At 44.7% G+C, this 60,948-nt stretch overlaps 1 protein-coding gene across 4 annotated transcripts; it reads left to right on the forward strand.

Annotated features, from left to right (window-relative positions):
- Nucleotides 1–26,188: 26,188 nt before the first annotated feature.
- On the forward strand, nt 26,189–59,822 carry LOC110489175 (copper-transporting ATPase 1). Of its 4 annotated transcripts, none has more exons than XM_036943383.1 (23): nt 26,189–26,263; nt 34,157–34,290; nt 37,548–38,082; nt 39,363–40,115; nt 40,472–40,702; nt 41,141–41,304; nt 42,278–42,439; nt 42,596–42,672; nt 42,822–43,044; nt 46,545–46,778; nt 47,852–47,943; nt 48,301–48,428; nt 48,518–48,672; nt 48,935–49,069; nt 50,158–50,352; nt 50,566–50,748; nt 51,493–51,564; nt 51,698–51,845; nt 52,099–52,245; nt 52,582–52,724; nt 53,114–53,317; nt 57,939–58,159; nt 58,465–59,822. In XM_036943383.1, exons 2-23 carry the CDS (start codon nt 34,171–34,173, stop codon nt 58,736–58,738), a joined length of 4,596 nt encoding a protein of 1,531 aa, XP_036799278.1. In that variant the 5' UTR covers nt 26,189–26,263; nt 34,157–34,170; the 3' UTR covers nt 58,739–59,822. The 4 variants fall into 4 exon arrangements, with proteins under 4 accessions (XP_036799278.1, XP_036799279.1, XP_036799277.1 ...); XM_036943384.1 differs by lacking the exon at nt 26,189–26,263 and adding an exon at nt 30,591–30,692; XM_036943382.1 differs by lacking the exon at nt 26,189–26,263 and adding an exon at nt 30,612–30,881.
- Nucleotides 59,823–60,948: the final 1,126 nt, after the last annotated feature.

Consider the following 60,948-nt stretch of genomic DNA (forward strand, 5'->3'; position numbering starts at 1 on the left):
TTAATTCTGTCCCCCCTGTCCTTTCTGTATACAGGGAACAGGGGTAGTCCCAGACAGAAATCTTCTTCAGCGTGTTCTGAGAGGTGGTGGTGACGGGGCAGGTAGCAGAGGGACACGCCCACTGCGTGGCAACAGATCGCTACCTGGACTTCTTCCTGGCTCTCGCTGTCTGCAACACGGTGGTTGTTTCCATGGCAACGCAGGCTCAGAGGGTGAGTCGTGCTCTGTTCAGAATGTTCTCCGTTCTCTTCCGTTCACTGTGACCCTGGCCTGGTGTAAGAGAGAGGAAGAAGGGAGGAGGAGGAGGAGGGAACGAGTTGAAAAAAGGGAGATGGTTTTGTGAACTCATCTTCTAAGACCCCAGGTTATATATAATTTTTTATATCTTGATCTTAATGTTAATCTAATATTAAACCTTGCAAAATAAAAACCTGACTTGGTGTTTGATGTCAACAGTCTTATGATGAAACAACAGGCAAATAGATTTGCCATTTTATAATAACAGAATTTCTAGGAAGAACATTTTACTTATAGGATTTATTTGGGCTATAGTACTGCCCTGCAGTCCAGATATATCTTTAGGCTATAGTACTGCCCTGCTGTCCAGATATATATTTAGACTATAGTACTGCCCTGCTGTCCAGATATATATTTAGACTATAGTACTGCCCTGCTGTCCAGATATATATTTAGACTATAGTACTGCCCTGCAGTCCAGATATATATTTAGACTATAGTACTGCCCTGCTGTCCAGATATATATTTAGGTTATAGTACTGCCCTGCTGTCCAGATATATCTTTAGACTATAGTACTGCCCTGCTGTCCAGATATATCTTTAGACTACAGTACTGCCCTGCAGTCCAGATATATCTTTAGACTATAGTACTGCCCTGCTGTCCAGATATATCTTTAGACTATAGTACTGCCCTGCTGTCCAGATATATCTTTAGACTATAGTACTGCCCTGCAGTCCAGATATATCTTTAGACTATAGTACTGCCCTGCTGTCCAGATATATCTTTAGACTATAGTACTGCCCTGCTGTCTAGATATATCTTTAGACTATAGTACTGCCCTGCTGTCTAGATATATCTTTAGACTATAGTACTGCCCTGCAGTCCAGATATATATTTAGACTATAGTACTGCCCTGCTGTCTAGATATATATTTAGACTATAGTACTGCCCTGCTGTCTAGATATATCTTTAGACTACAGTACTGCCCTGCAGTCCAGATATCTCGAAGTAAGACTATAGTACTGCCCTGCAGTCCAGATATATCTTTAGACTATAGTACTGCCCTGCTGTCCAGATATATCTTTAGACTATAGTACTGCCCTGCAGTCCAGATATATCTTTAGGCTATAGTACTGCCCTGCAATCCAGATATATATTTAGACTATAGTACTGCCCTGCAGTCCAGTTATCTCGAAGTAAGGCTATAGTACTGCCCTGCAGTCCAGATATATCTTTAGGCTATAGTACTGCCCTGCAGTCCAGCTATATCTTTAGACTATAGTACTGCCCTGCAGTCCAGATATATCTTTAGACTATAGTACTGCCCTGCAGTCCAGATATATCTTTAGGTTATAGTACTGCCCTGCTGTCCAGATATATCTTTAGACTATAGTACTGCCCTGCAGTCCAGAGGTATATTTAGACTATAGTACTGCCCTGCAGTCCAGATATATCTTTAGACTATAGTACTGCCCTGCTGTCCAGATATATCTTTAGACTATAGTACTGCCCTGCAGTCCAGATATATCTTTAGACTATAGTACTGCCCTGCTGTCCAGATATATCTTTAGACTATAGTACTGCCCTGCTGTCCAGATATATCTTTAGACTATAGTACTGCCCTGCAGTCCAGATATATCTTTAGACTATAGTACTGCCCTGCAGTCCAGATATATCTTTAGACTATAGTACTGCCCTGCAGTCCAGATGTATATTTAGACTATAGTACTGCCCTGCAGTCCAGATATATATTTAGGTTATAGTACTGCCCTGCTGTCCAGATATATCTTTAGACTATAGTACTGCCCTGCTGTCCAGATATATCTTTAGACTATAGTACTGCCCTGCAATCCAGATATATCTTTAGACTATAGTACTGCCCTGCTGTCCAGATATATCTTTAGACTATAGTACTGCCCTGCAATCCAGATATATCTTTAGACTATAGTACTGCCCTGCAGTCCAGATACATATTTAGACTATAGTACTGCCCTGCTGTCCAGATATATCTTTAGACTATAGTACTGCCCTGCAATCCAGATATATCTTTAGACTATAGTACTGCCCTGCTGTCCAGATATATCTTTAGACTATAGTACTGCCCTGCAATCCAGATATATCTTTAGACTATAGTACTGCCCTGCAGTCCAGATATATCTTTAGGCTATAGTACTGCCCTGCAGTCCAGATATATCTTTAGGTTATAGTACTGCCCTGCTGTCCAGATACATATTTAGACTATAGTACTGCCCTGCAGTCCAGATATATCTTTAGGTTATAGTACTGCCCTGCTGTCCAGATATCAGGCTGTAAGAAAAGTGAGGTCAGTGAAGAGAAATCCAATTGACGTATTTCACGAGAGACATGAATTAAATGAGCCTGTCTCTTTATCTATCTGCCTCTCAGATTTATCTGGAATGATATTTGTGCTCAGTCCTCACCGGAAACATTGCTGGCCAAAACTTTCTCCTTCTCTCTCATCAGTGGTAAGTGGTAATTTATCTAATTGCTCTTTGAAGCGCCAGACTAAATGTCTTCATCCATTTTTACTAAATTAACCACACACACACACACACACACACACACACAGACATTTGGCATGGCACGGCATGGGGAGATACGTCAGGGTCGCCCTCATTAATTTGATTACCCAGAGTTCCTGATTGGGTCTGGGAAGTACGGGAGAGGCCGGCGGGCTGTCCCATGTGAAAACAGTGTGGGTGTGCACACCTTGTGGTGCAATAACAGGCAGACCAGAGTTTTTGATTGAAGTTTTATAAGATATTAAATCAAATCCAACTTTATTTGTCACATGTGCCCAATACAAGTGTAGCCCTTACTGTGAAATGCTTACTTACAAGCCCTTAACCAACAGTGTAGCCCTTACTGTGAAATGCTTTACTTACAAGCCCTTAACCAACAGTGTAGCCCTTACTGTGAAATGCTTACTTACAAGCCCTTAACCAACAGTGTAGCCCTTACTGTGAAATGCTTTACTTACAAGCCCTTAACCAACAGTGTAGACCTTACTGTGAAATTCTTACTTACAAGCCCTTAACCAACAGTGTAGCCCTTACTGTGAAATGCTTTACTTACAAGCCCTTAACCAACAGTGTAGCCCTTACTGTGAAATGCTTACTTACAAGCCCTTAACCAACAGTGTAGCCCTTACTGTGAAATGCTTTACTTACAAGCCCTTAACCAACAGTGTAGACCTTACTGTGAAATGCTTACTTACAAGCCCTTAACCAACAGTGTAGACCTTACTGTGAAATGCTTACTTACAAGCCCTTAACCAACAGTGTAGACCTTACTGTGAAATGCTTACTTACAAGCCCTTAACCAACAGTGTAGACCTTACTGTGAAATGCTTACTTACAAGCCCTTAACCAACAGTGTAGACCTTACCGTGAAATGGTTACTTACAAGCCCTTAACCAACAGTGTAGACCTTACCGTGAAATGCTTACTTACAAGCCCTTAACCAACAGTGTAGCCCTTACTGTGAAATGCTTACTTACAAGCCCTTAACCAACAGTGTAGCCCTTACTGTGAAATGCTTTACTTACAAGCCCTTAACCAACAGTGTAGCCCTTACTGTGAAATGCTTTACTTACAAGCCCTTAACCAACAGTGTAGCCCTTACTGTGAAATGCTTACTTACAAGCCCTTAACCAACAGTGTAGCCCTTACTGTGAAATGGTTACTTACAAGCCCTTAACCAACAGTGTAGACCTTACTGTGAAATGCTTTACTTACAAGCCCTTAACCAACAGTGTAGACCTTACTGTGAACTGCTTACTGACAAGCCCTTAACCAACAGTGCAGTACAAGAAGAGTTAAGAAATAATTTACCAAATTAACTAAAGTAAAAAATAAAAGATAATAAAAATGAACACAATAAAATAACAATAACGAAGCTATATAACGAAGCTATATACAGGGGTACCGGGACCGAGTCAGTGTGCGGGGGTTCAGGTAATAGGTCATTTGTACATAGGTAGGTAGTGGTGAAGTGACTATGCTCTGACAATGAACAGCGAGTAGTAGCAGTGTACAAAACAAATGGGTGGGGGGTGGGGGGGGGGGGGTCAATGTAATAGTTTGGTGGTCATTTGATTAAATGTTCAGCAGTCTTATGGCTTGGTGGTAGAAGCTGGGAGCCTTTTGGTCCTAGACTTGGCGCTCCGGTACCGCTTGCCATGCGGTAGCAGAGAAAACTGTCTATAACTTGGGTGACTGGAGTCTCTGTCAATTTTATGGGCTTTCTTCTGACACCGCCTATTATGTAGGTCCTGGATGGCAGGAAGCTTGGCCCCAGTGATGTACTGGGCCGTAAAGTCAGATGACGAGCAGTTGCCATACCAGGCGGTGATGCAACCAGTCTGCAACTGGATCCTGGACTTAAAAGCTATAGACCTTTTTGAGGATTTGGGGACCCATGACAAATCTTTTCAGTCTCCTGAGGGGGAAGAGATTTTGTCGGGCCCTCTTCAAGACTGTCTTGGTGTGTTTGGACCATGATTGTTTGTTGCTAATGGGGACAACAAGGAACTTGAAACTCTCGACCCGCTCCACTACAGCCCCGTTGATGTTACATTTTTTTTAGATTGCTAAACGACAGTGGGCACAACTGGAGTCACATGTGCAAAACTCTAACTACAGTCTGCACTACCAACAGTCACCTGAGCTAAACAGTTCACATCACCTGCAAAACTCATTCCAAGCAACACAACTCTTAACACATGGCTCAAAACACGCTCAGTGCAGCCAAACACTATGCACAACCCTCTGAGATAACACACACTGTCACTCAGAACACACTGAGAGTAAAAACACTAGCATCAAACACCAATACAGAAAATACAAACTTTTCATCTTTACAGTTTGAACAATTTCAGTGACTTCATACAAAGTAATATTTTCTTCAAAGAAAAGAGTGACATTCTTTCACATGATTTATACAATTTTTAGAACATAACAATTCTTTAAGGTAAATGAAAATTAGCAGTTTGCTTCAATAGTCTGTAGTAATTTACGGAATTACAGTAATGAGAAAAAAAAGGTAGAAACTAAAAGTACATACTGTAATTCGAACAAATAATTGAGGGGCTAATCCTGCCTCACTCTAGCATCAGGCCACAGGTTTTCTTCAACATCACATCTAATGTTTTCTCTTACCTCACCTGGGGAAGAACCTTCTGGAGTGCCTTATCCATCCCTGGCAGTCCTCTGGACTCGTGTCCTCACATCCGGTACGCATGGCTTCCAAAAGAGACATTTGGTCATGTGGGTGGTGACCAAACACTTTCCACCTCCAGGCAGAGAAAAACTCCTCTATTGGGTTGAGGAAGGGTGAATATGCAGGCAGGTACAAAACCATAAATCTGTGATGTGCTGCAAACCAATCTGTGACAGCTGCAGAGTGGTGAAAAGCAACGTTATCGCAAACTATGACAAAAACTTGGGGGTTTCTTACTGGCTCCCCCTGTTCTGCTGGCACTAGCTGAGCATAGAGCTGTTCTAGGAAAGCTATACGCCTTTCTGTGTTGTATGGGCCAATGAGTGGTGTGTTGAGAAGCAAACCATCATTGGCCATTGCAGCACACATGGTGATATTTCCCCCCCTTTGGCCTGGAACCTCCACAGTGGCCCTTAGACCTATAACATTCCTTCCTCTGCGCCGTGTTTTGGCAAGGTTAAATCCAGCTTCATCGATAAATACAAATTAATGTGGTCTTTCCAGTGCTTCCACCTCCATTACTCTCTGAAAAACAGTAAGTGCACAGTTTTTCTGTAGAAATGCTAGTGTTTTTTTTTTACTGTAAATATTTTGTATAGCTGTGTACGTAACCTCAGACGTCTTACCTGGACATATTGTTATCTTTGCTCTTTTACCCGTTCACTGTTTCTCTCGAACGGTACAGTGTATAACTGTTTCATTGTAACTTGGTGTTTCTTTAGGACTCGAGCAATAATTGTTGTGCTGACAGAATTAACATTTTCAAATATATCATTATCAGCCAGCACTCTATCTTGAATCTCCCGCAGTTTTATTGCATTGTTGACAACAACCATGTCAACAATAGCATTTTCCTGCGCATCTGAAAATATTTTTCCTCTTCCCCCTGTTGGGGGCAGCCTTTGGGTCCTGTTGTAAAAATATAGTTTACAGTCAAACTTACTGTAATATATATCTGTGTAAATATTCTATAATTGCAATACAAAATAGATTCCTTTAACGTTTTCATTTACTGTAAGGATGTAACTCTCACCTGTTTGCATGATGGAAAATTTGCATTACAGATGCCACTGTGGATCTTTGCAGATTGGGTTGCACCCTCAACCCTGCCTCTCTCAATGAGAGACCATGGTTCACGACATGGTCTATAAGTGTAGCCCTTATTTCATCTGAAATAACAGCTCTTTGTCTTCTTTGTCTTCCTCCACGCATCCGCCCTCTCCCTGCCACCCTTCTCCCTCCACGAACCCATCTTCCTTGTTCCATTTCCAAAATGAGTCTTTCTGAGCTCTGCCTATATATACTGTAATATGTGTGTGTGTTCACTAACAAGTCTAAAACAAGACACCTGCTTAGCCTTTCAGCTGAAATTGCAATCAGCAGTGTTTGAAAGGCACAAGGCTGAAATCTATTCCGTTTTGAATGTGTGGTTCACAGTTTTGACAGCAGTGTGTTAGCATTTGAACAAAGTGCTGTAAATCCACAGTGTTGTGCAGGTTGTGGTTAAAGTCATGGGATAAGTGTGTAGAGTTTTGAAAACTGTGTTCAAGCAATGAAAAACGAACTAGAGTTTGGTCCACATGAACTGCTGCTGTGCAGACTGTAGTTAGAGTTTTGCACGTGACTCCAGTTGTGTCCACTGTCGTTTAGCAATCGAAAAAAACTGTAATGGGGGGCTGTTCGGCCTGTGTTTTCCTATAGTCCACGATCAGCTCCGTTGTCTTGCTCACATTGAGGGAGAGGTTGTTGTCCTGGCACCACACAGACAGTTTTCTGACCTCCTCCTTATAGGTCGTCTCATCGTTGTCGGTGATCAGACCTACCACTATGCCACTTTGTTTACATACTCATCTCATATGTATATACTGCACTCAATACCATCTACTGTATCTTGCCTATGCCGCTCTGTACCATCACTCATTCATATATCTTTATGTACATATTCTTTATCCCCTTACACTTGTGTCTATAAGGTAGTAGTTTTGGAATTGTTAGCTAGATTACTTGTTGGTTTTTACTGCATTGTCGGAACTAGAAGCACAAGCATTTCTCTACACTCGCTTTAACATCTGCTAACCATGTGTATGTGACAAATAAAATGTGATTTGATTTGATTTGATTTGTGTCGTCAGTAAACTTAATGATGGTGTTGGAGTCGCGCTTGGCCACGTAGTCGTGGGTGAACAGGGAGTACAGGAGGGGACTAAGTACACACCCCTGAGGGGCCCCCGTGTTGAGGACCAGCGTGGCAGATGCGTTGTTGCCTACCCTTACCACCTGGGGCGACCCGTCAGGAAGTCCAGGATCCAGTTGCAGAGGGAGGTGTTTAGTCCCGGGGTTCTTAGCTTAGTGATGAGCTTTGAGGGCACTATGGTGTTGAACGCTGAGCTGTAGTCAATGAATAGCATTCTCACATGGATTGCGATTGAGATTGCATCATCTGTGGATCTGTTGGGGCGGTATGCAAATTGGAGTGGGTCTAGGGTATCCAGCCTTTCAAAGCACTTCATGGCTACCGACGTGAGTGCTAAGGGGCGGTAATCATTTAGGCAGGTTACCTTCCCTTCCTTGGGCACAAGGACTATGGTGGTCTGCTTGAAACATGTAGGTATTACAGACTCAGTCATGGAGAGGTTGAAAATGTCAGTGAAGACACTTGCCAGTTTTGATGCTTTGAGTACACGTCCTGGTAATCCATCTGGCCGTGTGGCTTTGTGAATGTTGTCCTGTTTAAAGGTCTTGCTCACATTGGCTACTGAGTGTTATCACACAGTCATCCAGAACAGCTGGTGCGCTCGTGCATGCTTCAGTGTTGCTTGCCTCGAACCGAGCATCACTGCTCTGGACGGTTCTGACCTAGAATACGTGGAATACAAATACCTAGATGTCTGGCTAGACTGTAAACTCTCCTTCCAGACTCATATCAAACATCCCCAATCCAAAATCAAATCTAGAATTGGCTTTCTATTTCGCAACAAAGCCTCCATCACTCAAGCCACCAAACTTACCCTAGTAAAACTGACTATCCTACAGATCTTTGACTTCAGCGATGTCATTTACAAAATAGCCGCCAACACTCTACTTAGCAAATTGAATGTAGACTATCACAGTGCCATCCGTTTTGTTGCCAAAGCGCCTTATACCACCCACCACTGCGACCTGTATGATCTAGTCGGCTGGCCCTCACTACATATTCGCCTTATCTCAGCTCACTGGTCACGATAACAACACCCACCCGTAGCACGCGCTCCAGCAGGTATATCTCACTGGTCATCCCCAAAGCCAACACCTCCTTTGGCCGCCTTTCCTTCTAGTTCTCTGCTGCCAGTGACTGGAACGAAATGCAAAAATCGTTGAATCTGGAGACTTACATTTTCCTCACTAACTTTAAACATCAGCTATATGAGCAGCTAATCGATCGCTGCAGCTGTACATAGTCCATCTGTAAATAGCCCACCCAATCTATCTACCTCATCCCCATATTGTTTTTATTTACTTTGCTGCTCTTTTGTACACCAGTATCTCTACTTGCACATCATCATCTGCTCATCATCATCTGCTCATCTATCACTCCAGTGTTAATCTGCTAAATTGTAATTACTTTGCTACTATGGCCTATTTATTGCCTTACCTCCTCATGCCATTTGCACACACTGTATATAGACTTTCTTTATTGACTGTACGCTTGTTTATTCCATGTGTAACTCTATGTTGTTGTTTCTGTCGCACTGCTTTGCTTTATCTTGGCCAGGTCGCAGTTGTAAATGAGAACTTGTTCTCAACTAGTTTACCTGGTAAAATAAAGGTGAAATTAAAAAATTTAAAATTTAAAAAGCCATTTAGCTCATCTGGTAGGCTCGCATCACTGGGCAGCTCGCGTCTGGGTTTACCTTTGTATTAGTTTTCAAGCCCTGCCACATTCGACGAGCGTCAGAGCCGGTGTAGTAGGACTCAATCTTAATCCTGTCTTAATGCTTTGCTTGTTTGATGGTTCATCTGAGGGTATAGCGGGATTTCTTATAAGCATCCGGATTACTGTCCCGCTCCTTGAAGCGGCAGCTCTAGCCTTTAGCTCAGTGCGGATGTTGCCTGTAATCCATGGCTTCTGGTTGGGATATGTACGTACGATCACTGTGGGGACGATGTCGTCGATGCACTTATTGATGATGCCGATGACTGAGGTGGTGTACTCCTCAATGCTATTGGATGAACATATTTCAGTCTGTGCTAGATTAGATTATCAGAACACAGTTTCATCATGGTCTCATAACACTAACCATTTAACCATTGGACTTATAGTTCACTCAAGAGGATATGTTACTGATATTCCTGTCAGTTGAATATAGGCTGCATTACAAAAAGCCAAGTGCCAGGTTTACTGCTTAATCACTTTAAGCTTTACAAAAAAAACACAATGTAGCATTCTATAAAAAAGCCACAATCCATTCTTTCCCCAGGCTAGTGGGCGTCCGAGCCCCTCTCTCTCCCAGAGCCCTGACAACCTCCCCCAGTCCTTGGTAAGGAAGATGTCCTTTCTGCGTCACACCATTCGCTCCTGGAAGCCCATGACTCAGAACGAGGATCTGGACACTGACCCCAACACCAACAGCAGCCCCTCTGGTCCAGTCAACAACTGACCACTACCACGCCACGGCAGAGGAGCAGGCCAGACAGACCACAAAGGGAGAGAACGACTCAGTCTTGTTTAATATAACTCAGATAGTCTCAGAACTAGTGTACAAGAAACAGTAAGTACACATAATATTGATGGTGCTGCAACACTAAAACGACATAATCCTATAACTCTCACGCAAAGGCATTGAGAGACGTATGCCTCTGCAAGCTATCCAGATCAGCTAACCAGATAAATAGCTACGTGTGGATCTAACATGACACTCACTCTCTCTCTCTCTCTCTCTCTCTCTCTCTCTCTCTCTCTCTCTCTCTCTCTCTCTCTCTCTCTCTCTCTCTCTCTCTCTCTCTCTCTCTCTCTCTCTCTCTCTCTCTCTCTCTCTCTCTCTCTCTCTCTCTCTCTCTCTCTCTCTCTCTCTCTCTCTCTCTCTCTCTCTCTCTCTCTCTCTCTCTCTCTCTCTCTCTCTCTCTCTCTCTCTCTCTCCCACACTGTGTGTTACCCCAGACAGCGTCACAGTGAGGTTACCTTACGGTAGGTGGACACCCTGACCTTTGACCTTTGACCACAACAGGAAGAGGATGTTGATGGTGCTGCGTCATCCAATCACCAGAGAGATAGTGAGGTATACCAAAGGGGCGGACAACACCATTATGGAGCTTCTTGGGACTGTACTGCAAGAAGTACTGTAGAAGTACTGTAGAAGTACTGTATGGTACTGTATGGTACTGTATGGTACTGTATGTTACTGTATGGTACTGTGTGGTACTGTGTGGTACTGTATGGTACTGTGTGGTACTGTGTGGTACTGTATGGTACTGTGTGGTACTGTATGGTACTGTATGGTACTGTGTGGTACTGTGTGGTACTGTATGGTACTGTATGGTACTGTGTGGTACTGTGTGGTACTGTATGGTACTGTGTGGTACTGTGTGGTACTGTATGTTACTGTGTGGTACTGTGTGGTACTGTATGGTACTGTATGGTACTGTATGTTACTGTGTGGTACTGCAGGTATGCTTAGAAGTACTGTATGTTATTGTATGCTACTGTGTGGTACTGTGTGGTGCTGTATGCTACTGTGTGGTACTGTATGGTACTGTATGGTACTGTGTGGTACTGTATGGTACTGTGTGGTACTGTGTGGTGCTGTATGTTACTGTGTGGTACTGTATGTTACTGTGTGGTACTGTATGGTGCTGAATAGTGCTGTATGGTACTACATTTGTACTATACTGTACGGTGCTGTACGGTACTATATGGTACTCTATGGTACTGTACGGTACTATATGGCACTCTATGGTGCTGTACGGTACTATATGGTACTCTATGGTACTGTATGGTACTATATGGTACTCTATGGTACTGTATGGTACTATATGGTACTCTATGGTACTGTATGGTACTATATGGTGATCTACCAACTGGTTACACAGAACCACATTACCACTTTAGTACAGATACATTAAGATATTACCATGGTTACACAGGACCACAGTACCACTTTAGTACAGATACATTAAGATATTACCTGGGTCATGACATCACTTTGGGTACTTATCTTGTTCTCTCCACAGAGAACAGGTTGGACGGGAGCCAGAAGAATGGCACTCAAAGACACCTTGACTGGTACGCCATGGAAGGACTGCTCATCCTCATCCCATGTTTGGCAAAGAAGGTCAGCCCACACATCCAGACACAATTTCTAAGTAGCCTATAAGACAGTTGACAAATCATATGATTTGATCGTATGATCAAATGAGTTGTGTCTACTCATCTGTTTCATGAACATCTGTTAGTGTTGGCTTTGCGTGTCAGTCTGCCCCTCACCCCTCCCTGTTCATCCCTGTCTGTTCATTCCTCTCTCCTGGGGTGCTGTGTGAGAGGGCCTGTCTGTTCATCCCTATCTCCTGGGGTGCTGTGTGAGAGGGCTTGTCTGTTCATCCCTCTCTCCTGGGGTGCTGTGTGAGAGGGCCTGTCTGTTCATCCCTCTCTCCTGGGGTGCTGTGTGAGAGGGCCTCTCTGTTCATCCCTATCTCCTGGGGTGCTGTGTGAGAGGGCCTCTCTGTTCATCCCTCTCCCCTTGGGTGCTGTGTGAGATGGCCTCTCTGTTCATCCCTCTCTCCTGGGGTGCTGTGTGAGAGGGCCTGTCTGTTCATCCCTCTCTCCTGGGGTGCTGTGTGAGAGGGCTTGTCTGTTCATCCCTCTCTCCTGGGGTGCTGTGTGAGAGGGCTTGTCTGTTCATCCCTCTCTCCTGGGGTGCTGTGTGAGAGGGCCTGTCTGTTTATCTCTCTCTCCTGGGGTGCTGTGTGAGAGGGCCTCTCTGTTCATCCCTCTCTCCTGGGGTGCTGTGTGAGAGGGCCTGTCTGTTCATCCTTCTCTCCTGGGGTGCTGTGTGAGAGGGCCTCTCTGTTCATCCCTCTCTCCTGGGGTGCTGTGTGAGAGGGCCTCTCTGTTCATCCCTCTCTCCTGGGGTGCTGTGTGAGAGGGCCTCTAAGGACTGGTACCTGGTGCATGATATACTGTAGCTAGTGATCTAGTAGTTATGTTGATTTAGGTCCTTTATTAAATAAGATTTATCTTCATTTCATTTCTTCTTTGTTTTTACTGAATAAACAGTGTGTGTGTGTGTGTGTGTGTGTGTGTGTGTGTGTGTGTGTGTGTGTGTGTGTGTGTGTGTGTGTGTGTGTGTGTGTGTGTGTGTGTGTGTGTGTGTGTGTGTGTGGATGGACAGTGATTGATTGATTTGGATGTGTGCTGCAGTTCATTTCACATCACTGGGGGACATGACATTTACTCTAGATAAAGCCCGGCATTTCCTTGGGATTTCCTTACAACATTTCCTTGGGATTTCCTTACATTTCCTTGGGATTTCCTTACATTTCCTTATCATTAGACTTCTGTTTCTGTGAGAGTCTTTGAAACAAGCTGCTGCTGTCTTGGTTGTTAGAGTAACAGGTTAAAAGTGTCATGTGTTTTGATAGATCATCTTATTTCCACAGTTCCTGAACAGCCAGGGCGGAAAGCTGCAGCTCCCATTTCATCTACCCAGCCAATCAGACTGCACTGTAGAGCATTCCCCTGCAGATCAGAATGTACAGCATTGAGGTTGTTAGTAATCATTCCACTTAGTAATCATTCCACTTAGTAATCATTCCACTTAGCCAAACCCTCCTCTTCTTTCCTGTCCTCTCTAAAGCACCATGAGCTGAGCAGACCATTAAGTCTGGCATATCTCTCTCTCTCTTGCTCTCTCTCTTGCTCTCTCTCTTGCTCTCTCTTGCTCTCTCTTTCACTCTCTCTCTTGCTCTCTCTCTCTTGCTCTCTCTCTTGCTTTTTATATTTCTTTCTCTCTCTCTCTCTCTCTTGCTCTCTCTCTTGCTTTTTATCTTTCTTTCTCTCTTTATCTCTCTCTTGCTCTCTTTTGCTCTCTTTCTCTCTCTTGCTCTCTCTTGCTCTCTTGCTCTCTCTTTCTCTCTCTTGCTCTCTTTTTCTCTCTTGCTCTCTCGCTCTCTCTTTCTCAATCTTGCTCTCTCTTGCTCTCTTGCTCTCTCTTGCTCTCTCTTGCTATCTTTTGCTCTCTCTTTCTCTATCTTGCTCTCTCTTGCTCTCTCTCTTTCTCTATCTTGCTCTCTCTCTTGCTCTCTCTTGCTCTCTTGCTCTCTCTTGCTCTCTCTTGCTCTCTCTTTCTCTCTCTTGCTTTCTCTTTCTCTCTCTTGCTCTCTCTTGCTCTCTCTTGCTCTCTCTTTCTCTCTCTTGCTCTCTTGCTCTCTCTTGCTCTCTCTTGCTCTCTTGCTCTCTCTTGCTCTCTCTTGCTCTCTTGCTCTTTCTTTCCCTCTCGCTCTTGGTCTCTTGCTCTCTCTCTTGCTCTCTCTTGCTCTCTCTCTTGCTCTCTCTCTTGCTCTCTCTCGCTCTCTCTCTCACTCTCTCTTGCTCTCTCTTGCTCTCTCTTTCTCTCTCTCTTGCTCTTTCTCTTGCTCTTTCTTTTGCTCTCTTGCTCTCTCTTGCGCTCTCTCTTGCTCTCTCTCTCTCTCTCTCGCTCTCTCTATATATTTCCCTCCCTAGCTCTGATTTAAGTGGCCAAAGCTTTTAAACCACATTGACATTTCAGCAAAAGGTCAAATCTTCACATTTCCATCTCAGAGACAGAATCAGAAATTATATGTTGGATGTTAGTCTGTGCTCCTTCTCTGTGGTCATTAAAGATCTCCTGGCCCTCAGAGGGGAGAGGAAGAGGAAGAGAGAGGGAGAGAGAGGGAGACAGAGAGAGGGAGAGAGAGGGAGACAGAGAGACAGAGAGAGAGAGACAGAGAGAGAGAGACAGAGACAGAGAGAGAGAGACAGACAGAGGAAGTGGAGCCCCTTCATAACATCCTGTCTATCTAATCATCCCTCTGCTTCAAATAGCCTGAGATGAAATTACTCATCAGCGCTCAACTCTAGGTAAGTGTGTGTGTGTGTAAGGGGGGGGGGGGGGGGGGGGGGCATCAGACATTCTGCCATGACACTCTCAGGTGGGGCGATATATTGATGATGGATGGTAGGAATTACCCCTAGAATAATATTAAACCTGCTTGCAGGAGGAATTACCCCCTAGAACAATATTAAACCTTCTAACAGGAGGAATTACCCCCTAGAACAATATTAAACCTTCTAACAGGAGGAATTACCCCCTAGAACAATATTAAACCTGCTAACAGGAGGAATTGCCCCCTAGAACAATATTAAACCTGCTTGCAGGAGGAATTACCCCCTAGAACAATATTAAACCTGCTAACAGGAGGAATTACCCCTAGAACAATATTAAACCTGCTAACAGGAGGAATTACCCCCTAGAACAATATTAAACCTGCTAACAGGAGGAATTACCCCCTAGAACAATATTAAACCTGCTAACAGGAGGAATTACCCCCTAGAACAATATTAAACCTGCTTGCAGGAGGAATTACCCCCTAGAACAATATTAAACCTGCTAACAGGAGGAATTACCCCCTAGAACAATATTAAACCTGCTAACAGGAGGAATTACCCCCTAGAACAATATTAAACCTGCTTACAGGAGGAATTACCCCCTAGAACAATATTAAACCTGCTTACAGGAGGAATTACCCCCTAGAACAATATTAAACCTGCTAACAGGAGGAATTGCGGGCTGTATCACAACCGGCCGTGATCGGGAGTCCCATAGGATGGCGCACAATTGGCCCAGCAACGTCCAGGTTAGGGGAGGGTTTGGCCGGGGTAGGCCGTCATTGTAAAATAAGAATTTGTTCTTAACTGACTTGCCTAGAAGGTTAAAGGTTAAATCAAAATCTAAAAAAATAGAAATCCACCCTAAAGAACAACAACAGAATCTTCTATGGTTCCATTTAATTCCTAAACATTCCAAAAAGTTGTCCCCTCCCCTCTGGGTGTCAACAAGGATAAAATTAAGGGAGTAACTTTCTGAAATGAATTGCAGCGTACAAATAACAGCCTACAAATAACAGCCTACAAATAACAGCCAACTCTGTAATGTGTTTTCCATGCGGTGTGTGTGTCCGCACTGGACTGGAGGAAACCTGGCACCATCCCTACGGTGAAGCATGGTGGTGTAAGCATCATGTCTGGAGGAAACCTGGCACCATCCCTACGGTGAAGCATGGTGGTGGGAGCATCATGTCTGGAGGAAACCTGGCACCATCCCTACGGTGAAGCATGGTGGTGGCAGCATCATGTCTGGAGGAAACCTGGCACCATCCCTACAGTGAAGCATGGTGGTGGCAGCATCATGTCTGGAGGAAACCTGGCACCATCCCTACGGTGAAGCATGGTGGTGGCAGCATCATGTCTGGAGGAAACCTGGCACCATCCCTACGGTGAAGCATGGTGGTGGCAGCATCATGTCTGGAGGAAACCTGGCACCATCCCTACGGTGAAGCATGGTGGTGGCAGCATCATGTCTGGAGGAAACCTGGCACCATCCCTATGGTGAAGCATGGTGGTGGCAGCATCATGCCGTGTTGATGTTTTACAGCGGCAGGGACTGGGTGACTAGTCAGGATCAAGGCAAAGATGAACGGAGCGAAGTACAGAGAGATCCTTGATGGAAACCTGCTCCAGAGCACTCAGGACATCAGACTCGATGTGAAGGTTCACCTTCCAACAGGACAACGACCCTAAGCACACAGTTTAGACAACGCAGGAGTGGCTTCGGGACAAGTCTTTGAATGTCCTTGAGTGACCCAGCCAGAGCCCGGACTGAAAATAGCTGTGCAGCGACGCTCCCCATCCAACCTGACAGAGCTTAAGAGGATCTGCAGAGAAGAATGGGGGAAACTTCTCAAATACAGGTGTGCCAAACTTGTAGCGTCATATCCAAGAAGACTCGAGCCTGTAGTCGCTGCCAAAGGTGCTTCAACAAAGTACTGAGTAAAGCGTCTGAATACTGTAAATGTAATATTTCAGTATAATATTTGTCATACATTTGCAAAAATGTCTAAAAACATGTTTTTGCTTTGTCATTATGGGGTATTGTGATGTCATTATGGGGTATTGTGATGTCATTATGGGGTATTGTGATGTCATTATGGGGTAATGTGTGTAGATTGATGACGGAAAAAATTATATTACATTTTAGAATAAGTCTGTAACGTATCAACAACAAATGAAGGGGTTCTGAATGCACAGATACCGTAATAACAGTAATGCAGGGCCGCATTTCATTGGTTACATTAGAATATGGATATGTCTACATTTCTCTGTGGAGATACAGGGGTGTGTTTGGGCTCAGCCTCTCTTCTCTCTCTGAGTCGAGTCCAAGCCCCTGAACAAGCTTCATATTCACAGTCTTGACATACACACACTAGCGGGCATGCAATCACACAAGCGCAAGCACGCAGGAAGGCACGCATGCACGCACGCACACACACACACACACACACACACACACACACACACACAGCTCAGAGCACACAGAGCTAAGAACGAGAGCCATATTCACAGTGCTCACAACGCTCTGATTTACATCAAAGGGGGACATATTTTATACTGTCCTACTTTCCCTAGACCACCACCCCCACCATCACCACACACACTCTCTCTCGCTCTCTCTTTCTCCCAGGTACACATACCGTGTTCTGAGCCCCCTACCCCCTCGTACGGGCCATGCATCTGGAGCGGCTGGAACCCCCCATCAGGGAACAGTGGATTAGGGAGTGGAGGGGTCTCAGGGGAGGGAGCACATGGGGGGGGGGGACGACCCAGACCCAGGAACAGGCGCCTTCTCTGGGCAATCAGAGTCCCCCCTACTCCCCCCTACCCCAATCAGAGTCCCCCCGACAAAAAGTGGCTTTACGATGAACTTCATCTCCAAGAGATCTCTGAACCCCTTTCGATCTTGAGAACCTGGGAGTTCGTGTGGGAACCTGGGGGATCCTGGGGGAACCTGGGGGATCCTGGGGGAACCTGGGGGATCCTGGGAAAACCTGGGGGATCCTGAGGGAACCTGGGGGATCCTGAGGGAACCTGGGGGATCCTGGGGGAACCTGGGGGATCCTGGGGTAACCTGGGGGATCCTGGGGTAACCTGGGGGATCCTGGGGGAACCTGGGGGATCCTGGGGTAACCTGGGGGATCCTAGGGATACCTGGGGGATCCTGGGGGAACCTGGGGGATCCTGGGGGAACCTGGGGGATCCATCAGTACAAAACACGCACAGGAGCAATGAATAATTAATTATATTTATTACAATGCCACTATACTGTGGACACTATATTGGCTCATATCTGGATGTGTGTTCCAGTGTGCAATAACGATGATGCATGAAGTAATGTCCAAAAAGCTGTATTTTCTAACGACTCAAAGTGTCACCGCTTGTCTCTGTCTTCTGGTGTCAGATGTTGTGTCAAGTTTCCTTTGTAATGGAATACTAAAATATAGCACAGGCAGAGAGGCCTCCCCCTTAAAACAAGAGGCACCACTCTCCTCACTTCCCCTTGAAACAGGAGGCACCACTCTCCTCTCCTCACTTCCCCTTGAAACAGGAGGCACCACTCTCCTCTCCTCACTTCCCCTTGAAACAGGAGGCACCACTCTCCTCTCCTCACTTCCCCTTGAAACAGGAGGCACCCCTCTCCTCTCCTCACTTCCCCTTGAAACAGGAGGCACCACTCTCCTCTCCTCACTTCCCCTTGAAACAGGAGGCATCACTCTCCTCTCCTCACTTCCCCTTGAAACAGGAGGCACCCCTCTCCTCTCCTCACTTCCCCTTGAAACAGGAGGCATCACTCTCCTCTCCTCACTTCCCCTTGAAACAGGAGGCACCCCTCTCCTCTCCTCACTTCCCCTTGAAACAGGAGGCACCACTCTCCTCTCCTCACTTCCCTTTGAAACAGGAGGCACCAGTCTCCTCACTTCCCCTTGAAACAGGAGGCACCACTCTCCTCTCCTCACTTCCCCTTGAAACAGGAGGCACCCCTCTCCTCTCCTCACTTCCCCTTGAAACAGGAGGCACCAGTCTCCTCACTTCCCCTTGAAACAGGGGGCACCACTCTCCTCTCCTCACTTCCCCTTGAAACAGGAGGCACCAGTCTCCTCACTTCCCTTTGAAACAAGAGGCACCCCTCACCTCTCCTCACTTCCCTTGAAACAGGAGGCACCACTCTCCTCACTTCCCTTGAAACAGGAGGCACCACTCTCCTCTCCTCACTTCCCCTTGAAACAGGAGGCACCCCTCTCCTCTCCTCACTTCCCCTTGAAACAGGAGGCACCCCTCTCCTCTCCTCACTTCCCCTTGAAACAGGAGGCACCACTCTCCTCTCCTCACTTCCCCTTGAAACAGGAGGCACCCCTCTCCTCTCCTCACTTCCCCTTGAAACAGGAGGCACCCCTCACCTCTCCTCACTTCCCTTTGAAACAGGAGGCACCCCTCTCCTCTCCTCTCTTCCCCTTGAAACAGGAGGCACCCCTCTCCTCTCCTCTCTTCCCCTTGAAACAGGAGGCACCCCTCACCTCTCCTCACTTCCCCTTCAAACAGGAGGCACCCCTCTCCTCTCCTCACTTCCCCTTGAAACAGGAGGCACCCCTCTCCTCTCCTCACTTCCCTTTGAAACAGGAGGCACCCCTCACCTCTCCTCACTTCCCCTTGAAACAGGAGGCACCCCTCACCTCTCCTCACTTCCCCTTGAAACAGGAGGCACCCCTCACCTCTCCTCACTTCCCCTTGAAACAGGGGGCACCCCTCTCCTCTCCTCACTTCCCTTTAGAACAAGCCTCTGTATGAAACACAGTAGCCTGTTACTTGCCTTCATTTCCCCACCCTGCACCTCCCACCCCACCCTTACGCCCATCTCCAAAAACCCAACCTACACTTTTCCAGAACAATGCACTTAGTATGTTTTATTTCAAATTAACCTGCATCACCTAGGTTGCGTCATTTATGGCACCCTGTTCCCTATATAGTGGTCCCTGGTCAAAAGTAGTGCACTGTATAGGTGATAGGGAGCCATTTGGGACACAGTCTGACCTAGACACCTGAGAGTAATTTTCTCAATGGACGGACGCTCCAAATCCTCTTCCCCTCTCGCTCTGTGGCCTCTGAAGCACACAGTCACACCATACCTTAACTCACGTGTCCCTGTCCAACTCCCAAGCTACCCGTCGTGACGTAGTTGGTACACTGCAGATGGTGCATCGAGTAGCGGCATTTTCAGGTCATGGACTTTTCTTTCTCCAAATGGCACCCTACTCCCTACATAGTGCACTACTTTTGACCAGGGCCCAATCTGGTCAGAAGGGGTGGACTATGTATGGAATAGGGTGACATTTGGAACACAGTTCCTGTGTCTAGATTCGTAACCTTTAGAACAGTTAGGTATGAAGGTGTCAAGAAGAAAACAACGAACAGAGATTGAAATAAGGCTGGCCTGTCTGAGATTCCTTCATCTTTTCCTCATTCAATGTGACTCTTTTTTTAATGGTTCAACGTCAATAAATGTATATATTTGACTGATTTAAGGTAAGTTATTTTACAGGTAGCCTAGGGGTTAGAGCGTTGGGCCAGTAACTGAAAGGTTGCTAGATTGAATCCCCGAGCTGCCAAGGTCAAATCTGTTGTTCTGCCCCTGAACAAGGCAGTTAACCCACTGTTCCTAGGCCGTCATTGTAAATAATAATTTGTTCTTAACTGACCTCCCTAGTTAAATAAAGGTTAAATTAAATAAATATCTAGACCCACATAAAATGTATTAATCAAAGAAAGAGAAACGTCATGGGAAGGAACATATTAATGGTAAAGTTCATGTTGAGCATTTGTTTAATTCAAGTGTGTTCTCAACAGGCTTTTGGTGAGAAGGTCTAGCTGTGATTCCATTGGTCAAATGCATTTTATAGTACTACCACTCTACCGCCTCCTTCTTCTTAGAACATCGCTGCTCTCTAGTGGCTGATGTGGGAACTGCAATTAGGTCATTTCAGAATTGGAACAATGTCATTGAAGTGATATCTCATGTTTACTGATGAGGGTGATACCGTATGTAGCCCACAAACAACCCACACCATGATTCAATCATTGACAGTGTTGTGCATGGAGGCCGTTGGCATGGTAAAACTGACAAACGTGAAATGTCTGATCAGAGGGCATTTGGTGCCATATGTCTGCTACAACTACATTGACTAACCCGTAGCCCAGGACATTAACTCTGTATAGGTACCCCCTGTATATAGCCCAGCCAGAATGGCCTGACCCCTCCTCCCAGATCATTACCAGGCATGCTGGCTTACCCCCTCCTCCCAGATCATTACCAAACTGACTGGCCTTACACCCTCCTCCCAGATCATTACCAAACTGACTGGCCTTACCCCCTCCTCCCAGATCGCCCCCTCCCCCAGATCATTACCAGGCTGGCTGGCCTCACCCCCTCCTCCCAGAACATTACCAGGCTTCCTGGCCTCAGCCCCTCCCCCTAGATCACCCCCTCCCCCAGATCATTACCAGGCAGGCTTGCCTGACCACTCCTCCCAGATCATTACAAAACTGACTGGCCTCACCTCTCCTCCCAGATCATTACCAGGCTTGCTGGCCTGACCCCTCCTCCCAGATCATTACCAGGCTGGCTTGCCTGACCCCTCCTCCCAGATCATTACCAGGCTGGCTGGCCTCACCCCTCCTCCTAGATCATGATCGTTGGCACAGACCACCAGCTCCTCTAGACGAGGGTTTGCAGCCCAACACGACCCAGCATCGCTGTGAATTGAATGATGTGAATTTTCATTTTTGGGGGGATAAATTATATGAACTAAAATTCTAGAGGATAACTCTTCAAATCAAATTGTATTTGTCACATTAGCCAAATACAACAGTTTTTTTTAGGGGGAGGGAATGCTTCTTTACAATCCCTTAACCAACAATGAAGTTGTCACGACTTCCGCTGAAGTCGGGTCCTCTCCTTGTTCGGGCGGCGCTCGGCGCGGCGCTCGGCGTCGCCGGTCTTCTAGCCATCATGGATCCACTTTTATTTTTCCATGTGTTTTGTCTTGTTTTTCCTCACACCTGGTTTTCATTTCCCTCATTACTTGTTGTGTATTTATCCCTCTGTTCCCCCCATGTCTTTGTGTGGGATTGTTTATTGTAGTGCTTTGTGCACGTTCCCCGTGAGCGCACAACGGGTTATTTTTGTGCCTATTTATCTTGTTGTTCTGGATGCCGTTGGTTTTGCTTAATAAATCTCCGGTTATCACCCAGTTCTGCTCTCCTGCGCCTGACTTCTCTGCCGCCCATTACGCACCCGCTACAGCAGTTTTAAGAAAAATAAGTGTTAAGTAAAAAATAGATCATTAAAAAGTGTAAAAAAAACAACAAACAATTCAAGAGCAGCAGTAAAATAACAGTAGCGAGGCTATATACAAGGGGCACCGGTTAGTCTAGGTAATTGAGGTAATATGTACATGTAGGTAGCGTTAAGCAACACGAACGTTGAGCAACACGAACGTTGAGCAACACGAACGTTGAACAACACGAACGTTGAGCAACACGAACGTTGAGCAACACGAACGTTGAACAACACGAACGTTGAGCAACACGAACGTTGAACAACACGAACGTTGAGCAACACGAACGTTGAACAACACGAACGTTGAACAACACGAACGTTGAGCAACACGAACGTTGAGCAACACGAACGTTGAACAACACGAACGTTGAGCAACACGAACGTTGAACAACACGAACGTTGAGCAACACGAACGTTGAGCAACACGAACGTTGAGCAACACGAACGTTTAGCAACACGAACGTTGAGCAACACGAACGTTGAGCAACACGAACGTTGAGCAACACGAACGTTTAGCAACACGAACGTTGAGCAACACGAACATTTAGCAACACGAACGTTGAGCAACACGAACGTTGAACAACACGAACGTTGAACAACACGAACGTTTAGCAACACGAAAGTTGAGCAACACGAACATTTAGCAACACGAACGTTGAGCAACACGAACGTTGAACAACACGAACGTTGAACAACACGAACGTTTAGCAACACGAACGTTGAGCAACACGAACGTTGAGCAACACGAACGTTGAGCAACACGAACGTTGAACAACACGAACGTTGAACAACACGAACGTTGAGCAACACGAACGTTGAACAACACGAACGTTGAGCAACACGAACGTTGAGCAACACGAACGTTTAGCAACACGAACGTTGAGCAACACGAACGTTGAACAACACGAACGTTTAGCAACACGAACGTTTAGCAACACGAACGTTGAGCAACACGAATGTTTAGCAACACGAACGTTTAGCAACACAAACGTTTAGCAACACGAACGTTGAGCAACACGAACGTTTAGCAACACGAACGTTGAGCAACACGAACGTTGAGCAACACGAGCGTTGAGCAACACGAACGTTTAGCAACACGAACGTTGAGCAACACGAACGTTTAGCAACACGAACGTTGAGCAACACGAACGTTGAGCAACACGAACGTTGAGCAACACGAACGTTTAGCAACACGAGCGCTGAGCAACACGAACGTTGAACAACACGAACGTTTAGCAACACAAACGTTTAGCAACACGAACGTTTAGCAACCCAAAGGTTGTGTGTTTGAACCTCATCACAGACAACTTTAGTATTTTAGCTAATTAGCAACTTTGAAACTACTTAGCATGTTAACTAACCCTTCCCCTAACCCTAACCTTTAACCCTAACCGTAATCCCTAATCTAACAAAAATCTATCATACTGAAGCAGTTGAACATAATATGTCATTCTAAAGCAGTCAAATGTAATATATAATTCTAAAGCGGTCAAACTTAATATTTCATACTAAATGGGTCAAAGTGCCTCCCGAGTGGCGCAGGGGTCTAAGGAACTGCAGTGCTTGAGGCGCCACAACAGATCCAGGTTCGATCCCGGGCTGTGTCGTAGCCGGCCGAGACCGGGAGACCCATCAGGCAACGTACAATTGTCCCAGCGTCCTCTATGTACAGTGTGTGCAAATGTAGAAGAGTAGGGAGGTAAGGCAATAAATAGGCCCTATAGGCCCTAGCATTAACACTGGAGTGATGGATGTGCAGATGATGTGCAAGTAGAGATACTGACATAATGTTATTAGTAATTACACTAAAAACAACATAATATTAACATGTTGTCACAGAGTATGCCTTCTTTAGTAACGACACAATAACATGGTAATAGGCTTGAGAAAGGGGGGAAGTTGATGAAACACAACACCACCAAAAGCCTGATTCAACCAACTGACTAATTATCCAGGTCAATCTAGTGGTGTGGTATTGCTGGTCTGGAACCAAAGCCTGCATACACATGACCTTGAGACTGGCTCAAACAGGACTGAAATACTGGTTTAAGTGTGCTATTAGTTACAATATTCAAACAGCACCTCTACTTAGTGTCTCCATGTTAGGACACTAGACAGCAGTAAAAGTTGTCCAGATTCCGAACACACACCACCTGTCCTGGAACATGCCTGCCTGTCTTTATGTGTGTGTAACCCAGTGGGGTGTAATTCCCTGGTCATGATGTGGGGTGTAATTCCCTGGCTGTGATGTGGGGTGTAATTCCCTGGCTGTGATGTGGGGTGTAATTCCCTGGTTATGATGTGGGGTGTAATTCCCTGGCTGTGATGTGGGGTGTAACTCCCTGGCTGTGGTGTGGGGTGTAACTCCCTGGCTGTGATGTGGGGTGTAATTCCCTGGCTGTGGTGTGGGGTGTAATTCCCTGGTCATGTGATGTGGGGTGTAACTCCCTGGCTGTGATGTGGGGTGTAACTCCCTGGTCATGATGTGGGGTGTAACTCCCTGGCTGTGATGTGGGGTGTAATTCCCTGGTTATGATGTGGGGTGTAATTCCCTGGCTGTGATGTGGGGTGTAACTCCCTGGCTGTGATGTGGGGTGTAACTCCCTGGCTGTGATGTGGGGTGTAACTCCCTGGCTGTGATGTGGGGTGTAATTCCCTGGTTATGATGTGGGGTGTAATTCCCTGGCTGTGATGTGGGGTGTAACTCCCTGGCTGTGATGTGGGGTGTAACTCCCTGGCTGTGATGTGGGGTGTAACTCCCTGGCTGTGGTGTGGGGTGTAATTCCCTGGCTGTGATGTGGGGTGTAACTCCCTGGTCATGATGTGGGGTGTAACTCCCTGGCTGTGATGTGGGGTGTAATTCCCTGGTCATTATGTGGGGTGTAACTCCCTGGTCATGATGTGGGGTGTAACTCCCTGGCTGTGATGTAGGTGTAACTCCCTGGTCACGATGTGGGGTGTAACTCCCTGGTCATGATGTGGGGTGTTAGTCCCTGGCTGTGATGTGGGGTGTAACTCCCTGGCTGTGATGTGGGGTGTAATTCCCTGGCATGATGTGGGGTGTAACTCCCTGGTCATGATGTGGGGTGTAATTCCCTGGTCATGATGTGGGGTGTAATTCCCTGGCTATGATGAGGGGTGTAACTCCCTGGTCATGATGTGGGGTGTAACTCCCTGGTCATGATGTGGGGTGTAACTCCCTGGTCATGATGTGGGGTGTAACTCCCTGGCTGTGATGTAGGTGTAACTCCCTGGTCACGATGTGGGGTGTAACTCCCTGGCTGTGATGTGGGGTGTAACTCCCTGGTCATGATGTGGGGTGTTAGTCCCTGGCTGTGATGTGGGGTGTAACTCCCTGGCTGTGATGTGGGGTGTAATTCCCTGGCATGATGTGGGGTGTAACTCCCTGGTCATGATGTGGGGTGTAATTCCCTGGTCATGATGTGGGGTGTAATTCCCTGGCTATGATGAGGGGTGTAACTCCCTGGTCATGATGTGGGGTGTAACTCCCTGGTCATGATGTGGGGTGTAACTCCCTGGTCATGATGTGGGGTGTAACTCCCTGGCTGTGATGTAGGTGTAACTCCCTGGTCACGATGTGGGGTGTAACTCCCTGGCTGTGATGTGGGGTGTAACTCCCTGGTCATGATGTGGGGTGTAACTCCCTGGCTGTGATGTGGGGTGTAACTCCCTGGCTATGGTGTGGGGTGTAACTCCCTGGCTATGATGTGGGGTTTAATTCCCTGACTATGATGAGGGGTGTAACTCCCTGGCTGTGATGTGGGGTGTAACTCCCTGACTATGATGAGGGGTGTAACCTCCTGGCTGTGATGTGGGGTGTAATTCCCTGGTCATGATGTGGGGTGTAACTCCCTGGTCATGATGTGGGGTGTGATTCCCTGGTCATGATGTGGGGTGTAATTCCCTGGCTATGATGAGGGGTGTAACTCCCTGGTCATGATGTGGGGTGTAACTCCCTGGCTGTGATGTGGGGTGTAACTCCCTGGTCATGATGTGGGGTGTAACTCCCTGGTCATGATGTGGGGTGTAACTCCCTGGCTGTGATGTGGGATGTAATTGCCTGTGTTAAGGATACAGGTATCCTGTGTGCATTTCTTTTCTCTCCTTCTCCCCTCCTCACAGGTGACAATCATCATTCCCCAATCAGTCGCCAATCAGAAAACACCTTCTCCTTTTCTCCTACCCAATCACATCCTTTCCCTTGGTTTAAAAACCCAGTCAGTTGTTTTCTCTGGAGCTCCATCTCTGTGTCTCAATCAATCTCTTGCTCTCTTTAGATTGAGCTGTCTTTTTGCTCCTACAAGTCACATTTGTTCTGTATTATGTGAGTATGTTTTGGTTATGGTGTTTGACTGTTAGTTTGATGGTGGGAAAAGGGGCTACCAAAACAAGTTGCCCATGGGCCTACATTACCCGTAGGAATAATTTGTCTAAATACCCTAGTTAGAACTGGGCGTACCACCCGCTGTATTTTTGGTTAGTTAGTTAGCGTATTGAAGTAGGCTAGTCGTGGTTAGGGGTGTTTTTGGAGATTTGTTTCTTTCCTTGAGTCCAGCTCAGCCCCTTCCCCGTCGGCTGTCCCATAGGAGAACCCTTTGAAGAACCCGTTTTGGTTGCATTTAGAACCGTTTTGGTTCCCATGTAGAACCCTCTGCACAAAGGGTTCTATAAAGAACCCAAAAGTTTTTTATTTTTATTTTTTATTTTTTTTAACCTATAACCAAAAAAGGTTATCCTATGGGGACTCTTTTCTTCTAAATAGTCCTGGTCAAAAGTAGTGCACTACATAGGAAATAGGGTGTTTTTTAAAAATTTTTACATTGGCACTCTTTGCATAAGTTAGCTAAGCCAATTTATTCCATACACACACCAGACCTCGGTTCAAATCGAATTTGAGATCATTTAAAATACTTTTCTCTGGGTTTGATTGAACTTCCCTGGTGCAATGAAACCAATAAAATAGTCCTAAAAGTACAAATCCCGCTTTATACACAATGCTGGCTCAAGCAAACACACAAAGTATTTCAAATATTTAAACTACTATTTGAACCCAGGTCTGACACACACACACAGTCTCCTAGCATCAGGCAGAGTGTGAAGTAGGCTACATTAGGAGTGATGAGTCATAATGGTTGCTGTAGACAGACGGCTAGAATAAAGGTCACACATTGTTTAAGGCAGACGGCCATCTCTCTCTCTCACTCTCACTCTCTCCTCTCTCTCCCTTTCCCTTTGTTGTGGGCGTTCTACTGCACACCTCTGCCTCCGGGGCTTGACTGGGGCTGAGTGTCGGTTATTAATGAAGGAGGGAGGTTAAGGAGGGGAGAACAGGTTGGATAGAATGGGGTGGATTGAAAGGGGTGAGGCAGTTGGGGAAGAAGGTGAGTGCTGGTGTCCCAGTAGGAACATGTCCATAGACATTTATCTAAGAGCAGTTTTACGCTTTTCACACTGTTTACAGATACGGTTTTGGGTTAGGTAAACTGATCCTAGATCTTTACCTCAGGGAGCACATTTTACTACCGGAAGCATAAGTCTTCATCCCAAATGGCACCCTATTCCCTATATAGTGCACTTTTTTTGTCTACAGATCTTCACCTTGAAGTTGACCTACTGCAGATGGTTGGAGTGGCTCTTGATGAGCAGCTGTATGAGGTCTGGGCGTGTGGACCGCAGGTAGGGTGTGGCAGGGTGTCCCAGTCCTCCACAGACCTGTGTGGATGTGACAGCGTGTCCCAGTCCTCCACAGACCTGTGTGGGTGTGACAGTGTGTCCCAGTCCTCCACAGACCTGTGTGGGTGTGACAGCGTGTTCCTGTCCTCCACAGACCGGTGTGACAGCGTGTCCCAGTCCTCCACAGACCTGTGTGACAGCGTGTCCCAGTCCTCCACAGACCTGTGTTGGTGTGACAGCGTGTCCCAGTCCTCCACAGACCTGTGTTGGTGTGACAGCGTGTCCCAGTCCTCCACAGACCTGTGTTGGTGTGACAGCGTGTCCCAGTCCTCCACAGACCTGTGTTGGTGTGACAGCGTGTTCCAGTCCTCCACAGACCTGTGTTGGTGTGACAGCGTGTTCCAGTCCTCCACAGACCTGTGTTGGTGTGACAGCTTTCCCAGTCCTCCACAGACCTGTGTGCAGGGTGAGGGGAAATCTAGGTTGAACTGGTCACCACATCCCTCTTGGCTCAAGGCTTTGCAGGGTTTGGCCTTCTGATGTGATGTCTTCACTTCATCCTGAAAAGTGGGAAATCTAAAAAAAAAACAACAGAATATGATATATTTGATTCGAAATTCAGGCAATGAAATAAACAACTACCTGCCTGCCTCGTCATGATATTCAATGCACATAAATGTGTCTATATGCACGTTTTAATGTGTCTGTGTAATCATAGAGATTATAGCTTATATGCATTATAATAATGATATTATTATATAACAACATTGTTATAACAAAAACAGAGTGGTCAATCACACACTTTAGTGCACGCCATAATGTTAATTATTCAATCGGGATTTACATCAGCAACGTAAAATAGTGGCGCAGATTGTAGTTTAGAAGAACCCCGCTCGAGCCAATTCATAACAGTGAGTCAGTGGGCTGTGGGCTGTAGACATAATTTAAAAAAGCATTTTTAATAATAAGCTTGTTACTACTATCTGCTGCTGACTGCAACACTGAAATAACCGAGTCATAAACCAATGACAAAGTTGAACGAATAAGTTTGGTTATAGTACAGTAAGAAAAAAAAAATAGCAAAAGTACTTTTCTCGTTCAATTCGTCTGTGAAACGCCTTCCAGGAGGCCAGCCATTAGGACTGAGTGTATGTAGATAGTTGGCGAATTGCCGCTCTGTCGCTGATAATATAGGCCAGGAATGTCCGCAATAAGCGGTACGCACGCATATGCACCAGCAGCTAGTGCACGTTCAGATGGGGAAAACACCTGTCTGGCTGATTCCACCAAGGCGTTCTGCCGCCCTAGGTGAGACAACTTCCGACACCCTCTTATTCCTGCTAAACTATGTACATACATCAGGGGTCAGCAATAGGTTTGACCTTGGGACAATTTTTTTCTCAGCTGAAAGTCTGAAGAACAGAACATAATAGCAGGTAATTCATAGGCCTAGGCTACAAATGAAACACAATTTTTAACACATCTGGTTAGTAGGCTATACAATCAGTTTAATGTCAATGTCATAACAGCCTAATATTTTCAATCTCATTACATTGATAAAATCACCAATTTCTCTATTAAATATGTTTTTAATATTTATTTGTGTGTTGATTGAGGAAAATCAGCTTGCAATCAACACAAAATGTTGAGAAAGACTCAAAATAATGAAAATAGACGTTTCAGGGAAGAATGGACAGAGAACTAGGCGTTCTTACCATATTTCTCCATGGCAAACCAGAGTATCTTGTTTGCAAATAATTCAATCTTAGACTTCCTTATGAATCTAAGCATGGCACTTTCAAAAGTTACCTTTCCACCCAGACAGAGGCTCTTCCGATGCAGAAAAATGTAAAGCTTCAACTGCTGGCTACTCGTCCGTTGTATAACCCAACAGCCAGTTTGACGTACTGCCAAATTCTCTAAAATGACTTTGGAGGCGGTTTATGGCAGAGAAATGAACATACTATTCTCTGGCAACAGCTCTGGTGGACATTCCTGCAGTCAACATGCCAATTGCACGCTCCCTCAAAACTTGAGACATCTGTGGCATTGTGTTGTGTGACAAAACGGCACATTTTAGAGTGGCCTTTTATTGTCCCCAGTACAAGGTGCACCTATGTAATGAGCATGCTGTTTAATCTTGATATTGATGTGGATGGATTATCTTGGCAAAGGAGAAATTCTCACTAACAGGGATGTAAACAAATTTGTGCACAAAACATGAGAGAGAATATTTTGGGGATCTTTTATTTCAGCTCATGAAACATGGGACCAATACTTTACATGATGCATTTATATTTTTGTTCAGAATATTTCAGTGCAAGTCAAGCACTGCACCTGATCCAGGCAAATTGCAGACAATCTCTGAATTAGTAAAGCCTTCGGGTATTACTTTCTTAAATCACATCTATGTAGTTAGTTTTTAGTTTTAAAACGGGTAAAGAATTTACAGCCACACATTTAGAATGACAAACGATCTGTCATATTATCATAGGACATCAGTTCACAGTGAGGGATAAAGGCTTACAACGTTCAATTGCCTACACAGCGAGAGCAAGCTGAGGAGAGGCATACACTTGACATTTGAGTGGATAATTAGGCAAACCACGTTTTTATTTTATTGTTTGTTTGAAAGTCGATGCCATTGTTAGTCCTATGTTTGAACCTGCATTCATGGTCTAACTGCTAGGCCTGCAATAATAACCTTGGCCCCTACTCAAGTTGCATTACAGGTTGGGTTGTTCGAACCATAAACTGACACTTGTTAGAATAGAACGGACTAGGAAAAACTACATTTCTAACCTAATCGACACATTTTAATTTGCCTTTGTGCAGCTTTGAACAACATAGGCTACAAAATATCAACTGTGCAAAGGGTATTCACTGATCCGCTAAAAATGAAGGGAAGGAGACGAAACCAACGGAGGACACCAGCTTTAGACTATTTAGATGCACCCGCCCAAGTTCATCACACGCCGCCCACGTCACCTCCCCAGCTCCTCATCTCTCCTGCGCAGATCCGCCGCAATTTGAACCGTGTGAAGTCAGCATGAAAAACCACACATCGACAACCTAAACAAGTAATGCCAATATTCTTCTATTTTAGCTACAAGCTGTAGCACAGCACTTGTTGTGGCGATAAAAGGAGATCGCAAGCAAGCAAGCAAGCCACGTTTCTCCCCTTTAGCATCCGAATATCGTTTTTTTGTTGTTGCAACGTCAACACCCTCCTGCTTGGCTAACTACATGATTATCTTCTTGATAAACAGGTAAATATCTCAAAAATGGTTTATCTTGATAACGTTTACATTCGCTAACTGGGTTCAGTTAGCTAGTTTGTTGGTGCTTGGTCGGAAAGCAGTCGCATTTTGTTTTTATATAAAAGCTATCCGGTGATCACGAATCTCCCCATTACAGTAATATTATACATGAGTCATTGGACAAAGTTGAGCTTCCCGACGGAAAAATAAACCGGTTAAAACAATATACAGTAAGTGTGTAGTTTGCATTTGTGTAATTATTTTTGATGTGGTGTGAAAATAGAGGGATTTAGCTCTGTTTTCAATGACATTTTTAGAATCGATTGACGTTTTAACGTTAGATGGACTATTTGTCTGTTTTCCGGAGCCGATATGCACCTTTTACAATGAACATTTTAACGTTCAATTAGTTACGGTCCTTTATCCTTTAGGCCAATATTGGGCTAGCTAGCTATGCTAATATAATATAGCTATGATTTAAAATACAAGATTGTACGAAATTAAGTTACGGAACATTTGCTGTGGTGTCCTAGTTACAGTAGCTATTAATCCAATGATTTATCCATTGCATAACATGTTATTAGTACGCATCCAATAAATACGTTTAGCTATGTGACGCGAAGCTAACCAAAGGACTTTCATGCCCTGGCTAACTAACTTATGATGTAACTTGTTTTCTGAGGTCGATGTAGTCCTGACAGTCCTAGAGGTCTCCAAAATGTTGCTTACTGTGACCAGCATGTCCTATCTGTGTCACTCATGATCATCTATTATGGCTTCGGGGTTACCCATGAAAGGATTTACAAACATCCTTTGTCATTCCAATACATTTGAAGAAGAGATGGGTAGGTAGCTAGGCAGGATCCTTGTGATCTGCTTTTAGCAACACTAGTATTTATATTGGCTTCAGAAAGCATTCATACCCCTTGACTTATTCCACATTTTGTTGTGTTGCAGCCTGCATTCAACATGGATTAAATATGTATTTTTCTCAACCATTTCTCACTCATGACAAAGTGAAAACAGGTTTTTAGAAAATTTTGCGAATTTGGTGAAGTACAGAAATATCTAATCTTAAATACCTTGTTAAGTCTCTAAGAGCTTTCCACAAAGGATTGTGCAACATTTGCCCATTTATTCTTTTCAAAATTCTTCAAGCTCTGTCAAATTTGTTGTTGATCATTGCTAGACAACCATTTTCAGGTCTTGCCATCGATTTTGAAGTAGATTTAAGGCAAATGTAACTCGCCACTTAGGAACATTCACGGTCTTCTTTGTAAACAACTCCTGTGTAGATTTATTTTAACTTAATATAATACATCAATAAAATCTATTTTATTGATGAATAATGAAACATGTTCAATTAGGTTTAAATAATGCAAAAACAAAGTGTTGGAGAAGAAAGTAAAAGTGCAATATGTGCCATGTAAGAAAGCTAACGTTTCAGTTCCTTGCTCAGAACATGAGAACATATGAAAGCTGGTGGTTCCTTTTAACAAGAGTCTTCAATATTCAAAGGTAAGAAGTTTTAGGTTGTAGTTGTTATAGGAATTATAGGACTATTTGTCTCTATACGATTTGTATTTCATATACCTTTGACTATGTACTTATAGGCACTTTAGTATTGCCAGTATAGCTTCCGTCCCTCTCCTCGCCCCTTCCTGGGCTCGAACCAGGAACACATTGACAACAGCCACTCTCGAAGCAGCGTTACCCATGCAGAGCAAGGGGAACTAGTACTCCAAGTCTCAGAGCGAGTGATGTTTGAAACGCTATTAGCACGCACCCCGCTAACTAGCTAGCCATTTCACATCGGTTACACCAGCCTCATCTCGGGAGATGATAGCCTTGAAGTCATAAACAGCTCAATGCTTGAAGCACAGTGAAGAGCTGCTGGCAAAACGCACTAAAGTGCTGTTTGAATGAATGCTTACGAGCCTGCTGGTGCCTACCATCGCTCAGTCAGACTACTCTATCAAATCATAGACTTAATTATAACATAATAACACACAGAAATACAAGCCTTTGGTCATTAAAATGGTAGAATCCGGAAACTATCATTTCAAAAACAAAACGTTTATTCTTTCAGTGAAATACGGAACCGTTCCGTATTTTATCTAACGGATGGCAACCCTAAGTCTAAATATTGCTGTTACATTGTACAACCTTCAATGTTATGTCATAAATATGTACAATTCTGGCAAATTTAATTACGGCCTTTGTTAGGAATAAATGGACTTCACACAGTTCACAACGAGCCAGGCGGCCCAAACTGCTGCATATACCCTGACTGCTTGCACGGAATGCAAGAGAAATTACACAATTTCCCATAGTTATAAGAAATTCATGTTAGCCAGCAATATTAACTAAATATGCAGGTTTAAAAATATATACTTGTGTATTGATTTTAAAGAAAGGCATTGATGTTTATGGTTAGGTACATTGGTGCAACGACTGCTTTTTTCGAAAATGCGCTTGTTAAATCATCACCTGTTTGTCGAAGTAGGCTGTGATTCGATGATAAATTAACAGGCACCGCATCGATTATATGCAACGCAGGACACGCTAGATAACTACACATGGTTGTTGATATTACTAGTTTAACTAGTGATTGTTAAGATTGTTTTTTACAAGATACGTTTAAATGCTAGCTAGCAACTTACCTTGGCTTCTTGCTGCCCTCGCATAATAGGTAGTCAGCCTGCCACGCAGGCTCCTCGTGCAATGTAAGGCAGGTGGTTAGAGCTTCGATCTAGTAACCGGAAGGTTGCAAGTTCAAATCTCTGAGCTGACAAGGTACAAATCTGTTGCTCTGCCCTTGAACAAGACAGTTAACCCACCGTTCCTAGGCCGTCATTGAAAATAAGAATGTGTTCTTAACGGACTTGCCTAGTTAAATAAAGGTGTAAAAAAAATAATAATAATAATCAGCAAATCGCTGTCCAAAAAAATACCGATTTATTATGACAACTTGAAATCGGCCCGAATTAAATCGGCCATTCCGATTAATCGGCCGACCTCTACCATGAAAGGGTCATTGAGTGACATGCAAGAAATAGAACATTTTAGTTTTGGACCTTGTGATTTATTGAGAGGGGCTACTGCACATCAGCCCATTGACGAATCCTTCTCTTGGTGTGTATGACATCAATGTAATATTTACTGGCCTGTTTAATTTCTGTTTACTCTCTTGCCGTGGGAAACGAGATCCTTGTCATGCGCTCGTGAATAGTCTAGCTTATGAATGTGAAACCATGCTAATGTCCTTTTTGTTTTGTTCCCAGACGAAGGACTTACAATGACGCTAAAGGTCAAGCTGAGCTCAGTTTGTCTGGGTGTGGAGGGGATGACCTGTACTTCCTGTGTTCAGTCTATTGAGCAGCGCATTGGGGGTCTTCCTGGAGTTGTACACATCAAGGTGGGTCCGGTACAAATTTAGGAGAGGTTTCCCAGATCCAGATTAAGCCTAGTCCTGGACTCCCGTGAGCATGATTTGTGTTTATTTTTGTTGTTGTCCAGGACTAGGCGCAATCTGGGAAACTGACCCAATGTGTTTTAACATGTGTATCACAACTTTATAGGATAGGCCTTTGTGTGACATGTACATGTGTTAGATTATAACCTACACATCCAACTGATTTTACAGGATCTGAAGGATGTTTTCACCCTTACAGCTTTGTGCTCATCAATCTTTCACCTTTCAAACAGAATGTCTTCAAACTGCCAAGTCTGCATTTCCACCATAGACTTGACACCATTGCACAATTTCCAGAGATTTAAAATAGCGGAGTTTGCGTTTTTATTTTTATTTTTTTAAACAGTTTCAGAACATTTAAAAAAAACTAGATGTGAAACTAACTAGCTAGAGTTGAGAGAGCAGCAAAAAAACATTTCCTTATTTTGTCTCTTACCAACTATAATTTGTATTTCATTTCACCTAACTAAATATCCCATTGCATCTGATTTCCAGGATGCATCCCACATTGCTTTTGACCAAGGAATCGGGGAATAGGGTGTGATTTGGGATGCAGCTCAGCCTCCTCCTCTCCCCTAAGGGAGTGGCTTGTTTATATTGCTTAATTGATGATGAACAGTGATCTTTAATTCCGTGTAGCAGCTGTAATGATGTCCTAGATGGCAGTAAATGTGGCCTGGCCTTCTCTGTGTGTTTACCCCTCAGGCACAGGTTAATGAGGATATAATGTAATCGCGTTGTTCCTGACAGAGAGCTGGTCTTTACAGGACTGTCATTTGGTTATTGTGGGTCGATAACCGGCTGAACGGGTAGCAGACGAAGGCTGGGCAATGTCATCAGTTCCTTAAAGGGTCAAGGGACGTTAATGTGTGTTATTGTAAGAAACAGTACATGTCCTTTTTAAGTGAGGAGTGAATACATTGTTGTTGAATGTGGACGGTAGGCCTGTAGGATAGTTTTTGACCCTTGTCAAAGTTAAAAACAGTAGTAGACTGTATGAGGAAAGGACAGTCTCTCATTCACTCTCGCTCTCCCTGACACACACACACACACACTTAGGAAAACATAGATAATCTCTGGTACGTACACACACTTCCCTCCTGTGTTTTTAACTTGCATTTCAGTCAGGGCTGAGTGGTCATGTGATGGCGTCAGTTAATCACAAGTTTCCGTGTGTGTGTGTGTGTGTGAGAAATGGGTTCTTTGTATTGCTACTAGAACATGCTGGAAGCTTCTGAGGCCAATGCACTCCTCTTTATATACAGTACCAATCAAAAGTTGGAACACACTTATTCATTTTTATTTTTGACTATTTCTACATTGTAGAATAATAGTGAAGACATCAAAACTATGAAATAACACACATGGAATCATGTAGTTAAACAAATCAAAGATATATTTTATATTCTTCAAAGTAGCCACCGTTTGCATTGATGACAGCTTTGCACACTCTTGGCATTCTCTCAACCAGCTTCACCTAGAATGCTTTTCCAACAGTCTTGAAGGAGTTCCCACATATGCTGAGCACTTATTGGCTGCTTTTCCTTCACTCTGCGGTCCGACTCATCCCAAACCACCTCAATTGGGTTGAGGTCGGGTGATTGTGGAGGTTCACTTACTCTGCATCTCACAAGTTCTCGCAGGTAGAACCAAAAATCTAATTTGGACTCATCAGACCAAGTGACAGATTTCCACCGGTCTAATGTCCATTGTTCATGTTTCCTGGCTCAAGCCAGTCTTTTCTTCTTAGTGGTGTCCTTTAGTAGTGGTTTCTTTGCAGCAATTCGACCATGAAGGCCTGATTTGCAAAGTCTCTGAACAGTTGATGTGTCTGTTACTTGAACTCTGAAGCGTTTATTTGGGCTGAAATTTCTGAGGCTGGTAAACTTATCTTATGATGAACTTATCCTCTGCAGCAGAGGTAACTCTGGGTCTTCCTTTCCTGTGGCGGTCCTCATGAGAGCCAGTTTCATCATAGCGCCTGATGGTTTGTGCGACTGCACTTGAAGAAACATTCAAACTCTTGAAATGTTCCGTATTGACTGACCTTCATGTCTTAAAGTAATAATGGACTGTTGGTTCCCTTTGCTTATTTGAGCTGTTCTTGCCATAATACGGACTTGGGTCTTTTACCAAATAGGGCTATCTTCTGTATACCACCCCTACCTTGTCACAACACAACTGATTGGCTCAAACGCATTCCGAAGGAAAGAAATTCCACAAATTAACTTTTAACAAGGCACACCTGTTAATTTGGATCCGCTCCTTGTTTTTCAATGTTTGCCTAAAATGACATTCCCAACTCAAACTGCCTGTAGCTCAGGACCTGAAGCAAGGATATACATATTCTTGATACCATTTGAAAGGAAACACTTTAAAGTTTGTGGAAATGTTAAATGACTGTAGGAGAATATAACCCATTAGATCTGGTAAAAGATAATACGAAAAAAAACATGTTTTTTTTTCATCTTTGAATTGCCTTATAAAGGCCATAATGTGTTATTCCAGCCCAGGTGTATTTTAGATCAATACTGCCCAAAGGTGCCTAATTGGTTAATTAATACATGTTCAAGTTCATAACTGTGCTCTCTCTCCTCAAACAATAGCATGGTATTATTTCACTGTAATAGCTACTGTAAATTGGACAGTGCAGTTAGATTAACAAGAATTTAAGCTTTCTGCCAATATCAGATGTGTCTATGTCCTGGGAAAGGTTCTTGTTACTTACAACCTCATGCTAATCGCATTAGCATACGTTAGCTCAACCGCCCTGAAGGGGGGGCGACGGGGGTGGGCGACACACCGATCCTGTCGACGTTAATTGAAATGCATTCCAGGTGACTTCCTCTTGAAGCTGCACAAGGATCATCTTCAGACAACTTGTTTATGTGGAATAGATTTGATGTCCTATTGATCGTAGCTTCCTATGGTTTTAGGAACCGTCTCAGTGTATGTGATTTCAGCCATGAATCTCAGAATTGTGCTGATTTACATAGTAACCATGACATGACCATTTTTTTATGGCTGTCAATGACTGCATGTCTCCATGGCATAATTTTATAACAGCTGTATAATTCTGTTTAGTTTCAAAGCCTAGTTTTAGAAACTGCATTACTGTATATCAGCTCTCACTTCTGTTCATTTCAGTATAAAGTGTTTTTTAATTATTCTGTTTGTTTGGCATTTTTTTTTTCTGGTAGGTGTCTCTGGAGCTGAAGAATGCCAGCATCATCTTCGACCACAGCCATCACACCCCGGAGTCCCTGGCTGAGGCCGTGGAGGACATGGGGTTTGACTCCATCCTCTCAGACACTACCACTTCCTCCGTGGTGCTCACGGAGACCCAGCTGATCCCCACCCCAGCCCTTCTCACCCCCGAAGCCCAACAGGAGGCTCTGACCAGGCTAGCTCAGCTCCAGGGGGTCCTAGAGGTCCAGGAGAACAAGGACCAGAGGGGGGTGTCTGTTACCTTCATCCCTGCCCTGATCAGTGTAGTGCAGCTGGGGGAGGTGGTTAGTAGCTTGGCCCCACTCCTGGAGGTCCCTACATCCAATAGCCCAACAGAGGAAACTCTGGTCTCAGGCCCAGCTCCTGCCACAGTCACAGTGTCAGCCCCGGCCACATCCTCACAGCCTCAGCTGGTGAAGATGCGGATCGAGGGCATGGTCTGTCTGTCCTGCACCACCACCATCGAAGGGAAGATTGGCAAGCTCAAAGGAGTTGAGAAAATCAAAGGTAACTTTGTTACTTTGTATTGCGTAGTAGCCACCGGTTTTACACTGAAGGCCATTTATCATTTGATCGTGAATCGATGAGTTCTGATCGAGTGTAGTGCTGATCTTGCTAAAGGTTCGATGCAGCTGTTTTAATCTCAATATCAAATCATTTCTTGGTAACAATGAAGTGTCTTACTGTGATTTGTTTTCAATTAAAATGGTCAAAAAGAAACAAAAAGCGAAGAGCAATTTCTCAAGCAAGAATTTTGCTCGGATTGTCTGGCAGTGGTCTGAGCGGGGAGGGGAAAACGGAAATTATTGGCAGAGATGTTGAACTCTCTTTTCTTATCGATCTATTAACTACACTGAACAAAAATATAAACTCAACATGTAAAGTGTTGGTCCCATGTTTCATGAGCTGAAATAGAAGAGAAACACAATGCCACACATGTTTCAAGTTTTTAGGGAGCGTGCAATTGGCATGTTGACTGCAGGAATGTCCACCAGAGCTGTTGCCATGGTATTTAGTGTTCATTTCATAAGCCGCCGTCAATTTACAGAATGTGTCAGTACGCCAACCGGCCTCACAACCGCAGACCACGTGGAACCACGGCAGCCCGGGACCTCCACATCCGGCTTCTTCCCCTGCGGGATCATCTGAGGGGGTGCTGAGGAGTATTTCTGTCTGTAATAAATCGTTTTTATTGGGGGGGGGGGCTCATTCTGATTGTCTGGGCCAGCCTCCAATGTGGGGCCCAAGCCCACCCAGGGCTGCGCCCCTGCCCAGTGATGTGGAATCCATAGATTAGGGCTTAATGAATTGACTTAAACATTGACTGATTTCCTTCTGTGAACTGTCACTCAGTAACATCTTAGAAATTGTTGTTTTTATATATTTTTTTAAAAGTATAATTTACCAGCTGGTGATGTCATCAGGCAGGACCAAAATTCCATCCAGCTAAAACAGGCTGAAACTTCTTTTCAAACAGCTGTTTTCACAATTTCACAGTATTATTCCAATCTCATAGTGGTGTGTGTGTGTGTGTGTGTGTGTGTGTGGAAAATAAAAATTGACTGCACTGGTCCTGTATCTGACTTTGCATTCTATAGCGATGAATGAATATGGGAAGTTGTAATAGTCTAGTATTCTCACTTAACATTAACTTGCATTTCAGGGTCAGGAATAATCTGTAAAAAAAAAAAAAACTATCTCCTGTTTTTCTGTCCTCAACACAGTGATACTTTTGGATTCCTGGAGATTATCATTTATGAATGTTTCCCTTGTGTGTTCTCCGCCAGTGGTTCTAGACTCCCAGGAGGCCACTGTTCTCTACCTGCCGTACCTCATCACTATCGAAGACATCATCGCCCAGATCGCCAAGGCAGGCTTCAAAGCCACACCCAAGTCCAAGCCCCGCCCCCTGCAGCTGTCCGTCAGTGAGATGGAGCGGTTGCTAAGCGCTGCCCTATCACCCCCACCACCAGTGGAATGTTCCACCGAGGATTCTGAGGTGTCCACAGACTCGGCCCAGACTACCCTCAGGGTGACAGGCATGCACTGCCGCTCCTGTGTGGTAAACATCCAGGATAACATCTCCAAGCTGGCTGGGGTGACCTCCATAGAGGTATTGTTGGAGAGCGAGAGCGCCTCCATCCACTACGACCCGGGGAGAGTGACTGTGTCTGGGCTACAGCAAGCCATCGAGGCCCTGCCACCGGGGACGTTTAAAACCCAACCCTGGAGCTCTACCTCTGGAGGTGTTAGCCCTACATCCACCACACCGCCACCGTCGTCCCAGGCCGGCCTCTCCTCCACCCAGCCCTGCTACAGCCAGCCTCTGACGACCACGGCCCTAATCCATATCGAGGGGATGACCTGTGGGTTCTGTGTTCAGTCCATCGAGGGGATGCTTTCTCAGAGGAAAGGGGTGCGGTCAGCCAAAGTGTCGCTGGCCAATCACAGAGGGGCGTTTGAGTACGACCCTCTCCTCACCCAACCAGAGGAGCTCAGAGAGGCCATAGAGGACATGGGATTTGATGCCTTCCTGCCTGGTGAGTTGATGGGCGGTTTGTATTATTTTTATCCTCCTAACTAGGGTTTCAAAATTCAGCCAGTACGTTCCCAGGTTTTTCAGAGATCCTGGTTGGGAGGATTCCCTCTCTCCTTATTCTGGGAATCATACAACAGGAATTTCTGTCTTTGTGGAAGTTTCTGGAAATTTGCAACCCTACACCTAATAATATCTCTAGCCTAAAGGCTGTGCTGTGAAGCAAAACAAATGAATCTGTGTCTATTTTGTTACTCATGTAAACTTCCCAGAACAGTAGCTGAAGAACAGCCATAGAAAGCAGAATGAGAAACTGACGTGAAATGGAAACTCATTGTTGCTACATTGTCCTTTTTTTAGAAACCAACTCCCTGTTGACCGTCCCGGTTATCAGTCCCCCCTCGCCCCCTTCCCTGTCCCCTTCCCCCGCCCCTGTCAAGGAGAAGGAGCTGGACAGCGACACAGAGAGGGGCGCTGCACAGTGTGTTAAGGGGGCCCCAAACACCCTCGCTAAATGCTTCATCCAGATTGGTGGAATGACCTGTGCGTCCTGTGTGGCCAACATTGAGAGGAACCTGAAGAATGAACATGGTGAGAGGAGATTATGTTCATTTAGGGCATGCAAATGATTTACTCCCTGTTTCAGTCCATTTTCTTTGGTAATTAACACAACCCGGTACTGACTACTGATGGGAACTATAGTGTAGATCTATCAGGAACACTGACATAGAGCCTGTTCTTTACAGAAGCTAGCTGTCGTATCTGGTACGGAAAAGTGTCATAAATGGTGTCAGTTTAAGATTTACGATGGCAGTTTTTAAGTAACATGGGAGGAACGTGTAGGGTGTTATGAAGGCCGTGGACTTCTACCTGGTCAGGAAACCCCAGGCCTTTAGTAAAGGCATTAATCACTTGTATATTTACTCTTGTCTCCCTTTAGCACCAAACTCATGTATCAGTTCGATAGGAAAGTGATTAAAATGGCTATGTTGCATTAGTCTTAACATTGTCCTGCGTTCCTCTGTGCAGGTATCTACTCTGTGCTGGTGGCCCTGATGGCTAGTAAGGCTGAGGTCCGTTATAACCCTGAGGTGATGGACCCTCTGAAGATAGCAGAGTATGTCAGAGAGTTGGGCTTCACTGCTTCTGTCATGGAGAACTATGAGGGTTCTGATGGAAGTCTGGAACTTGTGGTGAGTGTTCTGATTCTCATCACCACACCATAATGGTGTGATTTGGTGTTCTGATTCTCATCACCACACCATAATGGTGTGATTTGGTGTTCTGATTCTCATCACCACACCATAATGGTGTGATTTGGTGTTCTGATTCTCATCACCACACCATAATGATGTGATTTGGTGTTCTGATTCTCATCACCACACCATAATGGTGTGATTTGGTGTTCTGATTCTCATCACCACACCATAATGGTGTGATTTGGTGTTCTGATTCTCATCACCACACCATAATGATGTGATTTGGTGTTCTGATTCTCATCACCACACCATAATGGTGTGATTTGGTGTTCTGATTCTCATCAACACACCATAATGGTGTGATTTGGTGTTCTGATTCTCATCAACACACCATAATGATGTGATTTGGTGTTCTGATTCTCATCAACACACCATACTGGTGTGATTTGGTGTTCTGATTCTCATCACCACACCATAATGGTGTGATTTGGTGTTCTGATTCTCATCAACACACCTTACTGGTGTGATTTGGTGTTCTGATTCTCATCACCACACCATGCTGGTGTGATTTGGTGTTCTGATTCTCATCAACACACCTTACTGGTGTGATTTGGTGTTCTGATTCTCATCACCACACCATGCTGGTGTGATTTGGTGTTCTGATTCTCATCAACACACCATACTGGTGTGATTTGGTGTTCTGATTCTCATCACCACACCATAATGGTGTGATTTGGTGTTCTGATTCTCATCAACACACCATACTGGTGTGATTTGGTGTTCTGATTCTCATCACCACACCATAATGATGTGATTTGGATGAATCTCACAATCATGATGTTTTATAGGGCTAGGGATATTTCCACTGCCTCTGTTCCCTCTTGAATAATCCCAGATTGTCTCTGTGCTATACCCCTGCTAGATGTCCCCTTTTCAACAGTACATTCTCCTCTCCACCTCTCTCCAGGTCAGGGGAATGACTTGTGCCTCCTGCGTTCACAAAATAGAGTCCAGCCTGATGAAAGAGAACGGTATCGTCTACGCCTCTGTTGCCCTGGCAACCAACAAAGCCCACATCAAGTACGACCCGGAGGTGACGGGACCGAGAGACGTCATCAAACTCATAGAGGTACTTCATTATTTTTTTTTTTCAATCATTCATTAATTTGTTCATCCCAACTGGGTCATCCAACCCCTCTCCTCTGCCCTTCATGACCATGTGATATCAGTTTCTTTACCTAGTAAAATAAAGGGTTACATTTTATTCATTCATTTTGTCTATCAGAACCTGGGCTTCGAGGCATCTCTGGTGAAGAGGGATCGTACCGGCAGTCACCTGGACCACAGCAGAGAAATCACACAGTAATGGAAGGGAATGGGAGGTGTGGGATAACGGGTGGCAGTAGTTCAGCTGCTTGGGTTTTTTCCTCACTGGCTATGTAGACGAGATTACTCGTCTGTCTCCATCTCCGTACCACCTCCTCTCTCTCTCTCTCTCTCTCTCCTCCCAGATGGAGGAAGTCGTTCCTGGTCAGCCTGTTCTTCTGCGTCCCAGTCATGGGGATGATGACCTACATGATCATAGTAGATCACCAGATCAGCATGTCTCACCAGCACAACGCCACCGCACAGGACCGGGAACACTATCACTCCACCATGTTCCTGGAGAGACAGCTGCTACCAGGCCTCTCCATAATGAACCTGATTTCATTCCTCTTCTGTGTCCCTGTACAGGTAGGAGAAAAAGAGGGAGGGATAGATGGAGGGATAGATGGAGGGATAGATGGAGGGATAGATGGAGGGATAGATGGAGGGATAGATGGAGGGATAGATGGAGGGATAGATGGAGGGATAGATGGAGGGATAGATGGAGGGATAGATGGAGGGAGTGGGAGGTATAGAGGGAGGGATAGATGGGGAGTGATGGGGAGGGAGGGATAGATATATGGAGGGGGGAGGGAGGGATAGAGGATAGATGGGGGAGGGAGGGATAGATGGGGGGGAGGGATAGCTGGAGAGGGAGGGATGGGGAGGGAGGGATAGATGGGGAGATAGGGATAGATAGATGTATGGAGGGGGAGGGAGGGATAGGATAGATGGGGAGGGAGGGATAGATGGGAGAGTGGGAGGGAAGGATAGATGAGAGTGGCGTATAGACTGGGAGGGAGGGAAGGATCAGTCATTTGGGGCGTATAGACTGGGAGGGAGGGAAGGATCAGTCATTTGGGGCGTATAGACGGGGAGGGAGGGAACAGTCATTTGGGGCGTATAGACGGGGAGGGAGGGATCAGTCATTTGGGGCGTATAGACGGGGAGGGAGGGAACAGTCATTTGGGGCGTATAGACGGGGAGGGAGGGATCAGTCATTTGGGGCGTATAGACGGGGAGGGAAGGATCAGTCATTTGGGGCGTATAGACGGGGAGGGAGGGAACAGTCATTTGGGGCGTATAGACGGGGAGGGAGGGAACAGTCAAGAGTGCAAGGTCATAGAACATTTAGCTAGAAATATATTATGTAGAACAAACAAGACTCTGTTGAATAGAATAGATCATATCAGACTGAATAAGCCCCTGATTTAAAATTAGATTTACATTTTATATATAGTGCCTCCGGAAAGTATTCGGACCCCTTGATTTTTCCACATTCCACACCCTTATTCTAAAATTAATTACAGTGCCTTGCGAAAGTATTCGGCCCCCTTGAACTTTGCGACCTTTTGCCACATTTCAGGCTTCAAACATAAAGATATAAAACTGTATTTTTTTGTGAAGAATCAACAAGTGGGACACAATCATGAAGTGGAATGACATTTATTGGATATTTCAAACTTTTTTAACAAATCAAAAACTGAAAAATTAGGCGTGCAAAATTATTCAGCCCCCTTAAGTTAATACTTTGTAGCGCCACCTTTTGCTGCGATTACAGCTGTAAGTCGCTTGGGGTATGTCTCTATCAGTTTTGCACATCGAGAGACTGAATTTTTTTTCCCATTCCTCCTTGCAAAACAGCTTGAGCTCAGTGAGGTTGAATGGAGAGCATTTGTGAACAGCAGTTTTCAGTTCTTTTCACAGATTCTCGATTGGATTCAGGTCTGGACTTTGACTTGGCCATTCTAACACCTGGATATGTTTATTTTTGAACCATTCCATTGTAGATTTTGCTTTATGTTTTGGATCATTGTCTTGTTGGAAGACAAATCTCCGTCCCAGTCTCAGGTCTTTTGCAGACTCCATCAGGTTTTCTTCCAGAATGGTCCTGTATTTGGCTCCATCCATCTTCCCATCAATTTTAACCATCTTCCCTGTCCCTGCTGAAGAAAAGCAGGCCCAAACCATGATGCTGCCACCACCATGTTTGACAGTGGGGACGGTGTGTTCAGCTGTGTTGCTTTTACGCCAAACATAACGTTTTGCATTGTTGCCAAAAAGTTCAATTTTGGTTTCATCTGACCAGAGCACCTTCTTCCACATGTTTGGTGTGTCTCCCAGGTGGCTTGTGGCAAACTTTAAACAACACTTTTTATGGATATCTTTAAGAAATGGCTTTCTTCTTGCCACTCTTCCATAAAGGCCAGATTTGTGCAATATACGACTGATTGTTGTCCTATGGACAGAGTCTCCCACCTCAGCTGTAGATCTCTGCAGTTCATCCAGAGTGATTATGGGCCTCTTGGCTGCATCTCTGATCAGTCTTCTCCTTGTATGAGCTAAAAGTTTAGAGGGACGGCCAGGTCTTGGTAGATTTGCAGTGGCCTGATACTCCTTCCATTTCAATATTATCGCTTGCACAGTGCTCCTTGGGATGTTTGAAGCTTGGGAAATATTTTTGTATCCAAATCCGGCTTTAAACTTCTTCACAATAGTATCTCGGACCTGCCTGGTGTGTTCCTTGTTCTTCATGATGCTCTCTGCGCTTTTAACGGACCTCTGAGACTATCACAGTGCAGGTGCATTTATACGGAGACTTGATTACACACAGGTGGATTGTATTTATCATCACTGGTCATTTAAGTCAACATTGGATCATTCAGAGATCCTCACTGAACTTCTGGAGAGTTTGCTGCACTGAAAGTAAAGGGGCTGAATAATTTTACACGCCCAATTTTTCAGTTTTTGATTTGTTAAAAAAGTTTGAAATATCCAATAAATGTCATTCCACTTCATGATTGTGTCCCACTTGTTGTTGATTCTTCACAAAAAAATACAGTTTTATATCTTTATGTTTGAAGCCTGAAATGTGGCAAAAGGTCGCAAAGTTCAAGGGGGCCGAATACTTTCGCAAGGCACTGTACTTCTGGAAGCTGCTTCAGCACAAGAGCTGTTCGTCAGAAGCTTCATGAAATGGGTCTCCATGGACCAGCAGCCGCACACAAGCCTAAGATCACCATTCGCAATGCCAAGCGTCGGCTGGACTAGTGTAAAGCTCGCCGCCAGACTCAGGAGCAGTGAAAATGCGTTCTCTGGAGTGATGAATCCCAATTTATCATCTGGCAATCCGACGGACGAATCTGGGTTTGGCGGATGCCTGGAGAACTCAACCTGCCTGAATGCATAGTGCAAAACTATAAAGTTTGGTGGAGAAGGAATAATGCTCTGGGGCTGTTTTTCGTGTTTCAGGCTAGGCCCATTAGTTCCAGCGAAGGGAAATCTTAATGCTACAGCATACAATGACATTCTAGACAATTCTGTGCTTCCAACTTTGTGGCAACAGTTTGGGGAAGGCCCTTTCCTGTTTCAGCATGACAATGCCCCAGTGCACAAAGCGAGGTCCTTACAGAAATGGTTTGTTGAGATCAGTGTGGAAGAACTTGAATGGCCTTCAGAGCCCTGACCTCAATCCCATCGAACACCTTTGGGATGAATTGGAACACTGACTACGAGCCAGGCCTAATCGCCCAACATCTGTGCCCGACCACACTAATGCTCTTGTGGCTGAATGGAAGCAAGTCACTGCCACGATGTTCCAATATCTAGTGGAAATCCTTCCCAGAAGAGTGGAGGCTGTTATAGCAGCAAACGGGGGACCAACTCCATATTAATACCCATCATTTTGGAATGAAATATTCGACTAGCAGGTGTCCACATACTTTTGGAAATCTTGTGTATCTTTCTAAGTAACACAATACTTAATTAAATAAATCACAATTTGTGACTCAAGTGTGGAAGTCATTTCCTAATCAAACCTGAAATGAATATTTTTCCTGATTATTAAGATCTAACTTTCTTGTCTTTAGTTTATTGGCGGCCGCTACTTCTACACCCAAGCCTACAAGGCCCTGAAACACAAAACCGCCAACATGGACGTGCTCATCGTGCTGGCCACCTCCATAGCCTTCACCTACTCCGTGGTCATCCTCATGGTCGCCATGATAGAGAGGGCAAAGGTCAACCCCATCACCTTCTTTGACACGCCCCCCATGCTCTTTGTCTTCATCTCCCTGGGGCGCTGGCTGGAGCAGATCGCCAAGGTACTGAACCTATACATCTCTTTTTATTTAACCTTTTTATTTAACTAGGCAAGTCGATTAAGAACAAATTATCCTGACCTGCTCTGTCGCTATAGCAACCATATACTCCTGACCTGCTCTGTCGCTAACGCAACCATATACTCCTGACCTGCTCTGTCGCTAACACAACCATATACTCCTGACCTGCTCTGTCGCTATAGCAACCATATACTCCTGACCTGCTCTGTAGCTATAGCAACCATATACTCCTGACCTGCTCTGTAGCTAACACAACCATATACTCCTGACCTGCTCTGTCGCTAACGCAACCATATACTCCTGACCTGCTCTGTCGCTAACGCAACCATATACTCCTGACCTGCTCTGTCGCTAACGCAACCATATACTCCTGACCTGCTCTGTCGCTAACGCAACCATATACTCCTGACCTGCTCTGTCGCTAACGCAACCATATACTCCTGACCTGCTCTGTCGCTAACGCAACCATATACTCCTGACCTGCTCTGTCGCTAACGCAACCATATACTCCTGACCTGCTCTGTCGCTAACGCAACCATATACTCCTGACCTGCTCTGTCGCTAACGCAACCATATACTCCTGACCTGCTCTGTCGCTAACACAACCATATACTCCTGACCTGCTCTGTCGCTAACACAACCATATACTCCTGACCTGCTCTGTCGCTAACACAACCATATACTCCTGACCTGCTCTGTCGCTAACACAACCATATACTCCTGACCTGCTCTGTCGCTAACGCAACCATATACTCCTGACCTGCTCTGTCGCTAACGCAACCATATACTCCTGACCTGCTCTGTCGCTATAGCAACCATATACTCCTGACCTGCTCTGTCGCTATAGCAACCATATACTCCTGACCTGATCTGTCGCTATAGCAACCATATACTCCTGACCTGCTCTGTCGCTATAGCAACCATATACTCCTGACCTGCTCTGTCGCTATAGCAACCATATACTCCTGACCTGCTCTGTCGCTATAGCAACCATATACTCCTGACCTGCTGTCGCTATAGCAACCATATATTCCTGCTCTGTCTCCCTCCTCCAGAGTAAGACGTCAGAGGCTCTGTCCAAGCTGATGTCCCTCCAGGCCAGCGAGGCCACGGTGGTCACGCTCAACACGGACATGTCTGTACTCAGGTACTTCCTTAAAGAGCTCCTGTTTCTAGACCTGGAATTGGATAGACTGGGTGTTTCTGATCATAACCAAAACCGTTTCTGGCCCTGAGATTAGGAATTGGATAAGGTAGGCTGAGAGCTCCTGTTTCTAGACCTGGAATTGGATAGCCTGGGTGTTTCTGATCATAACCAAAACCGTTTCTGGCCCTGAGATTAGGAATTGGATAAGGTATGCTGTAAGATATTTGACACTAGTGTTTTTAAAGTTTCATCAGAACTGACCCCAGGCCAACATTGAACAGCGAACTCTTTTGAGACATGACATAGAACCAGTGCATTATACATCCGACTACACGCCTTTCTCTCTGTCCGTGTCAGTGAGGAGCAGGTAGATGTTGAGCTGGTCCAGAGAGGAGACGTGGTCAGGGTGGTTCCTGGAGGGAAGTTCCCCGTAGATGGGAGGGTCATCGAGGGACACAGCATGGCTGACGAGTCTCTCATCACAGGTGGGTGACAGTGGGAGGATCAACTCTGAGGATCCTGCAGAAGATGCATCTCAAAGCTAATCGTCTCTGATGTGCGTTTTGTGTCCCAGGCGAGGCCATGCCGGTGACTAAGAAGCCAGGCAGCTCAGTGATAGCTGGCTCTATCAACCAGAACGGCTCTCTGCTCGTCAGTGCTACACACGTAGGCCTGGACACAACCCTGTCTCAGATAGTTAAACTAGTGGAGGAGGCTCAGACATCTAAGGTGAGGCTGGTTGGTGGTGGTAATATGTTCATTTTTGTGTAAAACGATCTTCTGTTTCCTGTACTTTGAGTTGGATATAAGGGATATTGGATATATATTTGTCAATATTTGATTTTGACAGAACTGACCTTGGGCAACACATGGAGGATTTGTCTCAGAATGAATTTTTCAGTTGTTCTGAGCTAGAAGAGCTTCACCTCTGTGACCTCTGACCTACGCTTTAACCTTTTTACCTTTATGACCTCTGACCTCTCCCCTGCAGGCTCCCATCCAGCAGTTTGCAGATAAGATCAGTGGCTACTTTGTCCCGTTCATCGTTGGGGTCTCTCTCCTCACTCTGTTCGCCTGGATCCTCATTGGCTTTGTCGACTTTCCACTGGTGGAGAAATACTTCCCTGTGAGTAGCCTTTACTATACTGATATCTGTGTAAAACCTTTACTATACAGATATCTGTGTAAAACCTTTACTATACAGATATCTGTGTAAAACCTTTACTATACAGATATCTGTGTAAAACCTTTACTATACAGATATCTGTGTAAAACCTTTACTATACAGATATCTGTGTAAAACCTTTACTATACAGATATCTGTGTAAAACCTTTACTATACTGATATCTGTGTAAAACCTTTACTATACAGATATCTGTGTAAAACCTTTACTATACAGATATCTGTGTAAAACCTTTACTATACTGATATCTGTGTAAAACCTTTACTATACTGATATCTGTGTAAAACATTTACTATACTGATATCTGTGTAAAACCTTTACTATACTGATATCTGTGTAAAACCTTTATTATACTGATATCTGTGTAAAACCTTTACTATACTGATATCTGTGTAAAACCTTTACTATACTGATATCTGTGTAAAACCTTTACTATACTGATATCTGTGTAAAAACCTTTACTATACTGATATCTGTGTAAAAACCTTTACTATACTGATATCTGTGTAAAAACCTTTACTATACTGATATCTGTGTAAAAACCTTTACTATACTGATATCTGTGTTAAAACCTTTACTATACTGATATCTGTGTAAAAACCTTTACTATACAGATATCTGTGTAAAAACCTTTACTATACTGATATCTGTGTAAAAACCTTTACTATACTGATATCTGTGTAAAAACCTTTACTATACTGATATCTGTGTAAAAACCTTAACTATACTGATATCTGTGTAAAGCCTTTACTATACTGATATCTGTGTAAAAACCTTTACTATACTGATATCTGTGTAAAACCTTTACAGGGGGTGTATTTAGCTAAATCATTCCTTCTTGAATCAGCTATTTTCATCATTTTCATTTAAGTTCTGTCTCTTTGTGAGAGCAGTATGGGAAAGCCCTAGTCTGCTGTCACCTGTCTACTTCCTGTTTAAACAGTGGAGGCTGATCAAGGAGAGGAAATCAGCATTAGACTATTGAAATGTAAACCAGACTGTTCCCCTGTTTCACTGGCTCCCTCTACAGGGCTATGATAAGAGCATCTCCAAGGCAGAAGCTGTGATCAGGTTTGCCTTCCAGGCCTCCATCACGGTGCTGTGTATCGCCTGCCCCTGCTCTCTGGGCCTGGCAACCCCGACAGCTGTGATGGTGGGCACGGGGGTGGGCGCTCAGAACGGTATCCTCATCAAGGGAGGGGAACCACTAGAGATGGCACACAAGGTGAGGGGAGAAGACACTACCAATCAGACCGTAGTCGATCACTAATAATATCATATTGATAGTAAAAAATCATTAGGTTTGATATGTTATGCCTCATGTTTGTAGTCAGAATCTGATTGTTTGCGACTGTATGTTATTAAATTGTCTGAGGATCGCGATACTGTCGCTTCCCTTATTCCTCACTCATTACAAAAGAAACGGTATATTTTCCAGATCCAGACAGTGGTGTTTGATAAGACGGGTACCATCACCTACGGAGCTCCTAAAGTCATCCAGGTGAAGATCGTAGTGGAGGGGAACAGGATGCCTCGCTCCCGTCTGCTGGCCATCGTAGGTACTGCAGAGAACAACAGTGAACACCCGCTGGGAGCTGCCATTACCAAGTACTGTAAACAGGTGAGTCTGTTACCAAGTACTGTAAACGGGTGAGTCTGTTACCAACTACTGTAAACGGGTGAGTCTATTACCAAGTACTGTAAACGGGTGCGTCTGTTACCAAGTACTGTAAACGGGTGCGTCTGTTACCAAGTACTGTAAACGGGTGCGTCTGTTACCAAGTACTGTAAACGGGTGAGTCTGTTACCAAGTACTGTAAACAGGGGCGAGTCTGTTACCAAGTACTGTAAACGGGGGCGAGTCTGTTACCAAGTACTGTAAACGGGGGCGAGTCTGTTACCAAGTACTGTAAACGGGAGCGAGTCTGTTACCAAGTACTGTAAACAGGGGGGAGCGAGTCTGTTACCAAGTACTGTAAACAGGGGCGGGCGAGTGTGTTACCAAGTACTGTAAACAGGTGAGTCTGTTACCAAGTACTGTAAACGGGAGCGAGTCTGTTACCAAGTACTGTAAACGGGAGCGAGTCTGTTACCAAGTACTGTAAACAGGGGCGGGCGAGTCTGTTACCAAGTACTGTAAACAGGGGCGGGCGAGTGTGTTACCAAGTACTGTAAACAGGGGCGAGCGAGTGTGTTACCAAGTACTGTAAACAGGTGAGTCTGTTACCAAGTACCGTAAACAGGGGCGAGTCCTACAGCTGACAGGTAGGAGACTGGCTGTGAATCCTCGTGAGTGGATCATTCCAAGTGCCAGTCTGTCATTGTGAATCCAGATGAAGTGTACTAATCTGTCTCTCTGTGTTAGGAGCTGGGGACAGAGTCCCTTGGTGCGTGTACTGACTTCCAGGCTGTGCCAGGCTGTGGAATACGATGCCAGGTCAGTAACACAGAGACCGTCAGGAGAGGACAGTGGTGTGTGTGTGTGTGTGTGTGTGTTAGGTCAGTAACACAGAGACCGTCAGGAGAGGACAGTGACGGCTGTGTAATAACTAAACCTGTGTGTGTGTTAGGTCAGTAACACAGAGACCCTGCTGAGACAACATCAAGAGGACAGTGACAGTGAAGACAACAACCAGGGAAACAGTGTTCTGGTCCAGATCAGTGACTCCAGAACCCGGCCAGGATCACACCCCCTCATCATGGACCCGCAGCCTCTCAGTGCGTACTGGGATGTGTAGTGCAAAATAGGACAGCTATTTTAAAGCCAAATGGAAAATATAATCTTAAATTAGCCCTTATTGTCAATTATTATTCACCATAAGGCCTGACTATTCCCCTCTGTGTTCCTCTATAGCCCTGGAGCAGACAGCATCCTACGTGGTGTTGATAGGGAGCCAGTAACCTCTGTGTGTTCCTCTATAGACCTGGTGTTGATAGGGAGCCAGTAACCTCTCTGTGTGTTCCTCTATAGACCTGGTGCAGACAGCATCCTACGTGGTGTTGATAGGGAACAGGGAGTGGATGAGGAGGAACGGACTGCAGATCAGACCTGATGTTGACGAGACCATGAATGAACATGAACGCAGAGGACGCACTGCTGTACTGGTGGCAGTCGACAGTGAGTTACTGAGGAGGAGTTTCCAACCCTTAATCCATTGTGTTGCTGAGTATATAACCTCTCTCTCCCCGTCTCTCTCTCCCCGTCTCTCTCTCCCCGTCTCTCTCTCCCCGTCTCTCTCTCCCCGTCTCTCTCTCCCCGTCTCTCCCTCCCCGTCTCTCTCTCCCTCCCCGTCTCTCTCTCCCTCCCCGTCTCTCTCTCCCTCCCCGTCTCTCTCTCCCTCCCCGTCTCTCTCTCCCTCCCCGTCTCTCTCTCCCTCCCCGTCTCTCTCTCTCTCCCCGTCTCTCTCTCTCTCCCCGTCTCTCTCTCTCTCCCCGTCTCTCTCTCTCTCTGTAGGTCTTCTATGTGCCATGATAGCCATAGCAGACACCGTGAAGCCTGAGGCAGAGTTGGCAGTATACACGCTGCAGGCCATGGGGCTGGAGGTGATTCTGATGACTGGAGACAACAGCAAGACGGCACGGGCCATCGCTGCTCAGGTAGGGGACAGGACTGGGTGGTAGGGTTCAGAGGTCACGGGATCCATTTCATTGAAACCATCAACGAGCTGTGTTCAGGAGACGACAGAGTACTACATGCAAATCTAATGTTTATGAATGCACTGAACCAGAACATGTCACTCTGGAAAACAGCATCTGATAAACAACCCAAATGTAAATGTGCTTTTATTGTAGGTTGTGAACTGTCATTTAGCTGTCTCTCTGTCCCCTCCAGGTGGGTATCAGGAAGGTGTAACTAGTTTTTTTGTAGGTTGTGAACTGTCATTTAGCTGTCTCTCTGTCCCCTCCAGGTGGGCATCAGGAAGGTGTAAATGTAGTTTTATTGTAGGTTGTGAACTGTCATTTAGCTGTCTCTCTGTCCCCTCCAGGTGGGCATCAGGAAGGTGTTTGCGGAGGTGCTGCCGTCCCACAAGGTGGCCAAGGTAGAGCAGCTGCAGCAGGCAGGGAAGAGGGTGGCCATGGTGGGTGACGGGGTCAACGACTCGCCCGCTCTGGCCATGGCAGACGTTGGCATCGCCATAGGAACTGGCACCGACGTGGCCATAGAGGCAGCTGACGTGGTGCTGATCAGGGTGAGGAGCAGAGAGCTGAGTGGACGGCTGTTAATCTGTCTGGCCGTCTCTACATGTTAATCTGTCTGTTCATCTACATGTTAATCTGTCTGGCTGTCTGATCTTCTTTACATGTTAATCTGTCTGGCTGTCTGATCGTCTCTACATGTTAATCTGTCTGTTCATCTACATGTTAATCTGTCTGGCTGTCTGATCGTCTCTACATGTTAATCTGTCTGGCTGTCTGATCGTCTCTACATGTTAATCTGTCTGTTCATCTACATGTTAATCTGTCTGGCTGTCTGATCTTCTTTACATGTTAATCTGTCTGGCTGTCTGATCGTCTCTACATGTTAATCTGTCTGTTCATCTACATGTTAATCTGTCTGGCTGTCTGATCGTCTCTACATGTTAATCTGTCTGGCTGTCTGATCGTCTCTACATGTTAATCTGTCTGGCTGTCTGATCGTCTCTACATGTTAATCTGTCTGTTCATCTACATGTTAATCTGTCTGATCGTCTCCACATGTTAATCTGTCTGATCGTCTCTACATGTTAATCTGTCTGTTCGTCTCTACATGTTAATCTGTCTGATCGTCTCTACATGTTAATCTGTCTGTTCGTCTCTACATGTTAATCTGTCTGTTCATCTACATGTTAATCTGTCTGGCTGTCTGATCGTCTCTACATGTTAATCTGTCTGGCTGTCTGATCGTCTCTACATGTTAATCTGTCTGGCTGTCTGATCGTCTCTACATGTTAATCTGTCTGTTCATCTACATGTTAATCTGTCTGATCGTCTCCACATGTTAATCTGTCTGATCGTCTCTACATGTTAATCTGTCTGGCTGTCTGATCTTTACATGTTAATCTGTCTGGCTGTCTGATCGTCTCTACATGTTAATCTGTCTGTTCATCTACATGTTAATCTGTCTGGCTGTCTGATCGTCTCTACATGTTAATCTGTCTGGCTGTCTGATCGTCTCTACATGTTAATCTGTCTGTTCATCTACATGTTAATCTGTCTGATCGTCTCCACATGTTAATCTGTCTGTTCGTCTCTACATGTTAATCTGTCTGTTCGTCTCTACATGTTAATCTGTCTGATCGTCTCTACATGTTAATCTGTCTGTTCATCTACATGTTAATCTGTCTGGCTGTCTGATCGTCTCTACATGTTAATCTGTCTGGCTGTCTGATCGTCTCTACATGTTAATCTGTCTGGCTGTCTGATCGTCTCTACATGTTAATCTGTCTGTTCATCTACATGTTAATCTGTCTGATCGTCTCCACATGTTAATCTGTCTGATCGTCTCTACATGTTAATCTGTCTGGCTGTCTGATCTTTACATGTTAATCTGTCTGGCTGTCTGATCGTCTCTACATGTTAATCTGTCTGTTCATCTACATGTTAATCTGTCTGGCTGTCTGATCGTCTCTACATGTTAATCTGTCTGGCTGTCTGATCGTCTCTACATGTTAATCTGTCTGTTCATCTACATGTTAATCTGTCTGATCGTCTCCACATGTTAATCTGTCTGTTCGTCTCTACATGTTAATCTGTCTGTTCGTCTCTACATGTTAATCTGTCTGATCGTCTCTACATGTTAATCTGTCTGTTCATCTACATGTTAATCTGTCTGGCTGTCTGATCTTCTTTACATGTTAATCTGTCTGGCTGTCTGATCGTCTCTACATGTTAATCTGTCTGTTCATCTACATGTTAATCTGTCTGGCTGTCTGATCGTCTCTACATGTTAATCTGTCTGGCTGTCTGATCGTCTCTACATGTTAATCTGTCTGGCTGTCTGATCGTCTCTACATGTTAATCTGTCTGTTCATCTACATGTTAATCTGTCTGATCGTCTCCACATGTTAATCTGTCTGATCGTCTCTACATGTTAATCTGTCTGTTCGTCTCTACATGTTAATCTGTCTGTTCGTCTCTACATGTTAATCTGTCTGATCGTCTCTACATGTTAATCTGTCTGTTCGTCTCTACATGTTAATCTGTCTGTTCATCTACATGTTAATCTGTCTGGCTGTCTGATCGTCTCTACATGTTAATCTGTCTGGCTGTCTGATCGTCTCTACATGTTAATCTGTCTGGCTGTCTGATCGTCTCTACATGTTAATCTGTCTGTTCATCTACATGTTAATCTGTCTGATCGTCTCCACATGTTAATCTGTCTGTTCATCTACATGTTAATCTGTCTGATCGTCTCCACATGTTAATCTGTCTGATCGTCTCTACATGTTAATCTGTCTGTTCATCTACATGTTAATCTGTCTGGCTGTCTGATCTTCTTTACATGTTAATCTGTCTGGCTGTCTGATCGTCTCTACATGTTAATCTGTCTGTTCATCTACATGTTAATCTGTCTGGCTGTCTGATCGTCTCTACATGTTAATCTGTCTGGCTGTCTGATCGTCTCTACATGTTAATCTGTCTGGCTGTCTGATCGTCTCTACATGTTAATCTGTCTGTTCATCTACATGTTAATCTGTCTGATCGTCTCCACATGTTAATCTGTCTGATCGTCTCTACATGTTAATCTGTCTGTTCGTCTCTACATGTTAATCTGTCTGTTCGTCTCTACATGTTAATCTGTCTGATCGTCTCTACATGTTAATCTGTCTGTTCGTCTCTACATGTTAATCTGTCTGATCGTCTCTACATGTTAAGCTGTCTGATCGTCCCTACATGTTAATCTGTCTGGCTGTCTGGCCGTCACTACACGTTAATCTGTCTGGCTGTCTGATCGTCTCTACATGTTAAGCTGTCTGATCGTCCCTACATGTTAATCTGTCTGGCTGTCTGATCGTCTCTACATGTTAATCTGTCTGACTGTCTGATCGTCTCTACATGTTAATTACGGCTGAGATCCCGTTAACGGGATCGATATGACAACAGCCAGTGAAAGTGCAGGGCGCCAAATTCAAAACAACAGAAAGCTCATAATTAAAATTCCTTAAACATACATGTATTTTATATCATTTTAAAGGTATTCTTGTTGTTAATCCCACCACAGTGTCCGATTTCAAAAAGGCTTTACGACGAAAGCAAACCAAACGATTATGTTAGGTCAGTACCTAGTCACAGAAAAACACAGCCATTTTTCCATCCAAAGAGAGGAGTCACAAAAGCACAAAAAGAGATAAAATGAATCACTAACCTTTGATCTTCATCAGATGACACTCCTAGGACTTCATGTTACACAATACATGTATGTTTTATTCGATAATGCTCATATTTATATCCAAAAATCTCAGTTTACATTGGCGCGTAACGTTCTGCTTCCAAAACATCCGGTGATTTTGCAGAGAGCCACATCAATTTACAGAAATACTCATAATAAACATTGATAAAAGATACAAGTGTTATGCATGGAACTTTAGATAAACTTTTCCTTAATGCAACTGTGGTGTCAGATTTCAAAAAAAGCGCACCATGCTATAATCTGAGTACAGCGCTTAGACACAAAAACAAGCCATACAGATATCCGCCATGTTGTGGAGTCAACAGAAGTCAGAAATAGCATTATAAATATTCCCTTACCTTTGATGATCTTCATCAGAATGCACTCCCAGGAATCCCAGTTCCACAATAAATGTCTGTTTTGTTAGATAAAGTCCATAATTTATGTCCAAATACCTCCTTTTTGTTCGCGCCTTTAGTTCACAAATCCAAATTCATGACGCGCAGGCCAGAGGAAGTCAAAAAATTCCATTACAGTTCGTAGAAACATGTCAAACAATGTGTAGAATCAATCTAGGATGTTTTTAACATAAATCTTCAATAATGTTTCAACTGGAGAATTCCTTTGTCTTTAGAAATGCAATGGAACGCAGTTACCTCTCACTGGAGCGCACCTGACTGAGCTCATGGCATTCTGGCAGACCTCTTACTCAATCAGCTCTTATTCTCTCCTCCTTCACAGTAGAAGCCTGAAACAAGGTTCTAAAGACTGTTGACATCTAGTGGAAGCCTTAGGAAATGCAATCGGACCAAATTTACACTATCTTGGATAGGCAAAGACTTGAAAACCTACAAACCTCAGATTTCCCACTTCCTGGTTGGATTTTTTCTCAGGTTTTTGCCTGGAATATGAGTTCTGTTATACTCACAGACATCATTCAAACAGTTCTAGAAACTTCAGAGGGTTTCTATCCAAATCTACTAATAATATGCATATCATAGCTTCTGGGCCTGAGTAGCAGGCAGTTTACTCTGGGCACCTTATTCATCCAAGCTACTCAATACTGCCCCCAAACCATAAGAAGTTAATCTGTCTGGTTGTCTGATCGTCTCCACATGTTAATCTGTCTGTTCTTCTCCACATGTTAATCTGTCTGATCGCCTCCACATGTTAATCTGTCTGATCGTCTCTACATGTTAATCTGTCTGATCGTCTCCACATGTTAATCTGTCTGATCGTCTCCACATGTTAATCTGTCTGATCGTCTCTACATGTTAAGCTGTCTGATCGTCTCTGCATGTTAATCTGTTGGCCTCAAATTCATTTTTGAAGAATTGCGCAATTTTATTGTCATGGTAAAGCTCAGTCTGTCTTGAATACTAAGTTTTCCTCTCTACCCCGTGTCTCGTTCTCTTTCCATGTTCTCTCTCTACTGTCTACAGAATGACCTGCTGGATGTGGTGGGGAGTATTGACCTGTCCAAGAAGACCGTCAAGAGAATCAGGATCAACTTTGTGTTTGCTCTGGTCTATAACCTGGTGGGGATCCCTATCGCTGCTGGGGTGTTCATGCCTGTTGGTCTGGTTCTCCAGCCGTGGATGGGTTCTGCTGCCATGGCCCTCTCCTCTGTCTCTGTGGTGCTGTCCTCTTTACTACTTAAATGGTGAGTTACCAGACCAGGTACTCTCTTCTCTCTCTCTATTTGTAGCTACACTAACTCTCCTCTCTCTCTCTCTATTTGTAGCTACACTAACTCTCCTCTCTCTCTCTCTATTTGTAGCTACACTAACTCTCTTCTCTCTCTCTATTTGTAGCTACACTAACTCTCATCTCTGTGTGTTTGTAGCTACACTAACTCTTCTCTGTTTGTAGCTACACAAACTCTTCTCTCTCTCTCTCTGTCTCTCTCTCTCTCTCTCTGTGTGTTTGTTTGTAGCTACACTAACTCTCTTCTCTCTCTGTTTGTAGCTACACTAAGCCCAGCGCTGAGCTGCTGGAGTCTCGTCTGGGCAGTCAGAAGAGAGACGCTGCAAGCCTATCAGACGTCAGTGTACACATCGGCATGGGCGAGCTGCGCCGTTCCTCCCCCAAGCTGAGCCTATTGGACCGCGTCGTTAACTTCAGCCGCGCCTCCATCAACTCCCTCCAATCAAAGCACTCCCTGAACAGCATGGCCCTCAGCGAACCCGACAAACACTCATTGCTGGTGGGGGAGGCCCTCTGCGAGGAGGAGTTTGTCTGAGGCTAGGTTATGCTAAGCTACGCTAGTCTATGCTAATTTAAGATTGGTTTAGCCATTTTATGCTTGACTAGGCTACGCTAAGCTAACGTAAGGTAGCGAAGGCTAAGTGGGTTACATAAGTTAATTGCCCCATCAATCAACACAGGTGCCCCCAGTGTGACCATCTTTTGACTTGGAAAAAGCCTTTCTGTTGCCCCACACCGTCTGACTGACAGCGCGCACTCCAATGGATGCCTGGAGGGGGGGCTTCATGTTCACTCTACCGCTGCCCTGGGTCTTTTGTCAATGGCCACTTGTACCCTCAGGGGATGGGGTCTTACACTGGGGTTTTTATAGGAGCTCTGACTCTTTGTCCAGGGTGTTAAGAGCTTCAGCTGAAAGACGATGCAGGTGTCATTAGGAAGACTGCACTGCAATCTTTTTCTATGTGCTTTATAATATGAAGGTTTGCAGAGACAATCTTTTGACATTTATCCAAAGACATCCTAAAATGGTGCCCCATGTTAAAGTGTACTTAATGTGACAAAACAAAAGTCCTTCTGAGGCAGCAGAAGTGTATTAAATATACTGTTGTATATTATGATTGTATAATTAAGCAATGAGGCCCGAGGAGGTGTGGTATAAGGCCAATATACCACGGCTAAGGGCTGTTCTTATGCACAACGCAACGCGGAGTGCCTGGACACAGCCCTTAACTGTGGTATATTGGCCATATACCACAAACCCCCCGAAGTGCCTTATTGCTATTATAAACTGGTTACCAATGTAATTAGAGAAGTAAAAAATAAATGTTTTGTCATACCCGTGGTTTATGGTCTGATATACCATGGCTTTCAGCCAATCAGAATTCAGGGCTCAAACGACCCATTTTGTAACGAGAGTATTTATATTAGCCTTATTTAAAAACAAAAACAATTACCACAGTACTTATTTGTACTTTTGTCATATATTTTCCTTGGAACATGAAGGAATGTTGTTGAGGATGTTTGTTTGTTATCCGTATGTTTCCAACAAACTTTGTTTTCTCAAATTAAGAAATATATATTGTATCATCTAAAGAATGTACTGTATAAACTCTAAGGATCTCTTACTGCAGAATACTTGTGTAACCATTTGTACCAGTAAACGTTACTGAAGTGCCAATTGTATACTCAAAGTCCAACACATTCCAAAGATAACGCTGTGCTCAGCAGGAGTCTGCAGCTGATTGGCTAGTCTGCTTTACCACAGTCTTATTTATTGACCGAGTTTCTCACAGAATGAAGAAGAATTGCATGTTAATTATGTAATTCATTGGATTAGGAACACAGACCTGTGTGAAACAGCCAATAGTCAGTTATTGAATGTCAATTCTTCACTGTGAATGAAACAACCGATGTTACATGGTAGAAGTAATACGTGAGATGGGATATTTTGAAAACCAGGAAGACGTGGGTCACTAACATCTGGGTTTCTGGTGGGGGGGCACCAGGAAGACTTGGGTCAGTAACATCTGAGTTTCTGGGGGGGGCACCAGGAAGACTTAGGTCAGTAACATCTGGGTTTCTGCGGGGGGGACGACTGAAATTGAGTTCTAAGTTGATTTCCAAATATCATTCTAACTATATAGAGTTAGACTATATTGCTAGAGACACTATGAAACACCCAAATGTAAAGCTAGCAGGACTAGAAGGATAGATTGTAAGTCCTCTTCATTCACATTGTGGTCATGACTGATCATGCCCAGAAGGCCTGCTTGTTAGTTGAACTGTCCAGTAGTGGCTTGTCATCTGTGTGTAATTCATCTACATTGCTGTGCTTTTCAACGTGAATGATGTAATCATGCAACACAATGTAGACACCTACTGATTCCTCCACATTAGATGCCAGTTTCATTGTGCTCTGATATGCAGACCATAGTGTCAGCCAGTACATGTATCTAGCCATCCAGGGGGGGGGGGGTTGTATGTGGAAGCTATCTGGGGGGGGGGGGGTTGTGTGTGGAAGCTATCTGGGGGGGGGTTGTGTGTGGAAGCTATCCGGGGGGGGGGGGGGGTTGTGTGGAAGCTATCCGGGGGGGCGGGGTTGTGTGGAAGCTATCCAGGGGGAGGTTGTGTGTGGAGGGCATTAGTGTTTCCATATAGGTTGTCTGTATAATTATCTTGGAATAAACTGCTTTGACGTTGTTCTTCTGTTTTATTTTCATTTAAACACACAGCATCATTCTGGCC

The sequence above is a fragment of the Oncorhynchus mykiss genome, chromosome 14, assembly GCF_013265735.2.
Source record: "Oncorhynchus mykiss isolate Arlee chromosome 14, USDA_OmykA_1.1, whole genome shotgun sequence".
In the NCBI taxonomy this organism is placed as follows: domain Eukaryota; kingdom Metazoa; phylum Chordata; class Actinopteri; order Salmoniformes; family Salmonidae; genus Oncorhynchus; species Oncorhynchus mykiss.

What these genes read in the sequence shown, in the direction of transcription:
- LOC110489175 (XM_036943383.1), top strand. Translation starts at nt 34,171, where the DNA reads ATGACGCTAAAGGTCAAGCTGAGCTCAGTTTGTCTGGGTGTGGAGGGG. An exon ending in ACGGACATGTCTGTACTCAG is followed by an intron (nt 47,944 to 48,300) that starts GTACTTCCTTAA and finishes TGTCCGTGTCAG; the next exon opens with TGAGGAGCAGGTAGATGTTG. An exon ending in AGGAGGCTCAGACATCTAAG is followed by an intron (nt 48,673 to 48,934) that starts GTGAGGCTGGTT and finishes TCTCCCCTGCAG; the next exon opens with GCTCCCATCCAGCAGTTTGC.